The 72,089-nt window shown below is 43.5% G+C and overlaps 1 protein-coding gene across 2 annotated transcripts; it reads left to right on the top strand.

Annotated features, from left to right (window-relative positions):
• The first annotated feature begins 22,800 nt into the window (after window positions 1-22,800).
• Window positions 22,801-65,868, top strand: LOC147449553 (P-loop containing nucleoside triphosphate hydrolases superfamily protein). 2 transcript variants are annotated; one of them, XM_086521977.1, is made up of 14 exons: window positions 22,801-23,353; window positions 23,566-23,664; window positions 23,766-23,951; window positions 44,140-44,325; window positions 45,072-45,155; window positions 45,424-45,465; window positions 45,555-45,626; window positions 45,711-45,809; window positions 45,895-46,095; window positions 46,178-46,216; window positions 61,251-61,355; window positions 61,441-61,509; window positions 61,628-61,753; window positions 65,142-65,868. In XM_086521977.1, exons 1-14 carry the CDS (start codon window positions 22,862-22,864, stop codon window positions 65,349-65,351), a joined length of 2,010 nt encoding a protein of 669 aa, XP_086378103.1. In that variant the 5' UTR covers window positions 22,801-22,861; the 3' UTR covers window positions 65,352-65,868. The 2 variants fall into 2 exon arrangements, with proteins under 2 accessions (XP_086378103.1, XP_086378102.1); XM_086521976.1 differs by having other exon boundaries at window positions 23,545-23,664.
• Window positions 65,869-72,089: the final 6,221 nt, after the last annotated feature.

The following is a 72,089-nucleotide window of genomic DNA, read 5'->3' as shown; positions in this document are numbered from 1 at the left end:
GAACACACATACCCTCACACAAGGCAAGCTTGGTCAAAAGAAGTAACTAGGACACTTGTCAAGTTCCTCTTCATGTTTCTCTCATGGTGTGACTAAAAGCTATTGGTTGGCCTCTCAAGGGGTCCAATGATAATTTAGCTAGTTTATTTAATTGATTATGCATTTATCAAGTCCTCTCTCTCAAAGGGGAAAGGGGGACACTTGTCCCAAGGCTAGCATGGTTGCTTGATATGCACCCTGCATGTGATTGGCTAGGCTTGTAGGGGTCCAATCATCTTCTAGCATAAGCTACAAGGGGGGTCGACCAAGGAAGCTAGGGGCTAGCTTGAGGAGTATACTCTCCCACACACACACACTCATTGTGTGAAGTGCAAAGTGCAAAGTGCAAGAGCTCCATCTCCTTCTCCAAGCTTATTGAGAAGTTGAGAGCCTGCACGAACACTCTTGCTTGTGGAATGCAAATCCAACCAAGAGCCATGCTTCAATGCTTAAGCTTGCCATCTTATTCATCTTCATTACTATGCTATTATGCTATGCTAAGCAAGAAGAGTGATGATAAGTGAGGAACTATTTCTTTCTCCTATGAGTGCTTCTTCTTCATCTTCACTACCTCTCTTTCCCCATTAGCTCTCTCCACCTTTGAAGGTGTTTGAGGCCTTGGGACTGAATCAAGGGATGGTTAATTCTTTTACAAATTTTATGTTATGCTTGTGATGCATGAACCTTTCCATCTTCATTGCATCACCTAGGTCACAAGGAACACAAAGCTTGTATTGTACCAAGTCTCTCTTGATGGGAGAATCTATAATACAAAAGCCTATGGGAGGGGGACCGGCTCCACATAAATCTGGTCCTCAACTGTTGTCATGTTATCATGTTCTCTAATTCTATCTCTTGCAAAAGTATTGTTCATGCCAAGTTAATTAAGTATAATGGTTATGTTGCTACCGCTAATTAAGTTTACCCCCTATGTTCTCAAATTAGTCTCATGAAAATGCTCACTCTAATTCTCTTAATTCCTATATTCTCAAAGTTCATAGGCCATTTCCATTACATTGGTATCAGAGCTATTGGTTTCTCCTTTCTTACTTAAGAAGGGAGGTCCTTAAGTTTTCCATGAAAGGTTGGAGTTGGACATGGTCATTGCAATACGGTAAGTGGGACATGGATCTATTATCTTGGTGTTAACCACCGGCATCCACTTCTAGTAGTCATGGGCCGTGCTTGTCGGTCCAATAGGAAAAGGGTAAGAGTGATCACCGATGAGAGGTGCACTCTAACTAGAACATTCAAGGGTTAGTTGGCTAAGCATGGGCATCCAAGTGTGAATGGGCAAGCTCATATAAAAGTCACATAAACCTAAAAATCACTCATTCTCTCATTTGTGTAATTGAAGAGTGCTCTTGCTCCATCTCCATCTTCTTCTTCATCTCCTTGTGTGTGTGTGTGTGTGTGTGTGTGTGTGTGAGAGAGAGAGAGAGAGAGAGAGTGTGTGTGTGTGTGTGTGTGTGAGTAAGCATTGCAACGGCCCGGCGACGGCGAGGCGGTTGAGCGCGGCACGACAGTAGCTCCCTCTTCTTCGTGGCGAGGAATCCTCCACGAAGGCGAGCGTAGGGCGGTGAGTGACACACCCTTGCTCTTTTGAGCTTGCTAGATTAATCTGGTTGTGTGCTTGCAGCCATTTGTGGCTCGCACACAGTGTACGACAAGTCCCTTGCTTTGACACGTGCGACAGATGCGCAATTTTTGGCGTCATTGCCAGGGAGATGCCCTGCACTAAGCTCGAATAGCACTCTATGTTGCTTTGTGGTGCAATGTGAGATGTAGAAAAGGTAAAGAAAGAAGGTGTGTGGCTGTTGAGAAGGATTTGTGAACTTTGTTTTTGTTACAGTGTATTGTTTTCTGTTAATAAGGTGTTAGATTTTTTTGCTGCAATGTATTGTTTTCTATTGATAAGGTGTTAGATTTAAGGTATTAGATCTATAATGTTAGATCTGTAAGGTGCAGTAAGTAGATCTGTTAGTTAATTAGTTACTATAGTACTGTGTTAAACAGTGTGTAATAGTAGCTCTGTTAGTTGCAAGTAGGTAGGTTAGGTGCGTGTGTGCGTGCACGCGCGGTACGACCGCAGCGACCTTATCCTCCAAAACATATTTATTTATTTATTTATTTATTTATTTATTTATTTATTTATTTATTTGTTTGTTTGTTTGTTTATTTAAAAGGAAGGACTAAGATCAGGAACATTCCCCAAGCCCAAGCCTTGGCTCAGGCCTCAGTCACCCTTTGGACTTACTTATTTTAGCCTCACGCCTAAGTAAAAATCGACCCTTTTGAGGACCATCGGAGCTTTCGGGTAACCGAACGCTGTGCTGAAAAGCACACCACAACCCCTTGAGTGATACGCTTGTTTTGAGCTATCACACGCTCTAATCCAAAAACTGCTCATAAAAAGACATTAAAAAATATCAAAAAATGAGTGAAGACGGGGTGTAAAACGCCTAAAAAATCAAGCGGTTAACCTTCGAGAGTATTTGCCAACGCTTATAGGGTGCCAAAGGCACATGCATCTGCGCTCTGGTTGTGTGCTAGAGACCGAGAAACTAGCGAGAGCACTTTTACTTACGCGGGTTCTCAATGCCCACCTACCTTAGGTTCCGGGCCCTTGCCGGGGACCCAAGGTAGTACAACCCAAGACCCAAACATAGCGGCGAGTGACTCTTCATCTGACTATGATATTATGGAAGGGCATCCTACACCAAACCCCGAGCAAGTAAACAAAAATGTACCTGTCTGGGTCCCATAGCGTGAATCTAGTGTGTTTAGTCTCTTTATAGAAACGTGTAGTAGAGCTACTCGCTCTGAACCTGCGAAGACTAGTGACGTCAACGAAGGTGAGGGAGAGGTAGATTCACCTTTGGTATCTCAGGGAGAGCCTATACTCCCCAAGAGTGTCCACATTGATATCCTGCTCCCTGCTTTCATGGAAGACCCTGCAAAGCAATCACCCCTCGAATTTCTACTACCCGATGGTAGGAGTCTTGTGGAGGTGCAAGAAGTTGAGCGCTATATGCAAGCGGCTATTGGAGAGGGAAATGGAGAGTTTCCTAGAACAACGCCGATCCATGAAGGCAAAGACCCTGGGACAACAGGCATAGCAATCGAGCAATCGAGTGCTCCTGAGGCAATGTGGGTCAAACTGTGGGGAAGAACAATGCTTCCACCTTAAGGGAAACCTCTAGTATGCCCGGCCTAGAAGGATTATTTCTCAACGAAAATTGGGAATATGACCTACAAACTAAAACCTTGACTGACCTGTACATGGGTTACACATACCATATAGGTTGGTTAGAAGTTGTACAATCTACTTCTAGCGCCACAAGTCTAGAGGAGTGGCAACAAATGGTCTGCAATGTCATCCATAGCATCATCCAATCAAAGAGGCAAAAACGAGAGATTAACATTCCTTCAACGGGCCTTATGAGATTCTTGGATACTGGCAAGGCCAGACAATCAACACTATCACAGATGAAAACTCCTTCAGTGAGTCCAATGGACCCTTCATATATTGTGTCACCTGGAGTTTCGGTACAGTCTGAACCCACAAGTAGTAGTTTTACTTTTCCAAATCTAGCTCATCTGTCTCTCGGAGACACTATGGCTACAATACCTACTCCAGTGATGAGTACAAAAAGTACATCTTGGACCTCGTTTGTTAGCACCGCACCGCACCGCTACCTAGTAGCACAATTCCCCCAACAATACCTTCAGGTGTGCATCAAGCCTATGTACCTGTCGCACCTCATGTCCACATAGCCCCCACACCCCCAATTATTCCAAGGACTTACACTCCACAATGGCATTATCCGAGCTCTTATTCACGTGGGTCCATACAATTTAACAATAACATGTCGTATCCGGCACCGGCTATGCCTAGGACCACACCTATGAACTTTGGACCACCATGTGGTACACCACCATACAAGCTATGGGACCCGAGGGCTGCGCGTATGCCAAGGCCAAGGCCAACCCCCATCCCACATGTAGTTCTAGGAGCACCTGCACCTACAGCCACTACACCTACTTATTTAGGAGATTTGGCAGTATTTGCTCAAACCATCGATCGATCTATTGCTGAGAATATGCGTAACACGCCTGATAGAGAGCCTAGAAGTAAGGTAGTACAAATAGCTCACACAAAAATTTAGTGGATACGGGGATGTGAAAAATCATATCGAAGTGTTTGAACAAATATGCGATTCTCAAGGAGAACACAATGACCTGCATAAGAGTAATGCTTTAAGCCTAACCTTAAGTGGGAAGGCTGGGGATTGGTATAGAACCCTAAGGGTGGAAGAAAAAACGATTTACCCTACTCTTAGGAGAATGTTCTTGAAAGAATACATAAGAGGGAGTGCTTTGGGGTGTAGCCTCTTAGCTCCCAAAAGCCCAACGAGAGGAAGGAGAGTCGGTGAGACTTTATTAGTCACTTGAAGCATTTGAATTCTCGTTGATCCAAATGAGCGCTTCAATAATAATCAATTTCTTGATACATTCATTAGAGGATTACGACATGAGGATATCTACAGTGGCCTAGTCATTAGAGGTATCATCACTTGGGAAGCAGTCACCACCAATGCGATCCAATTGGAGGATAATTTAATGATTCAAGGAGAAAGAGTGTCTGTTGAGCCTAAATCTACTAGCTCACAAGCATCGGGGCATAAGCCAATGACCCTAAATCCTATTGCTTAGGAGCCAAAGATATCTGAGATGACTTTAGCAGATGTCACCAAGACCATTCAAGAGAGTCTTAGAGACGATCGTGCTCCGCAAAACAATCATATGTATCCAAGAAGGGAGCAACAATTGTGCTCAGTATGCTATGGTCCGCATAGTACTAGTGAATGCCCTACTTTTAGAGTAAAATTAAATGGGAATTGCAATGCATGTGGGAGGTATGGTCATCAAGCTAAGGATTGCATAGTATTTAAGCACCCGATGGCCAATAGACCAACCTTAGCATGGACAGACACACCTCGAGTACTCGCATTCATGTCGGCCCCACCTCTTGAACAAACATCACAACACATGGTCCCTAGGGCCCAAAATGTTGTTCAAACAACACCCTTACCACCTCCAGTGCTAGGACCGCAACCACCACATCCCAGAATCACTTATGCTAATCAAGGGGGTTGTGAGTCATCTATTGCTTGTTTGGAAGGCTGTGAGGAAGATATAGACCCTAATATTGCATATGGGATTGATGCGCTTGAAGAAAGTCCACAATACAATATGGAGGACTATTGGGGACAAGTCAAACATGTCTATCAAGTAGCTGCTCTTGCTGCAAGAGGCCAAAATATCAATTACACTACCAAGAGACCACCTCTTCAATGCTATGAGTGTGAAGGTCCACACCGTGTGGCCGAGTGTCCTATTAGGCTACAAAAGAACTCCACACTAATGCAAACCAATCAAGAAATCACGTCTACAATGCCGATACTCATGTGTAATCGATGTGGCATAGATCGTTTGATTACCCAATGTTCGAATAATCCAAGTGCACCGAAGATCATGCCATTAAACTTGATTGAGGTTATGAGGAGCCATCACAAAGTACACATGGTACCAGTAAACGTACTCACACGATCGATGCTCCAAAAACAAAATTATATTGTTGAAAAAAGAGACACGACATCAATTGCCCAATCTCTGAAGAAGAAGAAAACATGAAGGAAGAGATCGCAAAAAGCAGCGAAGTCAGACCCCAGTTGAAAGACCAACAAAGGGACTGGTGACGATCCCATATATATGAACGATGATGAAGAGGATTATGATTCAGGTGAAACCATGGAGACCAAAACAACCACTAAGAAAGAAACCAACAAGGAAGATCGTCATGAGCCACAATAGCCAAGATCCAAGAAGAAGATAAAAACTTATCCAAACCCTACAGAGGAGATTGAGCGAGTCAAGCAATCAAGGAGTTTGGTAGAAGATACCCAAAGGGATGTAGAAGCAGCACCTAGGTAGATCCAGATTACAGACACATTGTTCCCTACACAACAACAACCTCACAAAGTCCATAAACCCCTAGCCATACCTAGTGTCATCCAAGAAGAAAGTGCCTTAAAGTGATGGGAAAGTGGGCGTACTCACTTCTTGTTGGAAAGAATATTTACAGAGGGACTACCTGACCCTATCAAAGAAATGGAGATCCTATCTTCCCCACGTCAAGTGACTGAAGCCCAAAAGGTGTCGTTAAATATTGCCAAATTGACGGATTTCATGGCTTCAAAAGTTAGAACCACCATCATGTCCAAACTATATGGAGACCCTGAGCTATTCTTAGCTCTTCGAGCTTTCCTCAATGGAGAACCGAAGGTCAGGCTACCACAAATTTCATAGATGGATGGAGCTAGGGAGATGCCAATAGAGGAGGAACACTTAGATCCACAACCCAACCTAGATGAGAACCCTGTTGTAGGAATACATGTTAACAAGTTGGGACAATACTTTGAGGGCGATGAATCCAATGCAACCATACCAATCACTACTAAGGGATTTACTGTGAAGGGAATCCTTGATGGTGGCGCTGGGGTTAGCATTGTGACTAAAAATTGTTGGGAAACTATGGGAAGTCCTCACCTTGGGACCACAACCATAGTAGTAAAGATGGCCAATGGGGATGTTAGAAGATCTCAAGATCAAGGTCTTTGGACATAAAATAAGAAATACCTTCATTGTTATGGACTTCTCCAAGCACACTATGGGATCTGAGATGATATTAGGATGTCCTTTCACGAGGGAAGCAAAACTGGTGCATTACTGGTCTAAAAACCATGTCTACTTGCAGTTCCAAGATTCTATCATTCGAATGGATCTTGTAACTAGTCGATCACATCCTCTAGAAAACATGTTTATAATTGATCATAGATCTAACACCACAATTCACTCGGCCCGATTGCAATATTGTTACACATGTAAAAGTGGACACTGATGTTAGGGAAGATTCTCCTTATATGGATGTACTATCTGGGATGACTGAGTCGGACAATGTGGATTGGGTCCACTTAGCAGCAACCATAGACACTTGGGGAAATAGGGGGACGACCTAGTTTGCACCTGAGGGGGATGAAATGCCACCACTCGTACCCGTAAATATGCTAAAAGCAATGCATATAGCTTCTGATGACCTACAAGATGAAGGTTTGACTGACATTGGAACCAGTAGTGTCTCACAAGACTATATTCCACACGATTTGGGGTCAGAATCATCAATTGAAATTGAATCTGAGGACAAAGAATCTGAGTTAAATCTTAGTGCAAATGTGGGGACAAACCATTCAGGGCCCAGTGGTACCTTAGATGACAATCTATCCAAGGGAGCAGAAGACACAAGTAGCGATTCATCTAGTGACTCTTCACTAGAGATCGGCCGTAATCAAAAATTAGACAAGAAGAGTAAGAGATATAAGAGGTGATGATATCGAGAAAATGTGCGTGCTAGAATAAATAAAAAGAACTCTACCACATAATGGCTTAATTATATAGGGGCATGTGATGCTCATCGGAAGTTGGTAGATAACTGGGGTGAATACCTTCAAAGAGTTATGTGGTGTAGTCCACAACCCATTGACATCGCACAACTAGAGGCTACAGAGAAGCCAAGAGTCGTATCGTAAAGAGACGACAAAATCGAGAGTTAGCTCAACAACAAAATGAATTGGAAGTGAAATCACAGTCCACAGAACAATGGGACCCACAGACTTACACCCTGCACTTGAACATTTCGAATCTTATACCACATCGAAACATAAGGTTGTGTATATAAAGGCTCAAAGAAAACCTATTGATGGAAGCAATGGAGTTTATGACGGTCAAGTTAAGGAAATAGAGTTAGCATACCCAAGAGAAGAGTCCAAATCTGTTTTCATTACCCAAGATCTGAGAGAGACTGAGGAGTGTGTACTTAAAGAACTTCTTAAGGAATTCGGGGATATATTTGCTTGGACATATCATTATATGAAAGGTGTTCCACCTTCCGTGATGCAACACAATCCCCATGAATAGCATGGCTAAACCAGTTCAACAACGACCCTACCCAATGAATCCTAAATATGCAAAGATGGTTCAAGAAGAGATTAAAAAGCTTGTGAAATGCGGATTCATATACCCTATTGAGCACTCAAAATGGGTTTCTTCGATAGTGATTGTGCCAAAAAAGAATGGGAAACTCAAAGTGTGCGTAGATCTCAAGAAGGTCAATGCCACCACTAGGAGGGACGATTACCCCTTGCCATATTCAGAACATGTGCTCGAAAGAGTTGCAGGAAAGGAAGCTTATAGCTTTTTAGATGGGTACTCTGGATGCAATCAAATCACAATTGCACTAGAGGACCAAGCTAAAACGGCTTTAATAACCGAATTTGGAGTGTTCGCATTTTGTGTTATGGCTTTTGGCTTAACCAATGCCGTTGCTACCTTTCAAAGATTAATAAACACTGCTTTTAGAGAATATTTGAGGGAGTTTTGCGAAGCTTTCTTAGATGACCTTTGTGTTTATTTCTCTTGGTAAGAACACCTATCAAAAGTTTTTGAGAAGTGCAGATTGTATCGCATCTCCTTAAAACCTTTCAAATGCCAATTTTGGGTTAAACATGGAGTCATTTTAGGGCATATAGTGTCCAAAAATGGGATTTTCACAGATGAGAGCAAAATTAAAGCCATTGCTGATTTGCCACCACCTACAAACTATAAAGGAGTTCAAAGGTTCATGGGCCATGCTGGTTATTATCGACGGTTTATTTTAAACTTTGCCGGGATAACTCGTCCTTTGTACAAGCTTCTTATTGAGTTCCATTGGACCGCGGAGTGTGACCATGCTTATGAGTCATTGAAAAAGACCTTGACAAGCACTCCCATTCTACGAGTGCCCGATTGGAATATAATTTTCCATGTGCATATTGATGCATCAAACTTTGCTATTGGGTGTGTTCTAGCTCAACCAGGAGAGTGGGAAGGTTTAACTATTATTTAAACAGTGAAGAAACTGCTACAAACGGGAGCGTGGCTGCCCTGCAAAATACTCAAAATAACACGCTGCAATCCATGAAAAAGCACAAATCGACATACCTGGCACAACCCATAGCGCGTGTGCAACGCCATACTCGAACAGAGAGAGACAGAGAGCGAGAGAGAGAAATAGGGCTTGTGCAAACGTACCTCCTAGAATGGAGTACTACGCCGTCACGACGAGAGAGAAGAGAGGAGAGGAGAGAGGAAGACACAAGCACTGGGTGCAATCCCCCCCCGTGCAAGAGTGACCATTTCCCTCTTGCGCGTATTTGTTTTATAGATTTCTTGAATGGTCAAATTGGTTACAAACTGGCCGGCCGGTCATAAATGGCCAAAGCTCATAAAAGAGCATTTGAATAATAAAATGTACAATGTATATATTTTCATTCGCATAGGTTTAGCTTGTTCCAGTCTTTTCCACCTGTCACACAGCTGCAATAAATAATAAAATATCAATTTCATAACATACCTCTCCGTTGGAAAGCAATTGTCCTCAGTTGCGAAGATAAAAATCCGTAAACAATACTTGTCAAAAACAATGATTAGAAATCTATATCAAATAGTAAAAGAAAAATCCATAAAATTAGAGAACATTGCTTATGCCTACCGTCATCCACATACTTCCTATTTTAGTGTCTCATACCACTAGAATAAGCAGTATATGTCATACCCTGAGGAATCAGGATATCATTGGTCACACTTATCATTATATAAATCAATTCTCATCAATCTCAAGTTCACTTCTATCGCGACAGAAAATCATCATATACCAATTCAAAATATCTTTCATTTTCTATACCCGAATAACAAAATCATACCAGTTACAGTGGTGGCCAGTCACACTGTAGCATGATTTTGTGATTTTTGGTGTTGCCTAAATCGGCGAATATACACCTATAAGACGTGCTACCTAGATCGGCGAATCTGCACTAATGCTGCCTATATTGGCGGATTTGCATTTACCATTGTGAATAGATTTGCAATTTGTCAGTGTGCTGCCTAAATCGACGGATCTGCATAGATAATTAGTGTTACCTAAATCGGTAAATCTACACCAAGATGAGCATTTACACACTACTACAAATGGGAGCGTGGCTGCCCTGCAAAATACTCAAAATAACACACTGCAATCTATGAAAAAGCACAAATCGACATACCTGGCACAACCCATAGCGCGTATGCAACGCGGTACTAGAACAGAGAGAGACAGAGAGCGAGAGAGAGCAATAGGGCTCATGCAGACTCACCTCCTAGAATGGAGTACTACGCCGGCACGGCGAGAGAGAAGAGAGGAGAGGAGAGAGGAAGACACAAGCACTGGGTGCAATCTCCCCCCGTGCAAGAGTGACCATTTCCCTCTTGCACGTATTTGTTTTATAGATTTCTTGAATGGTCAAATTGGTTACAAACTGGTCGGCCGGTCATAAATGGCCAAAGCTCATAAAAGAGCACTTGAATAATAAAATGTACAATGTATATATTTTCATTCGCATAGGCCTAACTCGGTCCAGTCCTTTCCACTTGTCATCACAGCTGCAATAAATAATAAAATATCAATTCCATAACAGAAACTTCGCTACTACCTTCTTGCCAACAAGTTTGTTTTCTATGTGGATCATCAAGCCTTGTTGTATCTAGTAAATAAACCTTGTTCCACAGGAAGAATTACACGATGGTTGTTAATTCTCCTTGAGTTTGATTTTACCATTTGTGGTGAGACCTGGTAAAAGACATGTCATGGTGGATCATTTGTCTCGCATACCCAATGGTGAAGCCCCATCTGGACTCGATGATGAATTGCCCGATACTTCCTTATTTCTAGTCGAGACCATGCCTGAATGGAGTGAGAAGATTCTGAACTTTCTAGTTAATGGTTTTCCACCCAAAGAGCTTCGTAAGGACATAGCTCGAAAACTGTTAAAAGAATGTGAACCTTATTCTCCCATTGCAGGAACTCTCTACAGGCTAGGGAAGGACGATATTCTTAGACTTTGTGTCCGTGAGGGATGTATTTATACATACTGCAAGAAGCCCACATGGGTATAGCCGGAGGACATCTCTCAGGGGAACTAACAGCTAGAAAGGTGTTGCAATCAGGCTATTAGTGGCCTACCTTATTCAACGATGCATCACTTTTTGCAAAGGGATGTGATGAATGCCAACGCTTTAAGAAGCCACAAAGGAAGGATAAGATGCCTCTACATCCCATCAAGGTATCCCAACCATTTGAAAAGCGGGGCTTAGACTTTGTAGGTCCGGTTAGTCCGACTGCGCGTAACACTCAGTTATAATATATCATTGTAGCTACCGACTATGTGACCAAAAGGGTTGAAGCAAAAGCAACACGAAAAGCTGATGCAAAGACAACAGCTAAGTTTCTCTTTGAGAACATTATCACACGTTTTGGATGCCCCTTTGAACTTGTGAGCGATAATGGAACCCATTTTATAAATAAAGTGATAAAAGAACTCACATCAAACTTCATGATATCCCACCACAAGTCTACACCTTACTATCCACAAGCAAATGGCCAAGTTGAGAGTACCAACAAAACTCTCATCTCCATTTTGACAAAGACACTTAAGGCTCATTATGCAAATTGGGATTTAAAGATTACATCAGCTCTATGGGCTTATCGTACTTCTTACAAAGTGGCTATTAATTGTACACCATTCAAAATGGTATATGGCCAACAAGCAGTTATGCCATGGGAGTTTGTAATTTCTAATCTGTGCGTAGCTTCACAAGAAGGTTGGGATGGTAACCCTTTAGTTGAGCACTTATACATCCTTGAGAGGTTAGATGAAGAAAGACAATTGGTTGTGCAAAATGCACTTGTGGAGAAAGATAGAAGGAAGAAATGGTTTAATCGTCATCTAAAGAACAAAGATATCAATGTTGGTGATAAATTCCTTATGTATGGAGTGTGTAATGAAAGAAAAAATTGAAATATGCGAGAAAAGGACCATATCAAGTGTGTGAAATTACTCCACAAGGTACCATTCATGTGGAGACTCTAGATGGAGTTGAAACCATTGGATTCCTCAATGGGAGTAAATTCAAAAGGTACTATGATCCTCTAAGCCAAGAAGAGTTACAAGCCATCCATCAAAAGAAAGTAGCCAAAGAACAGGCAGAGCTTAAAAAGATCCAACCAAGAGTTGAGGCTCGAGAAAGACAACAACATCTTAGACGCCAATGAGAGACTATCTGGGAATCACAAAAGCATTTTTTGAAGACACTGATGATGATCCATTCGAATATGAGCCACCTCTATGATATCCAATTGAACTAAATAGCCTCTATGGGAGAGTACTATATAACGCATTATTGGCTACAGGAGCTCAACATAATTTGTTCTCCTATGGAGTTTGGTGTCAGCTAGGAAAACCGCCCCTATCCACAAGCACCATCCAAGTCGAGGGTGTCAATAATAAGAAGAAGACCACTGTTTTTGAAATCCAACATACTCTTGTTATTTATGACAATGGAACCGTGGTTCAAAGATTTTTGATCATGCATGTTGGTACTATGGAGGGTAATATAAACTCGGGGTGTAAATGGATGTCTGCAGTCAAATGTAGTATCAATTGGGAGACCGAGAGTATCACGATGCAGAAACCAACTCATGGCCCTACGGTTCAAGGAATAATACATGAAATCTCACCTCTTCATAACACAAAAAACAACAAAATATTGCCAATCCAAAAAGTCACAACATCCTTGCCAGTAGCACAATCCTCTAAAGCTTCAACTTCCATGGCTACGACAAACAGTGCTACATCAAAGGCTCCACGCGGTCTAACCAAGGGTACATATCAATGGGTCCCCAAGGTATCGTTATCAGACCCCCCTATGGTTCAAGTTAATTCACAAAGGAAACCTCGAAGGAAGGCGTCCACTCAGGTTAAGAAGGTGAAAACCAAATCATGTTGGATTCCCAAACAACTATTAGAAGCCCAAGGCTACTATGATGGAAATGATCGAATTTGGGCACCTAAATGTAAATCGTGTCCTTCCCTATCCACTCCAAAACCATGTGAGTCAAACTTGTGATTCCAAAGCCAATGAAAGACCGTGGGAAGGGAAAGATCACAGAATGCTACACACCTATTCCAGAGCTAGTTTGGGTTCCAAGGCAAAACCAATCTATACTGCTTAGCTCAGGAAAGGGGGAGTTTCATGAAGCTTCTAGCTCCTCATGTAATGCATCCATAGAGGGAAAAGCTTCTACACAACCTCCACCTACCATAGGCAACCTCCATGAAGCTATAAAAGATTCAACACCTCCCATTGTTCAATTACTACCTGATGCACTACTTCAAGTTCGTTCATGGGAGAGTACCTTACCACCCTTGCAACTCGGTGAGGCACCCAAGGAAATAGAGAACTATTGGTTAAAATCCACCTATTACCAATTGGAATAACTGGTTCCAAAAGGTGACGACATCCTTTTAAAGTATGATCTACCCAAGGAAGGGGGGGGTCTTCATTCACGTCAACCTATTGAATTATTTCCCTCTTACCCTTCTTTCCCTAACCCTTGAGCTTTTCGATTTTAGGGATTGTATATATATAGATATATAGTAACTAACCACCCTAATTTAAAACAAAAACCAAAAAAAAAAAAGTAAAGAGCAAGAGCAATTAGCAAACGAGTGTGCACAATACTAGTCAAAATCATTGACCCAGACCTACACATTTCACATCATCAGGTACATTGAAACAGAAACCTATGTCATCGAACACCTAACCATCCTCTATTTGTGTTCACATAGATGGCTGATTCTTACGAATATTCTTTTTACATGTCCCGAGTAATGCATTTATGTTATCCTCATATTTCCTCTGAATGGGATTCGGTTAAAACACTCGCTTGTGAGAGAAATGTTGAGGAGTTAGAGTGGTTGGTCCACCTCTTGACTACGATGGATCCCTATTCTATTCAAGACGTTCGCCCAATTGTCCAAGTTTACCCTTTTGCCTAGGCTCAGTATGCACACCTCGTCACATTCCTAATACTATTCTACATGGAAGAGGACGAGGACAATAATGGTGATTGGACATACGAGACACACGGCCTTACCGAAGAGGATTACACCTACCTCGATGATGAGGATGGCAATTTACCTTAGAGCTACCGACCGAGCTCTCCAACCTCCACTTACTTTGATCCTCATCACTCGAGTGATGGAGGGTAGGTAGGATTAGTACAATAGGAGTGTTTCTGTTTTAGAGTTTAGTGATTAGCAAAGTTCTTTTTTCCCACTGATTTGCCTCTGGAAGGTGGATGTTTGGTGGTGACTATTGTGCAGTTTGTGACTACATAAAGATGCCTTTGAAGGACAACAACAATGTATGTTTACATGTTACAACGGATGTTCTCCATTATATCAGGTGTACTACTTCCTTTTATCTATGCTTTCCACGGTTACATGTTTGCATCTTGTCATGTGCTAACAATGCATAAAATTTATGAAGTTGTGACATTGCCAATTAGATGCCATAATTTTTTCAAACTTCTAGTACCTTGTTCTTCTCTTTGAGTTTGGTCTATTAGTTGGCTTTAGGTAGGTATCAGGACCTTAGGCTAAACGAGGCCACTTAATTGCTGACTTTAATTCCTAAATAGACTATTAATTGTAGTAACTTTAGTAATGCTTTAGGCTATGAGGATATAGTTCTCCCTAGCTTATTCTACCAAAGTGTGACTTGTGTTGTGTAAGACCATGTGTTAAGCTGGTATTTGAGACCTCGACTCTCCCAGCTCTACTGGTATTTGAGACCTCAAGTTCCCAAGCCACTTGTAGCAACTATGATAACAACAACAAAAAAAAAGAGAAAAGAGAAAGCAAATAGCACAAACTTTCTTGTATTTTATGTTGATCACACTTAAGTGGTATAAGTGACAAGATCACTAGTCTTTAGACCCCGATGAACATTCCTAGGGTTAATTACTCTTTAGTCGACATCTTTAATTAGCGTTGGTCAATCTAGTACCTACTTTAGCCCTAGCTCTTGTGTACTTCTCTTAGAGTCAACCTAATAGACCTTGACTCGATTGCATTTTATTCAGGTACTAGCTTGTTCTGATTGGCAATGTTACAATTCATTGTTTTTTCTTTTGCATTTCTTAGAATATCATGTATGCATCTCACTTATTGCACGCCTGCACATTCTACCTTTGAGCTTTCACAATGTTGTTTTTCTTCTGCTATCTACGGGTACTCCTACCATGGACCCCGATGCTGCACTGTTATATTCCCAGGGTGGAATCTACATCGGGAAGGGGGGCATGTTAACCACCGACATCCACTTCTAGTAGTCATGGGCCGTGCTTGTCGATCCAATAGGAAAGGGTTAGTTGGCTAAGCATGGGCGCCCAAGTGTGAATGGGCGAGCTCATATAAAAGTCACCTAAACCTAAAAATCACTCATTCTCTCCTTTGTGTAATTGAAGAGTGCTCTTGCTCCATCTCCATCTTCTTCTTCATCTCCTTTCGTGTGTGTGTGTGTGTATGAGAGAGAGAGAGAGAGAGAGAGAGAAAGAGAGAGAGAGAGCATTGTGACGGCACGACAAGGGTGAGGCGATTGAGCGTGGCACAGCGGTAGCTCCCTCTTCTTCGTGGTGAGGAATCCTCCATGAAGTCAAGCATAGGGCGGTCACACCTTTGCTCTCTTGAGCTCGCTAGATTAATCTGGTTGTGTGCTTGCAGCCATTTGTGGCTCACACACAGTGTACGGAAAGTCCCTTGCTTTGACACATGCAACAAATGCGCACACTTGGTTGAGAAGGACTTAGTTCCAGGTACATTGTTGGGAACTATAGTCTTGATAATGGAGTCTCTCGGGGCTTGCCTTTGGCTTAACCATTATTGAGCTATGAGAAAGCTCAACAGGAACCATAATCAACCGAGCAATGTTAGACTCTCTCCACTAGTCTTTACAATCAACAATGTCTAAACCATGGGTGTGGCTGCTTGAGGACTAATTTTCAAAGGTAAAGAAGAGTAGCAACTAGGGTTTTTGAGGGTACCAAAGCACAAAGTAATTCTATACATAAGTTTAATTAGCATGGCTGACAATAACCAAGAGAGTAGAATGAACATTGATAACTTTGATTTTGCACATGAAGGTGCTAACAATAATTCCCTTATGTTTGTTAATTATCTTTTTACTAGGTTGCATCAAGCTATGGGAAACACTGCTTTGCAAGCCAAAGTTACCCAACAACTTCGTGCTTATGGGATTTCCCTTCCTCTCCAAGAGGAGAGAGAGCTTAGGAGGTCTCTTGATGAGACTCCCAAAAGAAGATTCTCTCCCATAAGAGAGAAGGAATCCAAAGAACAAGAAAGAAGCAAATCCCTAAGTTCCTCTAAAGATGTGGCTCCATGAAGACGCAGTCTAGATGGTCGCCAACTCCTCCCAAGAGGAAACAGTCAACCCATAGTCCTTCTCCTCGTCACTCCAAAAGGGAAGAGAGGAAAAAAAGGAAGAAAAAGGCAAGAAAGAGGTCACCCTCTTCTCCTTCTTCTTCACCTTCCTCCTCTTCCGACGAAAGCAATACCTATTCTCCTAGAGAATACAAGAGAAGAGGACATTGCAAATCTTACCATGCATGGTGAAGGTCCCAAAAGCTCAAGAAGTTCAAAGATGGAGGAAAGATTATTCCTTTTCTCACCTATGATGGCACCTTTGGTGCTACCGACAAAGTATTGGCCTTCATCCAGCAATTTGATGCGGCCTTTGGAAACAAGGGCTTTATGGAGTCCTCCAAGCTATGCCATGTAGTTATGCACTTCTAGAAATATACTCGCCAATGGTGGGCGAGCCTTTGTGGCAACGACGAAGCCCCAAAGACATGGAAAACTCTATAATTTTCCATCATGAAGCAATTCCTTGCGAGCGATACAAAGGACAAAGTGCTTGTAAGGACCACAAATGTTTTAAGTGTGGGGAGCAAGGACATGGCTATCGTTCTTGCCCCAAGAGAAATGCCTGCAATGAGACTCCTAGAGGTTCCGCGATCGAAGCTCCAAAAGAGGATGCTCATTGCAAAGGATCACCTCTCTCCTATGCTTGGGAAAAGGTAAGGGAGCACGATGCCTTCATCTTTTTTAACCTTGGCTCTACTCACAACCTCATAACAACGGAGTTGGCCACTAAGTTGGGCATGCAGGCTTTTGAGATGGGAGATAATGTAACTATCGATGGAGCTTTCAAGGGACATCACGCCTCCGTTACTCCCTTGATTGGGAAGTTGAGGCTTCATGTCCAAAGGTACGTCGACAAAGAAGACTTTTTCATCTCTCCTCTCCAACATGAGGATGTTATCCTAGGGGCACCATGGTTTAACCGCATGGCTGCCAACATGAAGTTCCTTAAAAGGAGAATCTACTTCACCTACAAGGAAAAGAGCATGTATATAGATGCTAGTGAGTCTGGTCGTACTATACCACTTGTAGATTCACCTGCTTTTGATAAGTCAATGAAAAGCTTTGTTTTTGCTTACATCATTTTTGTCAAAGAGTCTTTAAATGATGCTAATGTTTTAACAAAGCAAAATGTTAGGAATCAAGAAGAATTAGACTTGTCTAATTTTCTAAATGGATTCCAAGATGTGTTTATTGAGGATATCCCTATGGACTTACCTCCAAAACGAGGGGATTGAGCTCCTACCAGGAAGCTCACCACCTAACAAGCCTCCTTATCGATTTTCCCAAGCTCAACAAGAGGAGATCATGAGGTAAGTTCAAGAATTGGTAGTCAAAGGGATGGTGAGGCCTTGATCCTCTCCCTTTTGTTCTCCATAAGAATTAGACTTGTCTAATTTTCTAAATGGATTCCAAGATGTGTTTATTGATGATATCCTTATGGACTTACCTCCAAAACGAGGAGATTGAGCTCCTACCAGGAAGCTCACCACCTAACAAGTCTCCTTATCGATTTTCCCAAGCTCAACAAGAGGAGATAATGAGGCAAGTACAAGAATAAGTAGACAAAGGGATGGTAAGGCCTTGAACCTCTCCCTTTTGTTCTCCAGTCCTTTTAGTGCAAAAGAAAGATGGTACATACCGTATGTGTGTGGACTATCGAGTGCTAAACCATATCACTTCAAAAACAAATTTACCGTACCGCGGGTAGAAATTCTGTTTGATAAGCTACAAGGTTTGACCTACTTCAGTAGGATTGACCTTAAAAGCGGCTATCATCAAATAAGGATAGTGAACGAAGATATTGTAAAGACCGCGTTTCGTACAATGTTTGGTCTTTATGAATATCTAGTCATGCCTTTTTGCTTGACTAATGCATCGCCCACATTCAATCGTTTAATGGAGAATTTCTTTACACCCTACCGCAAATTCACTGGAGTGTTCTTTGATGATATCATCATCTACTCCAAGTCCTTGGAGGAGCACAAGCAACATCTCCATGTACTTTTTCAAGCTTTGGGGGAGAACAAGCTTTTTATCAATCAAAAGAAGAGTGAATTTATCCTTCAAGAGATTCAATACTTAGGTCACATTATCTCTCAAGATGGTATCTGTATAAATCCATCAAAGTTGGAGGTAATAAAATCATGGCCTAATCCAAGGAATCTACATGAGCTAAGAAGCTTTATTGGTATGTGTGCATACTATAGATGCTTCATAGCCAAATCTTCTCAAATAGCAGGACCATTGCATGACTTAACAACGAAGAACATTAAGTACTCATGGACTGTTAAAGAGTAAAATGCTTTTGACAAGCTCAAAGAGAAGCTTACCTCCCAACCATTCCTGATGCTTTCGGATCTGTCAAAGCCATTTGAGGTCCAATGTGATGTTGCTTGTGGTGATTGACTTGGAGCAGTTTTGCTTCAAGAAGGGCATGCCATAGCATATGAGAGTCGAAGGTTCAATGCCGATGAACGAGTCTTGGGCATATATGAAAAAGAGCTTTTCGTTGTTCTGTATGTCCTAGACACATGGAAGCACTATCTATTGGGGACTCCATTGATTTTGCGAATAGACCACCAAAGTCTCAAGTACTTCATGATGCAATCCAAGATTTTCGACAAACAAATGAGGTGGGAAAATTTTCTTTGGCAATTTTATTTCATATTGCTCACATTGCTGGTAAGCACAATCAAGTGGCCGATGCACTTTCAGGACGACCAAGAGTCAATGAGGTGTCTATGGCAACTCACGATGATCTATCTTCTATGATAGATGAGTATGCTATTGACCCTGACTTTAAAGACATAATGTGAGCCCTTGCATTGGGGAAGAAGGAAGAACCATTCACCTTGCAGGATGGTTATCTTCTCCATGGAAATAGGCTATGTGTTACCCATTCCCTTTGTGAGAAAGTTATGTATGAATCCCATGATCCTCCCTATGCGGGGCATAGAGGCATTTAACCTACTCTTCGAGGAGTAGAGACACACTTCTATTGGCCTACCATGAAAGTAGACATACAAGAGTATGTTTCAAAATGTGTTGTATGCCAAAAGACCAAGTATGATAGAGGGAAGCAACCTGGATTACTCCAGCCATTGCCAATCCCTAATTCACCATGGGAGAGTATATCCATGGATTTTATCTTTCAATTACCTAAGTCTATCCATGGAAATCCGGGAATATGGACAATAGTCAACAGGTTTAGCAAGCAAGCACACTTTATTTCTGTCAAAAAGACTATTAAGGCACACCAAATGGCTACCCTCTTCATATCTTAGATTTTCAAACACCATGGATTGCCAACATCCATTGTGTCAGATAGAGATCCTAGAATGACCGATAATTTTTGGGTTGGGAAGGTCTATTTGAAAATCTAGGTATAAGATTGAATTTCTCTTCGGCCTATCAACCACAAAGGAATGGCCAAAGTGAGATAGCCAATCTTACGATTCTCGATCTACTTTCTCGATCTACTAAAGACTTATGTAACTGAAGTAGATCAATGCTCACAATGGGAAAAGTACTTACCCCTTGTAGAGTATGCCTACAATAATATTGTCCATACTACAACAGGAAAGGCACCTTTTGAGATCATAGAGGGAAGACCTAAAAGTCCCTTACCACTTAAAGTACGTGGGAAGATCTTGGCTACCGTTGAGTATAGCCGTGACTTGCAAGAATCTAAAGGATTAAGGAGACTATATCCATCTCTCAACAAAGGCAAAAAGCTGTTGCTGACAAGCACAGAAGGCCCTTGACGTTCAAAGAAAATAATTGGGTTTTACTTAAGTTTCCCAAGGCTGGATTGAAGCAAACGACGGACAAAAATCCTACGGGCCATCAAAAGTATTATGCTAAAGTAGCAAAAAGATACCATGGTCCTTTTCAAATCTTGAATCCAATCAATGAGATGGCTTATCAATTCAAGTTGCCCAACCATTGGCTCATACACAATGCTTTTCATGTGAGCTTACTTAAGCCCTACAAAAGAGAGCCATAAAGTGAACCAATTATTGAAGACCCTTTAAAAATCGAAGACCAAGAAGAGGTGCTACAACCCAAAGCTATCCTTCGGCATGAAGACAAGGTAGTACAACATGGTAAGATTATCCAACGATATCTTATTAAGTTCAAAAATTATCCTTTTGAAGATGCTAGATGGATGCAATGAATACAACTTAAGGATAGTATGAACCTTGTCAATGCTTGCAATGCTATATTAAAGTAAGCAAATGTACATGTTTCTTTCAATGACCAATGTTTTTGTCTTATAAGACTAATTCTGTTTTTATTGTGCACAAATTGCATGCTTAGAATCATGTTTGTGATGACGACGTCTCTCAAACACCAAGTAGAATTTGCCACTGTACTTTGGGAGAATGAAATGGACTAAAGAGCAGACATCCTTGCGATAGGTACATCTCCCAAGCACCAAATGGATTAGTCATCCATCTCAAAATGATGTCGTAGGGTAAAAAGGGATCCTCTACCCGCTAAGAAACATAGGCTAATGACTAAGACTTTATGTCTTCTACCTCATAGTCGAGGACAACTATGATTTCACGAGAGAGTTAATGTCATAAAATCTAATATCTAACCAACCCAAATGGTTTTCTCATATTAAACTGATCATTTGATGTGGGAGAATAAACCGGAAAAAGAGTTAGAATATAGACATGTACTTATGGATCTATCTCAACACGGGGCCAAGGTTAAGGGGGTCCAAATGAGAGAGGGTCTGTCAAAGAGAAAGAAAACTTAATGGAGCTTAAAGACCTTAGGGTTAGCTTCGTTAAAGACCTTCAAAGGTTAGTGTTTAAAGTCCTTTGACCTTAGGCAAGCAGAGCTGTGCTTGAGGTGGGAACCCGGCACAAGCTTGAGGTGCTTGTCGTGCTTGCTGACTAAGGTGCTTGAGGTGCTTAATAATTAAGGTGCTAAGGTTCTCCATGACTAAGGTTCTCAAGGGGTTCAAGGTGTTCCCAAAAGTCAACACGATCCCTACTCAAGGGGGGGCGAGCCCTCATTGTAGGAGCATGAGAGAGAACACACATACCCTCACACAAGGCAAGCTTAGTGTAAAGAAGTAACTAGGACACTTGTCAAGTTCCTCTTCATGTTGCCCTTATGGTGTGCCTAAAGCCTATTGGTTGGCCTCTCAAGGGGTTCAATGATAATTTAGCTACTTTATTTAATTGATTATGAATCAAGTCCTCTCTCTCAAAGGGGAAAGGGGGACACTTGTCCCAAGGCTAGCATGGTTGCTTGATATGCACCCTACATGTGATTGGCTAGGCTTGTAGGGGTCTAATTATCTTCTAACATAAGCTACAAGGGGGGGAGGGGTCGACCAAGGAAGCTAGGGGCTAGCTTGAGGAGTATACTTTCCCCCCCTCCCCCCCCCAACACACACACACACACATACACACACACACACACACACACACACACACTCATTGTGTGAAGTGCAAAGTGCAAGAGCTCCATCTTCTTCTCCAAGCTTGTTCAGAAGTTGAGAGCCTACACCAACCCTCTTGGCTATGGAATGCAAATCCAACCAAGAGCCATGCTTCAATGCTTAAGCTTGCCATTTTATTCATCTTCATTACTATGCTATCAGCTATGCTAAGCAAGAAGAGTGATGATAAATGAGGAACTATTTTTTTCTCCAATGAATGCTTCTTTTTTCTCTTCCCTACTTTCATTCCCCGCTAGCTCTCTCCACCTTTGAAGGTGTTTGAGGCCTTGGGATTGAGGCTGGGGATGCTTAATGCTTTTACAAAGATTATGTTATGTTCGTGATGCATGAAGCTTTCCATCTTCATTGCATCACCTAGGTCACAAGGAACACAAAAATTGTATTGTACCAAGTCTTCTTGATGGGAGAATCTATAATACAAAAGCCTATCGGAGGGAGGAACCGGGTCCACATAAATCCGGTCCTCAACTGTTGTCAAGTTCTCTAGCTCTCTCTCTTGCAATCATATTGTTCATGTCAAGTTAATTAAATATTATGGTTATGTTGCTACCGCTAATTAAGTTCACCCTTTATGTTCTCAAAGTAATCTCATGAAATTGCTCACTCTAATTCTCTTAATTCCGCTATCCTCAAAGTTCATAGGCCATTTCCATTACATCCGTTGTACAGGGATTGAAACTCCTTGAGCATTTACCCTCCCTTTCTACCGGAAAACACTGCCAAAAAAGAAAACCATATAGGTCGGAAAATACATTAAGATTTCGATTTCAGATGTAGGCTCATTTTACAACGTGGGTTTTAGGTCTCCCTCTTTCCCCCCCTCTCTCTCTCTCTCTCTCTCTCTCTCTGCGCTTTGCGGAGTATGAAGAACGACCCATCATCTTCGAAGAAAATCAAGCGCAAAAAGAAATGGTGCAGCGAGACAGCAGCTGAACTCTTGCACAGCAGAGATGATTATGCGATTGACCATTGTGACGCAGACGAAGACGTGGGTCCAAACCAGCTTCAACATAGCAATGAAGACGAAGACGCGGGTCTGAATCAGCTGCAGCCTAGCGATGAAGAGGAGGATGTACGTTCTGGTGGAGCTACAGCGGAAGCTTCTGATGATGGACAGAGTGCCCGGAAAGTTAAGCAAAAGGGAAAGAAAAGGAAAAGCCTGGAGGGCGACTCAGGCACTAGGTCGAAGAAGAAGAAAAAGCTCAGGGATGAGCAGTTAGGAGTTCTGGACTCAGAAGCATCACAGGATCCTCAGAGCACGCTTGAGAATGCGCAATCTGCAGTTGTTGAGCAAAATGGTGACATTGCTGCGCCTAATTCTTCCAGCTCTCTGGTGAAAAGGCATACTGCTCAGGTAGAGAGGCAGAATTTTTGTGGAAATTCTCTGTATGTATAGTCCAGAAGTGATTACCCAACTGGAACCCACTAGGCATTGTCTATGGGGTATTCTTACCTAAAATCAAATTGATTGGGCAAATGAAGATTGTGGAATTTGTTTATGCAATTGTTTCTGTTTTCAAATTTTACTTAAGTTTTCATGTGTAGTGGTATGTGCATGTTACTCAGGTGTTAGGAATCATGAGTAACACTGCATTTGAGACACTGCCCATCTCAGAGCCTACACAGAATGCGATCAAAGAGACTGGGTTTACTCATATGACAGAGGTAAGTCAAGTGCAAGAGAATTAAGAATGCATGAGACAAAAACTTTATACTTTCAGACTCTTTTAGTCATTTGTAAATCTAAGCAACTAAGCGTTTAACAGATCCAGGCCAGGTCAATCCCTCCTCTTCTTACTGGAAAAGATGTACTTGGAGCTGCCAGAACTGGTTCTGGGAAAACTCTTGCATTCTTGATACCTTCAGTGGAGCTTCTATACCAGGCTCATTTTATACCACGGAATGGCACAGGTGTTGTCATCATTTCTCCAACTAGAGAGCTGGCTATGCAGGTATCCTTTCTAGCTCATTCAACTTCAACCTATGCGTGGTGGTACGGAAAGATTACATATTGTTTTCTAAATGCTTTATTGTGTATCAGTGATGTAAGAAGTCTAACATAGTATAAAAATTTGACTTTTAATATTTAACTTTCTCAAAATTAGACCCACCCGTTTATGCAAATATGGCTTTAGCTTTTAATCTTATACTAAGTCACACGTAGGCATGGCCTGCAACAGTTGTTATGAACACTCTCTTTCACATAGATGAGATGACAGTTTGTGATTTAGTGTACCTCCAACTGCAATTCAGATACAGCAGGCATTAGAGGTTCAGATAGCAAAAGATGGGTTTGTGCCTCATAATGGAGGCAAGAAGAGAGTGATTTCCACTAAACAAGCCTTCCTATAGGGCCTAGGCTGTAGAAGAGAATACGATTAGCATATCATTTTTGTCTATGATGAGGCTGGCTACATATTTGCTGGGAGCCACTTGACTGCATGGTAGGGAACTGGCAGTCGGAGAGATTATGCACGTCTTTGCGTTTGATGGAGGCTTTTGTGTGTCGGAAGGGGAATAGTAGCTGCCTGCTGATTATAGATTAGTAAAAACAATAAAATCACGAGGCCTGCCTTGATCAATGACACCTTTTTGGCATACATCCTCAACACCATCAGTATTTTCTATATTACCATCAGATTTGACTACATTTTGCTAAAAGCTAAACAACCAACCATTACTGTCAACACCATCAGTATTTTCTATATTACCATCAGATTTGACTACATTTTGCTAAAAGCTAAACAACCAACCATTACTGCACCATAACTAGAAAGGATGGCTCTACTTCGTGTCCATTAAGCGGAATTTTTAAGATTCTTGTAGATTGCTCCCTTTCCTCTTCAACGAGGAGTAAAAGTGATTCCACATCTCCAGGAGTTGAGCTGGCAATGTCATATTGAAGGTCTTGAGTCTTTAATGCTAATGAAGCCGCTTAGTAGGCCTCAATGCTTGGAGAGCGCATCTTCTGCAAAAAAAAGAAGGGTTTCCGTCCAGGTGCCCTAGTTCGCGCCCACCCACTGGCCACGTGCGCCCCACACTCATCTTGCAATCCACTCCTTGCACGCATGCTTTTTCTATTGCTTCCTTCTCTCTTTTCTTGTCTTTTTGCCTCCGGTAGGGCATCTCATGGGATTCCCTCTAATCAACACAAACCCAAGATTGTACCAACATACTGGCTCAATGCTCGGGAGTCAGCATGTAGCCGTTGTAATTAAGAAGCTGTAACGGGACTGGGCCACGTGTCAACGGAAAAGAACAAATTGAACAACTTTAAGCACTTCAAATAACAATTGAACTAAAAGAGATACATGACACACGAGACACGGAGTGGCGGAGTTCCACCCCAAGAGATCACTGGCCCCAAACCCTGGTGCCTTTTTCGGTATTTCTTTATATTGCATCAACAAGGTACAAGTTCCATGGCTGTGCTTTGCATCTTCGGCGGGCAGTTTGCCAGAGTGAGAGCCCATGTGTCATATTTAAAGGCTCTTGGCCTCTGAAAGCAGTTTACATGAAAAGCTTCACGTTCTAAACGCATTTGGGTTCCCAATAAGCATCAACGCAAATTGAGGGGAATTTCGTACAGGCTACCATGTTGCTAGTCACCAGCGTGAAACGTGGAATTCTGTAGGGGTTGCCACGTGGCACTGTCAGAGCAATTCGTGGGCGTTCGTACAATTGCCACGTCATCCGGTTTTGCGCAAGAGATTTGTGTGTGATTGCATTGGTCCTACTTTATTTTAATATCTTTAGGTCCCTTGGGTCCCATAAGTTGATGGGAACTCTTCTTTAAAAATAGGCCACTCGGCAAGGCTTTGCAAGTTGGTAAAACTTCTTCTGTTGCTGCTTCTAGGGTTTAGTCCCCTCGGCCGAGATTTGTAGGTTGACTCCGTTCTTCAATGGGTTGACACGTTAGCAATTTGTGACAGAAGCACTATTTTGTAAAGGAGGACAGTGGAGTCCTTGATCACTTACATCATATAGCTGGCTCCTTGCGATACTTTGAGGCTTATATTTCACTAAGACTTAAATGTACAAGATTGTACTTATATGATCCTACAGATTGTCACAAGGCGGGCACCTCGTGCCAATAGAAAAGAACAGATTGAACAACTTTAAGCACTTCAAATAACAACTGAACTGAAATAGAGAGAGACGACACGAGACACGGAGTGGCGGAATTTTACCCCAAAGAGTATTGGCCCTAAACCTTGGCGTCCCTTTCGGTATTTCTTTATATTACTGCTGATTCGCAAAGTACAACAGCCCGGGAGCACCTCCTCTGCAATCTGCGCGCTAAAGAGTGCCAGAGAGGGCCCCCAAGGCTCATATTTAAAGGCTCAAAGCCTAAAAGCATCAAATATGAAAAGCTGACCCCAAAAAGTCACTTTCCTAAAATTTCGAGATTTCCCTAAAAATCCGTCGCGAACTCTGGAACGTCCGTACAGGTGCCACGTCATCATATTTTGATGTGCAAAGTCCTTTGAGTGTATTTTGCTTTATTTTTAATGCCTTTATGTCACTTGGGTCCCATCGGACAGGGTCCCGTAAGTTGGTGGGAACTCTTCTTTAAAAATAGGCCACTCGTCAAGGCTTTGTAAGTCTGTAAAACTTCTTCTTCTTCTTCTGTTGCTTCTTCTTAGGGTTTGGGTTAGGGTTTCTGCAGTTTTAGGGTTAGGGTTTTCAGAATTAGGGTTTGCAGGTTTTAGGGTTAGGGTTTTCAAAATTAGGGTTTTTAGTAGTTAGGGTTTCTGGCAGAAATTAGGGTTAGGGTTTTTGCTCTCGGGCAGCCACGTCATCACTTTGTGACAGTTTAGGCACCTCGGCCATATCTGAAAGTTGGCTCCATTCTTTAGGCTTTGACACGTCAACAATTTGTTACAGAGTCCGTGGTGCCTGTGCTCGGGCTGGGAAATGACAAGGATTTTGGTTAGATATCGGCTGCAAGTAGCCCAAGGCGCCAAGCTAGTTCTTGTGTTGTCCATTATTACTGCCTGTAGCGGTCGCTCTTCACCACCTTCCCTAGCCACCACGTCACTTGACTACCGCTCAACCTGTTGCCTTCTTAAATCTCTTTCTTTCTCCCTCCTCTCGTCCAAGTTCTAGTGCGTGTGCTTCTTTGCATCGGCTTCCTCCATTGCATGCATCAGCTTCTCCTTCCCAATATATTGCTCGTTGTCTTACTTCTTGTCACCTATCCGTGGAACCCAGAATTCAGCTTGGCCAGAGATCTGGTGCAGGTAGTGGGAAGCACAAGAGGGAAGTTACTCCGCTCCTTTCTCAACAGATGCCTCGATTTTGATGCTAGAGTCATTGATGTTGATAGCCATTTTTCGGCTTTCCATAATTGCCATACTAAGTTACTCTACCCTACCAAATTCACCCAAACGCTATGGCTATCCCTACCATTTCACTGTACATAGGCGTGTGTGAGTTAGGGGGCTTTTCCGATATCTTCTTAAAATCTCTCAGCTAGCTAGTCACTGGGCTAGGTGAGCCAAAAAATAAAAATAAAAAAATAAAAGTATATTATGGCCTCTTTGTGTGTAAATATTTCATTGTATATATGGCCTAAATATAGGGATTTTTTATAATTATTTTGGTATTTTATTTAAATATTTCTACTTAAGTGTGCGTTTTATTAAACCTATGTACACCTTCTTTCATCCTCTTACACCATAATTATATTTTTTGTCAATATGTACATACTCTAACCTCATATTTTTCCTTTATACAAATCACTCCCACATTTTCACCCTCACCCTCGTGAAAACAAAAAATTGATTTCTACTCATTGGTTACTTTTATTATATTATTTACTTGCATACCTTTTTCTCTTTCACCCAAAATAATTCAAGGAGGGACCATATCATATGATTCCAATATCTTTCCATATCCATAACTCCTCCATATTTTTATTATTATTTTTACTCATTATTTTAACACCATGTGCTCATTGAGCTAAAGTCCATGAATAGTCCATACACTAGTCCCACCATGTATATATTTCTTATTTCACCAATAATCCTCCTTCATGCATGGGTCAAGGGCAACTTGAATGCTTTGTATTATAATATGACAAAGGAGGGGCTCACTCTTGGATGCATTGTACAAATTCAACAAAGGAGGGGGCCACTAAAAGACTTTTGCAGGCATAAAAAACAGGCTTTTTGGTGAGAATTTTGGCACCTATCTCCACTCCGAATTTGGAGCGGTGGTCAAAAGAGAAAATGTAGCCAACGCTCTGAATAATCACCTTAAATTTTTTCATGATTTTTGGAGCTACCAGTGGTGAGCTATGATTTTTTGAGTGGACCTCAGTCTGCCCACTTTTCTCACAAGTAGCCCTTAGTCTTCTCTCACGCTTCCACACACCTACTCACTCTTACACATCCCTCCCTCTCCTTCCCTCACTCAAACCTGCAATTTCCATGGCTTCTCCCACCCTCTTCACCATTACCCTTCTCTCTCATCCCTATAGTTCTTTTATGAACCTCTACATACATATACCCTCTCCATGTCTCTCTCTATTGCTTCTATGTTACAATTTCGTTTACCTCTCCTAAAAATATCTAAAATTCAGCATCTTAACCATGATAACTTTTGCAAATTGAGGATTTTTCATCAACAAATCCTCTTTTCATCCTGGTGATCAACCGTGGCGGCGGCGTAAAGAAGCGAAGAAGAAGAAGAAGACCAGCGGTCATTTTTTCCACAATCTACACAAGGGTGCGTTTAAGCTTCTTCAAAGCTTCACCATCTCAATGATTCTCTTTTAATTCACCCCTCTTCCTTCATCAAATCAACTCACTCTACCCATTGTAAATGTAACATTAACTTTCTAGTGATTACTAACGACTAACATACTAACACAAAATAGCATTGACTTAACCATAAATGACACCTCACCTCAAGACATGTACAAAGTAACTCTCTCTCTCTCTCTCTCTCTCTCTCTCTCTCTGCTTACTTACTTTCACCTTATCTACCATCAATAATGCTCTGTTTTGAGCCCACACCCATGACTCAAGCAGACAAAGAAAGCCCGCAATGTTTTGATATTCAAAAAAATCATAATCCTGATTTGTTAGCTTGTAAATTAGGATTTCCAATAATCTTTATGAGGGGTCTCCAACCTATAAATAGACCCCTCTCCTTCTTGTAAAACAACCTCCAGCATCTCACATAGCACCCCAACACTCTATGCGTGAGGAGAGACTTAGGTGTAGCAACCACTTGTGAGCTTCACTCTTGGTGTGAGAGAAGCTTTCAAGCTACACATTGTAAGTGAGAGAGCGTGAGTTCCACAAATCTCAAAACCACTATTGTATATTTTTCTTCATCATCAATAAATTGAGGTGTGGTGCATCAAAGGCGTGATTCAACGTTCAAATCTTCGTCCTCCCATTTGTGCAATACGGTTTGGTGAATTCAAGGTGACTTGTGTATTTTGAGTTTCTATCGGTTGATCTTGATTTTCGAAAGTGTTTTAGTGTGTTTTTCATTGCCAATTTTGTGTCCATTGTAAGAGGGTATTGTGGTGAGAGGTCTCCCACACCCTAAGACAGTGTGTGTGTGTTTTGGCAATGATTAGCAATCACTAAGCATTGAGTGAGTTTTTGTACAAGCTCTACGATAGCATCATAACGAACCATCTCCATTTGCAAGTCACAAATAAGGTATTACGCAAGATCCTTTTCTCTCTCTCTCTTCCCTTTGCTCTAGCTCTCTCTGGTCCATTTTGTGTGTGTTTTGGTGTGAGGTTGCTTGTGTGTGTTGTATGGTGCATCTTCTTGGTTGTGCCAAAATCTCTCTTGCGTCCTAGTTCGCATACCATAACTAGGTGGTGCCCCTATCTTGTTTGGGTTTGGCTGTGGGTTTGTTGTTGTGTTGTGCTTGTGGTTGCCCCATCGCCAATTGAGCAGCACGGGAGCCTTGAGGGGTGTTTAGAGGTCGCCTCTCTTGTTGCCCGCCCCGGACCGCCTCAATGTCTCTTTGAGCTTCAGGGATACTGAGAGCTGACAGTATTCTGCCGTATGACTTTATGAAATGGAATTCCTGAATATGATACTGATTTGTTTTTGACTTCTTTTTAAGTGTAGGAACTGATAGACGAAATGACTGTAGCATTCTGGTCTACTTGATCTCGAATAGACATGGTTGCAATAGGGGTTAGTCAATCGGACATTGATGAGGTCCCGACTGGATCTAGATGCGATTGCTAGCTACATTGCCGATAAATCATGATCTAAGATCCGAATGAATGTTGAATGTCCTGTGATGTCGTGTGATGTGACTGTCGATTGGTACATGTGCTAGATGTGTGTTCCTAGTGCGTAGGTACTAACAATCAGTGTCTGCTAAGACGGTTTACGGGCTTTGTCTGTTTTGTAGGCGTAATCGAGGGCGATTACAATGCTTTCAAGTGGGGGGTATGTCACAAAGTGATGACGTGGTTGCCCGATTATTAGGCTTTTGATGACATGGTTGTACTGTTGAAACCCTAACCCTAATGGCTAGAAACCCTAAATGCTGCAAAAAACCCTAACCCTAAATGCTGCCAGAAAACCCTAATCCTAATCTGGGCGCATGACACGTGGCAGCAGTACGGACGTCCGCAGATTGCGGCGGGAATTGCGGAGGCTAAAAGCTTGCGGCAGATTTGCTTTTCTTGACAGTTTTTGGACGTTGCTTTTATTTGCTACGCAATTTCAAATAGAGAGAGAGAGCTCCTTTTTGGAAGCTCAAGAGAGCTTGTGAGAGAATGTTCTCTTCTTTATTTTTGACAAGCTTTTAAGCTTTTGGGGCTTTGCTTTTGGCATTCCTTGTAAACAAATAAATAAGTGGTTTGGGCTCCCACTCTAGAGAGCATCTGGACGCAGAGTCTGAGAGTGAGACTCAACCACTCTTGTACTTTGAACTCAGATTAATACAAAAAGAAATACCGAAAGGGGCGCCAGTCTTTGGGGCCAATATCTCTAGGCACGGAACTCCGTCAGGCAAGTGTAAATCTCTTGTGAACTGTGAACTGTTTTGAAGTGGTTATTTGGTGTTGTCGTGGTCGATTGACTTGGAGTGTCCAAGTCTGTTACATAGACGAGTGCAGAAAAGCAGAACCTGTACTCACAGAAAGACATGGACAAGCGAAGCACAAAGCAAAGCTTCGGAAAGGGCAAGATAAAGGCAAAGAAGCCTAGATTTTGCCCAGTTTTTGACAGTTCTATCGAGGACTCATCCTCAAATACTTTGGACTCCTACGATTGCATGTTTTATGCAAAGAAGAAACATTTTTTTAAAAGCAAACCAATATGACTTCCTCGAAGATAAAGCAAGAAGGCCAAAGAATTTAAAGAAGGTGGACAATCGATTTGAATCCTTTTCTGGGTTCCGTGATGCTCGAACATGGCGGTTCACTCTTCTGCAGAGAAAGGAAGCTCCGGTTTAATGGTTGAAAGGCTTTTTATTTCTTCTTGGCTGACTCGGGAGTCCGAACGAGATATACGAACTGCTTGGAATCATCTTCGGATGACCAAGGGAGATTCTTTGGACGCTTATTGCGAGAGAGTTTGGAACTCTTGTCTACCAGCCTCTTCATTTATGAAGGTCTTGTTTAAGGAACAGATTGAGCGGTTTTGCTGTGGACTTCCTACAGACTCCAGAGATCCGAGACTACTGCTTGGAACAGAAGTTGAATTCTTTTGAAGAATTGATGGGTCATATGAAACGGGGTTTTTGCGATACATTCGGGAAATCTGACTTACCCCACTAATGAGATCTTGACTTAGAGAACCCAACAGACCTCTCACAATGAAAGTAGAAAGAGAGAGTTCCTAGAACAACGAAAAGAATGATACACGTCCCCGACACTCTTAGAGAAAGGGTTATCTATTTCAAAGAGGGGAAGTGTTTTGGATGCGGGTAACATGGGCACATCTTTGCAAAGTGCCCCAAAAAGGCACATCAAGAACAAACTGCAGACAAATCAGAGAGTTCTAGAGCAACAGAGGAATGTGGCAGAAAAGGCAGATGAAAACAGAACTGGTACCACATTGCGTGGGGCCCTAACCGAATTAGATGAACAAAAGTACAAACTTTGCCGCACCTAGGGCAAAGTGAAAGAATAGGAAGCCCCTTCTTTGATGGAGGAGTCAAGGCAAACTTCTTTTCACTTGAATTGGTGGCTTGATTAGGGATTACGCTTGACATACTGAGGCCATAGGCGGAGGTAGTTCTAGCGGCACCCGGTTGGGATGATGCCATTACACCGATCATTGGCAAACTTCGTTTGCAATGTCAGGGGTGTTTAGGGCACGAGGACTTCTACGTAATGCTCTTGGGAGGTTGTGACGTCCTTTTCGAAATCCCCTGGTACCATACGAACAATGCCGTGGTTGACTCTCGGGCTGAGAAAGTGACTTTGACAAATGAAGGGCACAGAGATTGTACTTGATGAAATTCAGCTTCTTTCCTTGATTTTCTGGAGAGAACTGAATGATGATTGAAGGTCGAATATGTTTTGACCTAGAAAAAGAACGCCAAGATTTTCTCCACACTCATGCCGATTGCTTTTCTGAGGGCCTGCTAGGCGAGTTACCACCCGCTCGTTTTGAGGATCATACCATTGATCTGATACCTGGAAGCACATCACTGAACCGGCCACCTCACCGTGTGAGCCGAGCCCAGAATGAAGAGATTATGAACCAAGTGAAAGACCTCTTGGAAAAGGGTCTTGTCCAGCCTACTACTTCACCGTACTGCTCTCCAGTATTGTTGGTTTTGGAGAAAGACGGATCTTGGAGAATGTGCATTGATTACAGAGCTCTCAACAAAATCACCATCAAGAACAGATTTCCGATTCCTAGGATTGATGATATTCTTGACCGACTACAAGGATCCTCGTGTTTTAGCAGGATCGATTTGAAGAGCGGATATCATCAGATCCGAATCGCGCGGGGAGATGTCTACAAGACAGCTTTTCGGATGACTTTTGGGTTATTTGAGTTTTTGGTGATGCCTTTTGGCCTAACCAATGCTCCTGCGACATTTATCCGGATGATGAACATAATTTTTTGAGAGTACATACTATTTGTTGACACTTTCTTTGATGACATCATTGTTTTCTCCAAGGATGAGACAGAACATAAAGAACATCTACTATAGGTCTTTCAGGCATTATGAGATCACAAGTTGGTGATTAATGCGAAGAAAAGTGAATTTTTCCTACCCGAGATACATTTTTTGGGATACATTGTCTCAGCAGCAAGAGTGCAGATGGACCCGGCCAAGATAGAGACTATCCGTGATTGGCCTGATTTGAAGAATGTCCATGAAGTTAGGAGCTTCTTGGGGTTGTGTTTGTACTACTGGCGGTTCATTAGAAAGCTTGCAGAGGTTGCTTACCCCTTTGCATTTGTTGACATAGAAAGGAGTCCTTTTCTTGTGGGGACCCACAGAGGTGACCGCCTTTCAGAAAAGGAGAGCAGTAGGGTGAAGCACTTGGTCGTACTAACCCTTTCTCTAGAAGCTCTTTGACTTGCTTCAAAATTTCCTCTTGTTGAGCAAGACTCACCCGATAAGGGGGTTGATTTGGAGGCGAGCTACCCGGTATGAGATCTATGCGGTGATCTTCCGGGCGTACCAGAGGTAGTTCATCAGGGAGTGTTTCTGTGAAACAATCTTTGTATTTTGCCTGTGGCTGGTGGCCGGAGGGTGGCTCTGCCTGTGTGCTCTGTGTCTCTGCCTGTGGTGGCTGCTGGCCGGCCCTTGCAGGCTGGGCCTGAGTCTATGGTGTAGGTCGAGGTCTCCTCCGTGGACAGGCCTTCGCAAGATGGCCCATCTATCGACAAATGAAGCATTGGTTCGGGAGGCTCGAATACTTCACGCTCTTTCTAAAGCAACCCCCACTCACTCGAGGAAGGAGGATGACCTTCAGGAGAGTGTGAGTATCCCTAACTAGAACGCGAACTGAGGGAATGCCGGCCGCCTTGGCAGCTATTGAGGCTGCCGTGCGAGGTGTCTTCAGGACAGTCCCAATCGCTGAGCCCATCCTGGATAAAAGTGGTAGGTACTCCCTCCTCAAACCAGGAAAGCAGACGGAGATGGGAATGTTTGCCTCCTCTACCAACACATCTGAAGCAGGGTCAAAACCATGTCTCCATTGTCGAAAGTGGGCTCGAACTGCTCGGATGGTCAAGGGACTCATGGCGATGATCTTGGACGCCATCTCGAAGGTCTCAAACTCGATTTGATAGTAGCCTTGTCCGAGGATTTGGACATCCAAGATCTTGCCCACCTCTGTAAGAAGGCGGGCCTGGAGAAGGTCACGCAGCTCTCCTCTGCTAGGTCTGGTGGCGAGAATCTTGGAGATGACAGAAGTCGCTTGCAAGCGCTCTACCTCTGCGGTTAGGCTCGCTTGCTCTGTCGGTGAGAGAGCAAGTCGAATGGTGGGCTCAGCGGGGTCGGGCGAGGGGGCTTCATTGGAGTCCCTCTGCGGTGGAGCATGAGCCGCCATCTGTCTGCTGCTGTAAAGAAGAAGCGGAGGATCGTCGACGAAAGGGGGGAGACCTGCTGGACTGAGCACGTCGATGGTGCCGGCGACGCCCGTCAAGCAAGAAGGGAGAGGGAGAGGGCTAACGGTAAAAACCAGGCGAGAGGCGGACAACGGGAGGGGACGAAGAGGGCTGAATTGGGCAGCGGGCAGCTGCGAGCTGTCTGGGCAACGGGCATCACCAGGGGCAGCGCGAGGTGGATAGGGAGGGAGAGCAGCACGAGGGCGTGGGGGAGGGCGATGGCGAAGGGCGGGAGAGGGGGCGGGTGCGAGTAGCAGCAGCGAGCATCACTTTGGTTTTAATACTGGCTTCAATGATTGGTGATTTTACTCCCGGGTGGAGTAGTGAGAAATGATGTTTGAGAATGCTTGTTCATACTCATGGCCCTGACCCTTGTGGTTATTTGCGGGGGGAGTATTGAATGATTGAAAAGTGTTGTTTTTACTCATGGCTCGGACCCTTGTGGTTATTTACGGGGGGAGTATTGTTGTTGTTACTCATGGCCCGGACCTTGATGGTTATGCGGGAGGAGTATTAAAAAGTCCGAGCAGTGGTTACTATGAGCACCTCCAAACGACGCAGGCTGTGGTGTGGGGGGCGTTTGGTTGTAAAAAGCCTCTATATCTCATGGCTCGGACCTTTTTAGGTTATTTGCGGGAGGAGTGATGAGGGAGTCGTTGAACAGCTCATGGCCGGGACTTGGATGGTTATTTGCGGGGGGAGTGTTCATCGACGACTTTATGTTTCTATGTCTTGTAACATGCATATGTGAGCATTTGTGTTGCATTGTGATGTGCCAACTACTGAATATTCCTAATTGGATGAGATTGCTTGGGTATGTAATTTTAGTGCATCAAGAGACCCGTGGAAGATCAGTACGGTTTGGGTGTGATGGCTAATATTACTACGTCGGAATAATAAGAGTTCCGATCTGGACGAAAGGAGAAGCTAACTCCTTGATCAAAAGAGTAGAAAGGAGAAGCTAACTCCTTGATCAAAAGAGCCAAAAGGAGAAGCTAACTCCTTGATCAAAAGAGCAAAAAGGAGAAGCTAACTCCTTAATAAAAAGAGCAAACTGATTGTCCCTCGGAAATTTTTGATCTAACTTGCCCACACACACGCAAAAACTGATGATGTGGCAGATTTTCAAAAATTACGCTGGCATGATGACATGGTAGGTTGTACGGATTTCCGTGTTTTGCGCTGGCTAATGACGTGGCAGTTGTGCGGATTTTCGTGATTTACGCTGATAGCTTTGTGGCTTTGCTTTTGGACCAGATGCTTTTGAGTTTGAAGGCTTTTTACTTTAATCTGCTTTTGGGGCCTAGGGCCTTTAAATATGAGGTTAGGGCTCATTCTCTGGCATGCTTCTTGGAGAAGGTGCAGAGTCTGGAGTACCGACTTGTACTGTGTTGATGCAATATAAAGAAATACCGAAAGGGGCGCCAAGGTTTGTGGCCAATGCTCTCTGGGGTGGAATTCCGCCACTCCGTGTCGCGTGCCATCTCTCTCTTTCAGTTCAGTTGTTATTGAAGTGTTAAAAGTCTGTTCTTTTCTATTGGCACGTGGTGCCCGTCTTGTGACATCATGCCTATAAAAAGGGATCACATAAAGACGGTGACTAAAATACAGGAAAGCATCAAGAATGACACACTCGAACAATGGGTTCTGACTAATTATTCGAACACATAATACTTCATTTGGGGGTTCTTTGGACCTGACTCGAGAGCCAAGATCGGTTTGTCGTGATTGATCGAATCTTCTTGTGGGGGTTCTTTGGACCTCGACTCAAGAGCCAAGATCGATTCTTCGTGATTGATCAAATCTGCAATGAGGTTAGCTTCACTAAACAAAATATCAACTAAACCATCATCCTTGTAAACAGTCACGGTTTCTTCTTGCAAATCATCATGCTCGTGAATAAGCACATCTTGATCATGCAAATCATCATGCTTATCATTATCATGCAAATCATGTGTGTCATGCTTTGGAAAAGAAGAGACTGAGAGAGTCTCCTTTTCCGGATTCTTTGCAATCTTCGCCTGCACATTAGAAATGAGAGATGAAGAATGAACAACTTGCTCTCCACGAATGATAAGGGGAGAGTCACTTTTGGCATTGAAAGTGAACGTATTTCCTGCCCAATCAATGAGAGGGTTATGCTCACGAAACCATTGAATGCCCAAAAGCATATCATATCCTGAAAGAGGAGGGACTACAAATTTTCTACGGAAGGACACTTGTTGAACAGTGAACAAAACATCAAGGCACTCTTGCGTGATGAGAGAGTTCATACCGGGAGAGAAGCCTGACACCTCGAAAAGAGATGTCTTGCGAACCCCCAAGCGGACTCTTTCGACAAGAGAGTCACTAAATCAAATCATGCATACTGCCTGGGTCAAACAATATGACAAAACGTTGACCCTTCACATGACCATAACACTTAATGAGAGACTCATCAATGGGAGGATCATGAGAGACTTGGATCACACTCGTGTTCTCATTTATTGCATTGACAAAGGAAGTGGGTTCTGTGGGTTTTTTAGAGTCATTAGATTCAAGCTTAGGACATGTTCTTTTTATGTGACCCTTGATGTGACAATGAAAACAACGACCTTCCTTGGAATAAATGCTTTGTTCTTGCGACGTGATGTATCCTCCTAAAATTTTTTGTTCTGCTTTTCATTTGGAGTGAGAGTTACCGTTCTTACCATTCTTACCGTTCTTACTGTTCTGAGGGTTTTGAGAGATACTTGTGGAAGTCTTGTTTTCCTTAGGCTTTCCCTTGCTGTGCTTCATCTCTTGTGCGAGAGCAATCGCTACTGCGTTGTTGAGATCGATTGGGTCGAGGACTTCGACATCAAACCTGATGTAGTTGTCCAACCCGAAAATGAAAGTCTCCTTGCGCTCATCATCCGATTTGCGTAATTGGGTGCCGAGCTGGAAAACACGATTAGAGAAAAACATAACTGGCATACCATTTTGCTTGAGACTGCGCCAATCGTGTTTCAACCGTGCTAGGTACTGTGGTGGCATAAACCGCGCCTTGAGCTTGTCTTGGAAGTTGGCCCAATTGAAGGAAAGGGACGCGCCATCCTCGGCTTCCTCTAGGTGCGCGGGCAACTGCGCTTCTTGCCATGCGTGGTACCAATTAATGGCATCACCGGCAAGGTATATAGCTGTCGTCAAAACCTTGCTATTTCCTGTCTTCTTAGTTGTCGCAAAATAAGCATTAAATTGATGCAACCAAGAATGAATAATCGTAGCATCCATCTTACCATCATACTTACTAAACACGATCTTCTCTGTGACGGGGTTGTTGGAGTCCGAATCTCGGTGTGCGCCACTTGATGAACCACCAACATCTTTGTCCGGCTCGGGTTTTGAGGTGAGAGCCTGTCGGACCAACTCTTGCATGCGTAGGTCTCTCTGTACCTCACGCTTTGCCTCCAAGGCCGCTCGTCTGTCTTCGGCCGCCTAGCTCGCTTGCTCACGCTCACGCTCAATAGCTGCCTTTCTTATCGCTTTTCTTTCTTTTCATTCATCGTGCTCGCGTTCCAAGGTAACACGAGTCGCTTCTTGTCGTGCCATCATGTCCATCATCGTCTTGACCAAAGCCTCCATAGGATTTGGTGCAAACCGTGGCATAGATGGAGAAGGGGGAGGGTCAGAAAAACCTCATTCTTCACCTTCTTCATGCTCATCACCTTCATGCGAAGTATCCATTCCGCTTCGGGTGATGACCATACACTGAAGTCGTGGGTTCTTAAGTTCACAAGGAACTTGGGTTCTTGTGGGTCTTGGTTCTTGAGTTCTTGAGGTTCTTGAGGGTCTTGAGGTTCTTGAGGTTCTTCTTTAGTTTGCAATCTGTGTTAGAGAAGGATCTTCTCTTCATCCGAGTTCTTCTCTTTTCCGCGGGCGCACCCACACCAAGGTTGCTTTTTCCCACCTCACGTCGATTGGCCGACCGATAAGTGCACGGTCCGCTCTTAATGAGTGAAAAGAGGCACAAGGGGAGTCTGGACAAGCCCTTCTTTCTTGGGTTTCTTGTCACTCTTCAAAAACATGATTAGGAATTGATACGCCCAAGAGAACTTGGGTTGCGGTCACGTGCGACCGCAACAAGCAAAAAAAAATCTTATGGTTCTTTCCTTGAGTGATACAGAACACTGCCAGAGCTCTGATACCAATGTAAGGTGCAGCGGAAGTGAATGTTGAACTTTGCTCAAGATGCGTGCTCCGAACTGTGCTCAAGGGTTCCTTTTACTTACGGAAGGGAGAGCCTTCGGTTCCTTTAGTGAGAGAGTGCAATGGACACAAACAAAGTGGATAAACATTGTGAATGAAGGTACTGAGACTGAGAGATAGAGAGAGAAGAACACGACACCAGAATGTTGTTAAAATCCTCCTCCGAAGGCCCCACTCTCTATTGTGAGAGCGGTTTACTATTGATTGCGCAATCTCTACAATGCTTTGGACTTGCTGACGATGTCGACGACGATGAGGACGACGACGAGACGGGCTGAAATCTAAAAATGCTAAGGGCTGAAATCTGCAAATCTTTATCTGCTGAATTCTGACTCCATGTTGGTGATGACGCGCTGAAAACGAGATGCTGAAATCTGCGTTTTCCGGGCTGAATCTGCAAATTACGCTGGATCTGACCGTGCGGCGAGGATCTGCTGTGGGAAGCTGAGATCTGTGAGGTTCAGGGGTTCTACTGCGGAGTCTTGATGCTGAAAACTGAAAACGCTGGTGCTTGTGGTGGTTCCGTCGCGGTGGATCTGCTAAACGTTGAGATGCCAGGTTGATGCAAAAACGCTAGGGCTGATTTTGGTTTTGATGCAAAAACGCTATGGATCTTGCTTCTGCTAATGTCGGGGCTGATCTGCAATGCAAAACGCTAGGGCTGGTTCTGCCATGCAAAAACGCTAGGCTTGGTTCTGCTGTTCTGCCTACTGCCGGGCTGATCTGCTGTGCAAAAACGCCAGGGTGAGTCGATGTAAAAACGCTAGGCTTACAGATGGCTGAAAACGTTAGGGTTGTTGTGGGGAGGGAGTCTTGCTAAGAAGGTGCCTGTTGAACGCTGTGTTCTTGTTGCCTCTTCTGCCAGAAAGTGCTAGCGCTAGGTTTCTTATGTAGTTGCTTATCAAAATTGCACTACCTAGTTCCCAACAAAAATCACTTAAAAATATTAAGTGAAAATTGGTTACAATAGGGAAAATAGGTCTATGCACTGTAAAAATGCTCCTGATGGGTTATGAAGGTAATTTGATGATCATGCTGTGTGTAACTAGAGGATATGCATCTACTCTAAGTGTCTGGACATACACGGTCTGCAAACAGACTCACAAAAGTGCCAGATCACTTCCTAAGCAAGGCTAACTGAATTGCACTTAACCCATGTCATGAAGTAGCTTGTCCATGTACACATAGGGTTAGATGTGCACGTGACAATCTATTTGTATATAGATGCATTACAGGTCAAGCGCAGAACAGGGGGCGCTCGATTTATGCTGGGGGGATGCTTCATTGAGAACCTGTCACACAAGTTAAGAGCTATGGAGTGCTTTCTTCCCACTCTATGTACAGTGTGGTGCTAGGAGTGATGCCCTGCACAGTACACACTGCTCTCTCTCCCCTACCTGCAGTTATGTGATGCCCCACAAGAGGGCTCTTCATTTGACTGATGTACATCTGTGTGGTTTCATGCTTTTGTTCCGAGACAAGAGCCTCCTTGAGCAGGAACAGGGGTAGTTAATTGCTACTCCAAAGCAGGCACCGGTGAGGGTCATAACCTCACCGTACAGGTGCGTTTTCAGCGCTGTGTATACGCTGTAAATTGACTGTTTTTCAGCCATATGGACGCCAGAACCATTGGGGACAGTGCCTGACTGGTAGAGGATAGTTAGGGGACTGTTTAGGGCTGAAAACAGGGCAAAAACCAGTAAATACAGCGTGCTGAATTTACTGTTTTTGGGCAGGAATTAGAGGGTTTATGCCAGTGGAAGTTAGTTCCAGCAGGGGAATTGGTTTCTCACAAGTTTTGGGGTTGTTATGTTGCCGAAATTTGGCCAAAACAGGTGGTATCTAGCTGGATACAGGTAAAGGATTTCCAGGACTTTACTTTGTAATTTATCCTCTCAAAGTATAAAGAAATACCGAAAGGGGCGCCAATTTTGGAGCCTACTGGTTGTCGGCGTCTGCTCGGGACATTCTAGCTTTTGAGCCGTGTGTGTCCTTAAGTGTTAATTGCCATTGCAGGTTCCCTTTGCAAAGTGCTCTGTGTGTGTCTAAAGTAAAGAATTTCGAGTGAAAGCCAAAGCCTACCGCCCCATGGGCCGGTTTCATCGAGCCCTGCATTTATAAAGCAGTTTGACATCGCTTTCTCGGGAGATCGTTTTTTGGAAGCCTCCAAGGTATAAAAAGGGGGCGTCTTTTCTGAAAGGTAATGCACAAACATGGTGGTCCACCTTACTTTTGCACAGAGGACTTAAAAAGTGGATTAAATTCAAGAGAATCTTCACTTCACCATCGCTTACGGAAGAGTATGAAGAAGATATCATCAAGCGCCGGTTGCTTTTGGGTCAGATGTTTTTGAGTATAAAGCCTGTCATGTAACTGCTTTTCATGGGCCAATGGCCTTCAAATTTGTGCCATGGGCTCATTCTCTGGCACGCTCCCGCGCGGAGGTGCAGAGGATGGAGGATCGGCGTTGTACTTTGTTTAAGCAATGTAAAGAATTATTGAAAGGGGTGCCAAGGTTTGGGGCAAGTGCTCTCTCGGGGTGGAACTCTGCCACTCTCCGTTTCGTGTGTCGTGCATCTCTTTCAGTTCACTTGTTATTTGAAGTTAAAGTTGTTCAATCTGTTCTTTTCTGTTGGCACTTGGTGCCCGTCCTCGTGACACTTTTCTGGCTCTCGATGCAAAGTGGATGGGGGAGGAGAATTTCACAGATTCTCTTCAATTTTGAGCTGTACCTTTAGGCTTTTGGATTTTTAGGAGTGTCTATTCCTTAAGTGCATGTCGAATTAGCGGGTTGAATGTGGTGCGGTACATGCTGCTCAAGGGGGGAGCCACTCCACTCCCTTGTCATAGATTGCCTAGATTGAATAAAGTCAATAATTTTTCATGGAGATTTTAGGGATACTGATGGTTTGACAGTTTTTACCGGAATGACTTTATGAAGATATGTACATTGAATCTGAAATTGCCTAGATTCAACTCGATTACATGTGCTCTTTAATGTGTGTGTTGTTAGAGTATATGTTGGAAAGATGAAATGTTTGCAGCATTTTGTGTGATGATTGATCTGATGACTTTAGTGCATCTAGACATCTGTTAGAGATTGACGAGATTTGGATGTGATGGCGAAGTGAATGTGATTCTAGTGCTTCGAGATTTATATCTAGATGAGATAATTGGATACTGTTGTTAGTGCATCAAGGGTTTGTTGTTAGTGCATCAAGAGTTCCGGAAGGATGAGATGGTTACATAGAGATCTAGGTGCATCAAGAACGGCGTATTGAGCGTGACACACTCAAATTTTTTAACCGTTGAACTCGAGTTCGAGTAAGAAACCTAGGAGGGGCGTAATCGAGGGCTATTAGAATTCTTTCAAGACGTAAGGTATGTCACAAATTAGTGATGTGGCATGAAGATAACAAACTTCAAAGGGTTAGGGTGTTTCATTAAAAACCTAAGCCCTGACCAACGTATGAAGTATGACCGAGGAGCCTAAACCCTAGCGTTGGCTAGGTGATGACATGGCAATATTGTACGGATGGCAGATTTACGCCAATCTTTAGAGAGTAGAGCTTTTGGGGATGTGAAGCTTTTAGACCCTCTGCTTTTGGGCATCCTTTGTACTGTTTGTAAGGACCCTTGGGGCCACTCTCTTGGGCATTTGACTCTCTTGGGGCATCTGGACGCAGAGTCTTGGAGAGTTGGACCTCGGGAGTTGTACCTTTGATAGGCAATTAATAAAGAAATAACGGAAGGGGCGCGAGTCTTTGGGGCTAGTGCATCTGGGAACGGAACTCTGTCGTTCTCTCTCTCTCTCTCTCTCTCTCTCTCTCTCTCTCTCTCTCTCTTCAAGTTCAATTCAGTTGCTTGCAGTTTTGTCACGTGTGTTGTTGTAGATCTCTCGCTTTGAGTGTCTAAGCCTATGACATGCCCAATCTTTCCTAGCTCTCATGGCCATCAACCATGGTTGACCTAAAATTATAGGTTAGCCTTCCCCCTTGGTTGGCATCACATACACATCTACCAACCTTCACTTCACACACTCAACTTTCACGGCATTCACCACTCCTAGGCACCATTATTGGCCATCTTTGCTTTGTAAGGTGCTGATCCACTAACTTTATTATCGATGCATTACTTGCTTACTCATTACAGATATCTATGCTCCATCGTCAATGTAGACATTAGAGGCGTCTTGGCCCTTTATGTCCGCATTTCCACCACTAAAAAGATATTCCTCAGGGTTCTCCTGGACTCAAGGCTTATAGCCTTTGTCTTCATCCGCTTTGAACTTATCATCTTGACCATTGTCTATGCACCTTATGTGTCATATGAAGCAATTGGGGAAAGTGATCTTAGGGCTTTGCAAAGGCACATCATCAATAAAGTCGTAAGGTTGAGAGGACTCACCCAAGGCAAAAGCCTTGATGCCAATTTTACGTTTGGCTTAACCTTCCTTTTGCTTCTCTCACCAATCTCTTTGGTTTACATCATTGTCTGTAGTCTCCTCTTGCCTTGTGTGTTTAATGGGCATAGCTCTACTCTTGTCTGACTTGGCCTTACCCTTGTCTTTGAGAAATCACATACCTTCTTCTTCAACCTTTTCTTTGTCCTTAACTTCCAAGCTGAGCACATTAACAACTTTATTGTTAAGCCTGTTGGCAAAGGAGGAATAGATACAAGTGGAGGTGGTGGCGATGACTGCTGCAGCGGCCGCAGAGGTCGCCTCAAGATTTTCACAGGTGGTGCTTGCTGCCCAGGCAAAGGTGACTTGCTGCTTTGCTCTCAGTGGTGATGCTTGCTGTCTGGGAAGCATTCCTTCTAGGATAGCGACAATACTTCATATCATGACCCTTCTCACCAACGTCGTAGCCATGTTATTCTTGATTTTGTCTCCTCTAGCTTGCCAATCCTGCAACAGCCATACAAATTGGTAGCATGCACTCACATGAGATGAAATAGGACGAGGAGATCTAACCATTCGAGGCTTCAGCGTATGGATGTTTATGAAAAGTTTATTGTGAGTGGTTAGAGAAGGGCAGAAACATAACTTACAGTATAAGCCTACCAAGGAATTGTGGTGCAAAAATTTGTTATTGACCAACCAGATCAAGCCTTCTAGCATTTTCACATCCACAGACACCTGCAGAGTCTGCAAGATTGCCTGTCTGTTGTTAGCATCATTTCATGCACATGTACTTCTATATGTCTATTTACTTTGCTGCCACCTTCAGACATTAGTAGCTTGGAAAATGTTTGCTATTTCTTCTAAATTGCGAAATGTTCAACATGGTTATTTGGCAATTAAATGACTTTGATGTTTTCCTTATGTTTACAATTTCAGATTTATGGAGTTGCTCGCGATCTCATGAAGCACCACAAGCAAACTCATGGAATTGTTATGGGAGGAGCTAACCGACGCACTGAAGCAGAACGCCTTGTAAAAGGTGTGAACCTTCTTGTTGCCACTCCTGGGAGGCTCTTGGATCACCTTCAAAACACCAAAGGTTTTCTGTTTAAAAACTTGCAGGTGAGCCAAAGCTTTGGAAGATTTTGCTATACTATTTAATGAGGTTTATTCTGAATTAATTTTTTCTTATAAGAGCTGTCACATGTTATTTTAATATTTTTAGGGAAAATTACCAAAATACCCCTCTAATTTGTGGAATTTCCCAAAATACCCCCAATATTTTGTCATAAATTCCCAAAACGCCCTTCAAATTCTCCAAAATTCCCAAAATACCCCTGGTCGTGAGATTAAATTTCTCTAAAGATAAAAAAATTTGTAGCTTTTCATAAGAAGACTAGTTGGCTATCAATACAAGATGCTAAAACTAGAACTTGAGTTGGTTATGTAGGCTTTGGAGATGATTTGCTTCATTATTTTTGACATAATTGCCCTTTTTTGCGAGGTAATTTGTGACAAATTATATTCTAAGCACTCAAAAACAGATCTCAATTGTCAGAAAGGGATAAAGACTAGAAAATCTTGAACAATCCAACCAAAATAGATACAAATGCATTTTGGGAATTTTTGAATTTAAGGGGTGTTTTGGGAATTTCCACAATTAAGAGGGGTGTTTTGGTAATTTTCCCTATTTTTTACTTGTGTGCTTGTTGCATTTGAGGGTGAAAATCCACTTGTTCTTCAAGGTGCAGTTGGGCTTTTAGTTGTTGTGGGTTTCTTTTCTTGAACTTTGTAGATTCTTGTAGGAGTGTGAAGTGTGAGTTGGGCTGTTGGCAGTTAGTTCATTTGTTTGTTGAATCGGGTGGCAGTGCTTGGTGATTGATGAGGCGGATCGTATTTTGGAGATAGGGTTTGAGGAAGAAATGAAACAGATTATCAAGCTTCTGCCTAAGGTATTTTTTATCTTGCATGGAGGATTACATCTTACTATAAAAACTCCTCTTCCAAGCGGTTCTTCATCTCTTTGCAACTCCATTAATTTTTTGAATTAAGGCAACCATGAGAGCCTTTGCAGTGTTTAAATCATTGTTAAGGTCACCTTACTCTTCTCGTTTGCCAGAGTTCATGGTAACTGTTCTGCAAAGTGTTTTGTAGCAGCACTTCAGTTATGTTCATGTTTTTGTTTTTAATGCTGGCTCATAGAGAAAGTCTGTTTTGTAGGAGCGTCAAACAGTACTTTTCTCAGCCACTCAAACGACCAAGGTAAGCCATTTTACTGGCTTTACGGATTATGTGAAGTTGCAAGCAATAGGTCATTTCTTGATTAGTACAGTTGGGTACTGTGGATTTAGGTGGAGGATTTGGCTCGAGTTTCTTTTAAGAAAGCCCCTCTGTACATTGGTGTGGATGATGGAAGGGCCAAGGTCTGTATTGAAGGGTGTCACTATCTGTTTTCTCCTACAGGCCAACTTGATCAAACGTGACGGCTTGTCTTGTGTTTGATCCAGGCAACTGTAGAAGGGTTGGAGCAGGGATATTGTGTAGTTCCCAGTGCAAAGCGATTTCTTCTTCTTTTCACTTTTCTCAAGAAAAATATGAAGAAAAAAGTACACTTTTATTGGAGGTTTTGGTTTAGTTATATCTTGCAGATTTTGAAGGCTTCGCAATTTCTCACTGTTCCGTTATTTTCAGATCATGGTCTTCTTCTCATCTTGCAACGCTGTCAAGTTCCACGGCGAGCTTCTCAATTACATAGACATTCCATGCATGGATATACATGGAAAACAGAAGCAACAGAAACGTTCTACTACATACTTTGAGTTTTGTAATGCAGAAAAAGGTATTCTTTTGTGCACAGACGTTGCTGCAAGAGGACTTGATATACCGGCAGTGGTATGTAGTATAATCTTTCTTTTTGTGTGTTCATGTTATGCTACATAATAAACCCTGCTGTAAAACTGTTGTGTTTTTGCAGGATTGGATTATTCAATATGATCCTCCAGATGATCCAAAGGTAAGGCATCATATTTGTGTACTCTTGTCCTTCTGATTAGATGGGCAGTGGATGAATGATGCATTAGATGCTTTGATTACAGTTAGACATGATACACCCTCCATTGTCCAGTAAGGTGTAGGAAATAGTGCAATATGGGTGGAGGATATTGTGGTTCCGCTTCATCACTCAAGTCTTTTGCTGAACTTTCCCACTTTAAAATTGGTAGTCATGGTTAGTGCGTGTACAATTTCGAGTGAGAGACTTTTGAGAAAAGGAGCCCACATTAGTCTCTCACAACATTTATGGCTAATGGCACAAAGTTCAAAAATAGGGTTTGTGGTTTAGGAGAGAATGGGTTCAAACATGATATAGAAAGCATTGGAGTTCAAACCAATATGGTGGTCTCTCTCGAGGCTTTCCTACAATGACAATGTATCAGGGCATGGGAAAACCCAGAGGCTCGCGCTTTATGTATTACACCACACACGTTGCCCCTAACCGCAAAAACATGCTTTTTTCTTAGAGAGCCTTACACACCTAGACATGCTTGAGCCTATTGTCTTATCCGCAATTCGCACCATAGCAGCGATCTGGCTTAGCTCCCACTCTTTGATGTGAGACGGGGTGCTGGGATAGTGGGGAAGAGTCCCCTTGTGTATGCACACTATGCCCCTTGCAAGTTCGAGAGTCTGAGCATCATACCCGGATTTGCTAAGGCTAGCCTCTCCCCTGCAGCCCGGTAATTCGGCATTTCATTGAGCCTCTTCTCGGCCATTCCCTTGCCGCATCGAGTGCTCCTATTACTGTCCATCATCGACATCACCATCATCTGCGTTTTCAGCCCTGCTTTCAACAACGGATCGGCTATGTTTTTGCAGCCAGCTTTCAGCCCTTGATTCCTCTCACATCAGGAGCGCAAATCAGCCCCAGATCTACCCCTTGGTGGTCATCAACAACCCCTCATCCAGATGGATCCAAAGGTGCATCAAATCAGCCCAGAGGTGCTTCATTTTGAAGAGTTATCATGGCGACATTCCCCGTTTGAGTCAATAGAGTCTGCATTGAGCTATTGCATGTGTGTACATTCTATTTACGCAATCAAAAGCAAATACCACATTGACAACAGTGTGGGGGGCCCTTGAGAGGGTTGGTTGGGACCCCATCCTTGTCTCAACTTTCATTGAGTGTTGATCCCTGTAGTAGATGGCCACGAAAAAAATGCGATTTTTCTCTCTCCCTCTTTCCCTTGAGTCCAAATTGGTGTCACAAACTTATGATGTGGCATGCTATAAGTTGTTTCAACTTATGGGCACCTGTCTCGATAGGGCCTTGGGGACAACTAGGGAAACTAAAAGAAAGCGAAAGGGTTGGTTGTACGGAATTTCTGCAAATCACGTTGGGTGCTGACGTGGCTGGCTGTACGAATCCCCACAAAACGTGTTGACTGCGATGATTTTTAAGGCCGTACAGAATTCCGCATTATGCGTTAGCTACTTTTGGGGCACAAGTGCTTTTGAGTTTGAAGGCTTTTTATGTACAGCTTTTCCCTAGGCCAAAGGCCTTCAAATAAGTACCCTGGGCTTTGTCTGACACACGAGCTGACGAGCCGGTGAGCAGAGGAGACCCAAGGGCAATTGTACTATGCTCAACATTAATGCAAAAAGAAATACCGAAAGGGGTGCCATTCTTTGGAGCCAATCTCTCTAGGCATGGAACTATGCCGGGCCGTGTCGACTCGGTTAAATTGTGAATTAAGTGTGAAGTATTTTAAAGCGGTTCTCTCTCTCGTGTGTCGCACCACATTCTCTACTTGGGGTGTCCAAGTCTGCTACATTTGAATTCTGATAGTTGCATTGTACTTAGTAGTCTCAAACAACGTTATTCACCTACTTTTGGTCAACTGGGGGGTCACTATGTATAAATTGTGTATATCACGTGCATTCAAGGACTATTTATAAAACAACTTTGTGTGAACTTTTGATAAAATGAAGTACATCCTTTTCCTATTCAATCTGTAATTTTTTTTCCCAATCTCATCGGTGACTACCACGGGTCTATACCTTGCACTTTCCTTCAAAGGTGAATCTGGGCTTATCTTGAATTCCTCCAAGTATATTTTTTAGTCGTATAGCGGATATGCAGACTTCACACCGTGAAGTTTTCGTCTGAGTTATGACCAGTTGATATTGTGGTAATTCTTTCTATCTTTTGTGGTGCGTATGCCCTATCAACTGCCTCATGTATGTGCTAATTTTTCCGATTTAATGCTTCTTTTAGTGCTAAGCTTCATTATGGTTGAGTCTGCCCTTGATCCTCGAAATCTTGACAGAAATTAGTATGCTGGATTTTGTGTTGATGTATGCTCTTGTGTGTGTGTGCATGTGTTGTGTGTTGAGTTTGAGAGCATATGTTAGTAGCTAGTTCTACACCCACTATTGGGCACTGACGACGTTAGTGGGGATGTCGTGGTATTTTGTGAATACTATGCATGATGGAGCTGATGGTTATATTGTCTTGTGGGTGACTACCACGGGTCTATACCTAGCACTTTCCTTCAAAGGTGAATATGGGCCATAGTTACACGAAACTGGAATGGCGATGGGCCTCCCTGCGGAATGGAAACGGGTCCGGAACGGGAATGGCACGGAATGGGAGGCTTAAAAACACCAAAATAATGCAATTTTTAGCGTTACGTGTTTGAATACAAGTAGACTAGAGTCCTTTGACTCTAATACCCACAAAAAACATGATTTGAAGACCATTCAATCTTATTATGACTTGATTGTGATGTGGGGGGCTAGGGTGTTCACAAGACGGGCACCACGTGCCAATAAAAAAGAACAGACTGAACAGACTTTTAACACTTCAATAACAACTGAACTGAAAGAGAGACGACACGCGACATGGAGTGGCGGAATTCCACCGTAGAGAGTATTGGATCCAAACCTTGGCGTCCCTTTCTGTATTTCTTTATATTGCATCAACATAGTACAAGCCGGTACTCTAGACTCTGCACCTTCTCCAGGAAGCATGCCAGAGAATGAACCCTAACCTCATATTTAAAGGCTCTTGGCTTGAAAAGCAGTTTACATGAAAAGCCTTCAAACTCAAAAGCTTTTGGTCCAAAAAGCAATGCCAAAAGCTGCCAGCGTAATTTACGAAAATCCGTACAACTGCCACGTCATCAGCCAGCGCAAAACGTGGAAATCCGTATAGCTTGCCAAGTCATCATGTCAACGCAATTTTTGGAAACTGCCACGTCATCAGTTGCGGGGCCTGCTTTATTTTAATCTTTGTCACTTTGGGGCCCATTGGACGGGGTCTCCATAAGTTGGTAGGACTTCTTCTGTTACTCACTCTTCTTAGGGTTTAGGCCCCTTGGCTAGCATCTGTAAGTTGACTCCATTCTTTAGACTTTGACACGTCAGCAGTTTGTGACACATCCCCTTCTTGAAAGAGAGTAATCGTCTCCGATTACAACATATCTTCAAAACAACTCAAGTTAGCTTAAAAATTTCCGAGGGTCATTCCGAGGGACAACCAGTTTGCTCTTTTTGTTAAGGAGTTAGCTTCTCCTTTTGGGTCTTTTGATGAAGAGTTAGCTTCTCCTTTCAGCTCTTTTGATCAAGGTGTTAGCTTCTCCTTTCGTCCAGATCGGAACTCTTGATATTCCGGCGTAGTAAAATTAACCATCACACCCAAACTGTACTGATCTTCCACGGGTGTCTTGATGCACTAAAATTACATACCTAGGCAATCTCATCCAATTAGGAATATTCAATAATTGACACATCACAATGCAACACAAATGCTTACATATGCATGTTACAAGACATAGAAGCATAAAGCCGCCGATGAACACTCTTCTCGCATAACCTAACAAGGTTCAGGCCGGGAGATATTCAAGACTCCCTCATCACTCCTCCCGCATAACTTAAAAAGGTCTGGGCCGGGAGTTATAGAGGCCTTTTACAACCAAACGCCCCACAGACCGCAACCTACGTCGTTTGGAGGTGCTGAGAGTAACCACTGCTCAGACTTCTTAATACTCCTCCCGTATAACCATCCAGGTTCGGGCCGAGAGTCACAACAACAATTATTTTACAAGCACATAACCAAGACATTCCATTTGCGTCGTTCGGAGGTTCAAACAACAACAAAACAACATTTCTCACTACTCCACCCGGGAGTAAAATCACCAATCATTCAAACGAGTATTAAACCCAAAGTCAAACATTTCAAATCGGCACCAAGACAAGTTCAAAACAGATACCATCCATTTCAAACAAATTTTCAAACAATACTTCTAGCTATAAAGGAAAAAAAACAAGTAGATAGTTCATTCGAGGTTTTGTTCGGACAATCGAACTTTGAGGACGACTTGCTTGTCCTTCTGTATCACGGTGATGGTTCAGTTCCGAACTTGGAGAGTCGCATCATTCTTGTCGTGCCAAGGCATGCCCAAGAGAACGTCGCAATTGCCCAACTTCATGATGTGGAAATCAGCTTTTCCATGATAATTTTGAATAGTCACTGGAAGAGCACCAATGAGTGGTACCACTTTCTGAGTTTGTCCTGTGGCTAGCTCAGCTTCAATTTCTCCACCCTCTGCATCATAATCAAAGTGCATCTGCTCTAAATTTTTTTGGCTAAATGAAGTTCTCTGTAGCTCCGAGATCCAAGAAAATAAGGGCTTTGAAGCCATTGACTTTGCCATATGCTCGACACAATTCATTTGTATTTTTCAAGACGTATGCCATAAATATCAGGAACTAGTCCAATAGCGGGTCTAGCTCTCTTAGCAGGAGATGGCGTTGGGGTTCTGTCGACCGTTGGTGCGGGCGTCGGCTCCTGTGGTCTATCAGTGCGTTTGGGACAATTAGAATGATTATGCCCTGTTTGAAAGCATCCAAAGCATTGTAGTAAGGTGTCTCGTTGTTGAGGCGTCAAATGAGGCCTTTGTGGTTGACTTTCACGACTCTCGAGAATTTGTTCTTTGTTGGTGAGAGTCGTGGTTCGTGGCCGGAGATTCTTCTGTGGTGAACTCTAGCTTTCCCTTCATCAGTTTGTAGCCGACCGCGGCATGGTCCATAAGTTCTTACATGGTAGAGACTTGCTTGGATAGACAATATTCCTGCAATGGTGATGGTAGTCCAATGGTGTATCGCTTGCATTGGGCCTCTAAGGGAACAGATCTAAAGAAGGACACCGGAAGGTACACGTCGAGAAACCTTTGGTTATATTCGTCCATGGTTTCGGTGGCAAGCATTTTCAAGTTGCCCACTCTGTCAAAATCCGGACTTCAAACATAGAAGTCATGTAACTATGTGCAAAAATTGTCTTGAAAGCTTGCTAGGTCCTTGGAGCATGAGGTTGTGTCGCGATTGAACTCCACCATTGCATAGCATTATCTTTAAGAAACCCCGCTGCTCGAGAAATCTTGGATTCTTCTGTGTAGTTCCCCAAAACATAGATGTTGTCGAATTGCTGTAAGAATTGCAATGCTTTCTTGCGATCTTTCACCCCGGAAAAAGTGAAAAATTTGATTGTCATGCCGCCATCTTTGAAATCTTTGGGTTGGTTAGGTGCATATCTCGGGTATGGATAATAAGGTATTCATATGGGCTCCAACCATTGTAGCTTGGTGGTAGTGGTGGTGGAGGTGGGGGCAATGGCGGTGGCAAAGGCGGTTGCACTGGATCAGGGTCAGATAGCTGCACCATATTTCTAAAGACTCCCCCGATCGGAACAGATGGTTGGGAAGGTTGCCGGTTGGAAGCTCTCGTACTTTCTGGTGCCGGAGGAAGAGGTACCACCTCGGGCATCAGAGGGGGTAACATGTAGTTCAAAAATTGTTGAAAACTTTGCAGCATCGGAAGATTCTGCTGAGGATGCTGCGAAAGAATGTCGTGAAGCTCGTTGAGTAGAAACTGCAAATATTTTACTGAATCCATGAATTCCAAGTCTTTGGTTCTTTATGGCTTATGCCTTGTAAGACACAGCGATGAAGATGGGAGCGCGCCCGATGCGCGATGAAGTAAGGGTGGGTGTGGCTAGTAAGTCTGGTCTGCTCTTTTGTGGGACCGGTATGCTTTCAGAAAAGCACACGTTTGATGCTCTGATACCACTGTCACAAGACGGGCACCACGTGCCAATAGAAAAGTACAGACTGAACAGACTTTTAACACGCGACACGGAGTGGCGGAATTCCACTCCAGAGAGTATTGGCCCAAAAACTTGGCGCCCCTTTCGGTGTTTCTTTATAGTGCATCAACACAGTACAAGCCGGTACTCCAGACTCTGCACCTTCTCCAGGAAGCATGCCAGAGAATGAGCCCTAACCTCATAATTAAAGGCCCTTGGCGTGAAAAGCAGTTTACATGAAAAGCTTGCAAACTCAAAAGCTTCTGGTCCAAAAAGCAATGCCAAAAGCTGCCAACATAATTTACGAAAATCCGTACAGCTGCCACGTCATTAGCTAGCGCAAAACGCGGAAATCTGTACAGCTTGCCACGTCATCATGTCAGCGCAAATTTCGGAAACTGCCACGTCATCAGCTGCGGGTCGTGCTTTATTTTAATCTTTATGTCACTTGTGGCCCCATCGGACGGGGTCCCCATAAGTTGGTAGGACTTCTTCTGTTACTTGCTCTTCTTAGGGTTTAGGCCCCTCGGCCGGCATGTGTAAGTTGACTCCATTCTTTAGGCTTTGACACGTCAACAGTTTGTGACATCGGTCATAGTACATATGCAACAGACACAATGCCCATACACAATAACACATGCAATTACAGATTAGAGCTCTCAAATAATTGCAAGAGTAGAAGTTAAGAGATAAGACTTGAAAGTTGAGCCATAACATTGAGCAAAATATACTTTTCGCTTAATTTTGGCTAACAAGGCCCACCAAGGCACTACAAAAAAACCAAAGGTGACATATACCATAATGAGACTATCCGGGGGGGAAATCACAATACCAAAAGACCAAAGGTGACAAATACCATAAAGATGCTACAAAGAGGGCAAGCCGTAATACAAAAAGAGATGGATAATGGAAGTCCTAAAGTCTCAACTCTCGAGTCTCAAGACTCAAGACTCAAGACTCAAGAGCCAAAACCAATAAATACAGCGTGCTGATTTTACTGTTTTTGGGCAAGAATCAGAGGGTTTATGCCAATGGAAGTGAGTTCCAACAGGGGAGTTGGTTTTGCGCAAGTTTTGGGGTTGTTATGTTGCCAAAATTTGGCCAAAACAGGTGGAATCTAGCTAGATATAGGTAAAGGATTCCCAGGACTCTACTTTGTAATTTACCCTCTTCAAGTATAAAGAAATACCGAAAGGGGCGCCAATTTTGGGGCGTACAAGTTGTCGGCGTTTGCTCGGAGCATTCTAGCTTCCGAGCCGTGTGTGTACTTGAGTGTTAATTCTTGTCGCAGCTTCCCTTTGCAAAGTGCTCTGTGTGTGTGACTAAAGTAAAGTAAAGAATTTCGGGTGAAAGCCAAAGTCTACCGCCCTATGGGCCGGTTTCACTGGCCCAAACTCTTTTGTCCCTTTGGGTATTTTTGTCACAACTCGGTGACGCGGCTGCCCAATACACACACACACACACACACACACACCCTCTCTTGGCATGGGACAGTCCCTGGCGGGCAGAAAAGCTGACGTGGCAGGCAGCGTACGGATTCCGGATTTTGCGGCACAGGGTACGGATATGCTGACATTGTAGCTTGCGTACGGAGAAAAGCAATGTATGACATATTTTGGCTGCTTTATTTCTCTACGCAAATCAGGTTGCTTTAAGCTACGCAAGGAGAAAGAGAGAAAATTTTTAAGTTGCTTTATGCATCCCTTGTAAACCTTTATAAGAGTTGTTGGGCTCTCACTTCTCAGAGCATTTGGACGCAGAGTCTGAGAGTGAGTCCCGACTACAGATACCGAAGGGGGCGCCAGTCTTTGGGGCCAATATTTCTAGGCACGGAACTACGTCGGGCCAGTGTTGAATCTATTGTGAACTGTGAATTGTTTTGAAGTGAATCTTGTCTTGTCGCAGTAGAATCTCGACTTGGAGTGTCCAAGTCTGTTACAATTTCAATACAACTCCTATGGCTCTGCCCTGCATCTCCGCTCGGCAGAACGCCAAAATGCCCACAATTCATATTTAAAGCCCTTAGCCTACTAAAAGTAGTTTACATGAAAAGCTTGAAGTCCCAAAAGCATCTGGTCCAAAAGCTAGCGCTAAACAAGCTGCCAGTGCAAAATACAAAAATGTGAACAATTGCCACATTAGCAGCGTAAAATCAAGGCATCTGTAAAGTCTGCCACGTCAGCATGTCAACGCGTTTTGCAGATGGTCTGTACAGCAGCCACGTCATCACCAGTTACGCAATTTATGATGTGTGTGTGAACTTTACTCTAGGCCTCGTCGGATGGGGTTCTGAAAGTTGGAGGGTTAGGATTTTACTTGGGCACTCAACGAGGTTCTGTAAGCTGGTGAAGACATTCTCTTCTTTAGCTTCTGTTAGGGTTTAGGCTTCTCAGCCAGGATCTATAGGTTGGTTAGGCTTCTCCGCCAGGATCTGTAGGTTGGTTAGGCTCGAGGAGCCCTAACCCAATCGATCATCAATGACATTGACACGTCGGCAATTTGTGACAGCTAAAGAACCTTGCATAGCATTGTCTTTAAAAAAGCAATTGCCAGACAAATTTCGGATTCTTCTGTGTAGTTCTCGAGTGAATAGTTATTGTCGAACTGTTGAAGAAACTGCAATGCTTTCTTGCCATCTTTTTTTTTCTAAGAAAAAGATCATTCTATTAGTTAATAAAACTGCCCTTTGGGCTACAAACTACCCTAACAAGAGGGGGGGGGCTACATCAGCATGAGGGGAGACTCTCCCAATGAAAAATGAGATAGATACGATGGCTAAATCAAGATATGGGAAGAGGAAACAACCACACAGGTGGCATGCAATATGCCATCTAGGAGCCCCATGGACCATGGTGTAGAAAGGCCCTGGTCGTGAAAGTCGTAGAAATGCCTCACTACGCTCCCGCATACGGTAGGAGCTGCCTTGCAGCCTCTCGAATTGAACTCGATGTGTGGATCAGCTCGAGCCATTAATCTCGTATAGTCTCCACTGGTGGGATGGGGCAAGCCTCAAAGATGCGGAAGCATTGGGCTCTCCATATGAACCAGAGAGTTAGGCTGGAGATAAGATCCCAACAAAGCTCTCTAACACTGCTTCACTCCTCAGGCGTAAGCTCTATGACAGGCTAGAGTGTAGGCCAACCCTCTTGTATCACAATCATCTTGCTAGCTGAGGACAACTCAAACGAAGTGCTTGGTCTGTGAGGGTGGACCAAGCAGCAACACCCCAACTGTACTGACTAGCTAACGTTAGGGCTGGCATCAACCGTAGAATCAGAAGCCAAACCTGATGTGCCATGGGGCAGTCACATATACAATGCCTTTGTGACTCAAGTGGGTGGTCACACGCGGCACAGCCCGCTGGATGGCCACTGTAGACCAACCAACTCCCCACTGCGGTAGCTCGATGGGCGACAAAGCCACTGGAACATGGTGACTCTCCTTGGTTGTCTGCTGTCCCACAAGCTCCCAAAAATCTGTTAGGAACTCAGTTGTGAGGCCCTCCTCGTGCGAGTGACTTGCTGCAGCAAGACATGCCTCTCTCCGAGCAGCCAGTATGTGGTACGCTAATCTAGCTGTGTACTGGAAAAAAAGGGATCCCTAGGTGATGATCTGAAGCAAAAGGTCCCGCCAAAACCACTCCCGAGGGTCCCACTGTACTTGCGATAGAGGGGGACTCTCCCAAGCCCAGAGCCTCCAATGTCCAGTCTCAAGATCTATCAAATCGGGATCAAGGACACAAATCCTCCCTCTGATGCCCACAACTCGAATCTGCTCAAAGCAACACTCTGCTATCGTTGGTGCCTCAGTAGCAACTCTATGGAGGTGACCCTCTCACTGAACCCATGCAAAGGCCCGAGTCGAAGCAGGCCGGAACTGCGATGAGGACTGAGGTAGATCAAACCCTCGCTCATGCTATCACGTATCTCCCGAGTGTGCAAAATGTGCTTGTATGTACTACATAGGTCCTATCCAAGCACCTCCTAGTACTCTGAGACAGCTGAGAGTCAAACCATCCTCTCGTGGGCAATTACCACGAGGGAGTGCTCTGAGAGCCTCCTGAAGCTCCTCTGAAAGTAGAGGGCTCTCAAGCATCTGTCGCATCTCCTCAGTGACGAGGCAAGGCATTTGTGCACACACTTGCTCTCTGCACGCATCCCTGCGCTTTGACTGTGGCTCTGCTGAGAGCAGCTCTTAGTAAAAATCAGTAGTAGCTATTGCCCGCATGTCCTCGGGCTCTGTGGCAACCGTCCCATCCTGTCTCCTCAATTGGCGAACATTGGTATGCGCATGGCGGGGACACACCATCTCAAAAAACTCTCCAGTAACTTTGTGGCCCGCCTAGGTCCATCGAGATGCCTGTCTGTCAGGGCGCCGCTCCTCAATGGTGATCAGCTCCTGTCGAGCGTGCTACATGAGGTCCTCCATCTAGAAACTACTTGGGTGTTCCTAAGTAAGGAGGCCATAGTTACCCGGAACGGAAAATCGAAATGGGGAACAGGGAACAATGACCTGTCACAAGACGGGCACCACGTGCTAGCAAAAAAGAATAGACTGAACAACTTTAAGCACTCCAAATAACAACTGAACTGAAAGAGATGCATGGCACGAAATGGGGAGTGGTGATGTTCCACCCCAAGAGAGCATTGGCCCCAAACACTGGCGCCCCTTTCGGTATATCTTTATTATTACCGATTCGCAAAGTACAACAACCAGGGAGCACCTGCTATGCAATCTGTGTGCTGAAGAGTGCCAGAGAGGGCCCCAAGGTTCATATTAAAAGGCCCAAAGCGCAAAAGCATCAATTATGAAAAGCTGACCCCAAAAAAACACTTTCCTAAAATTCTGAGATTTTCCTAAAAATCCGCCGCGAATTCCGTACAAGTGCCACGTCATCATATTTTGCTGTGCAAAGTCTTTTGAGTGTGTTCTGCTTTATTTTAATGCCTTTATGTCACTTGGGCCCCATTGGACGGGATCCCGTAAGTTGGTGGGGAACTCTTCTTTAAAAATAGGCCACTCGTCAAGACTTTGTAAGTCCGTAGAACGTCTTCTTCTTCTTCTGTTGTGTCTTCTTAGGGTTTTGGCCCCTTGGCCGGGATCTGAAGGCTTGCTCCGTTCTTCAGTGGCTTGACACATCAGCAGTTTGTGACACGACCGGTAGGAACTGCCATTCCCTGTTTTGAACACTCTCGTTTGAAACACGGAACGGGGATTCGAAACGGGAAGCTAGTTGCTAGATTGGGAACGGGGAACGGCGACCTGAAAAAGGCCATTCCCAGTAACTATGAAAGAGGCAATGTCTCGATGTAGCCGCTCCTCCTCCTCTCGCGCCGCAGCCAGTCGTGCTGTGGACTCCTGGAGAAAGAAGCGACTAAGCCCCCTGAGGTGATTGGCCACTCTAGCAGCAGCGTCCCCTTGTGCTTGCAAACTCTCGATCCACAACGCAACAATCTGCTCTCTGAGCTCTGTATCTGGCAAAATCCTCTTAGGGATGCGTAACATAAGAGTGCCACTCTTTTGCTTGTTGGCCAAAGTAAGGATCGCTGGCGGGTGATCAAAGAAAGTAGTTTCTGCCAAAATGCTTGTTGAACCACCCAAGTCACATAAGTGATCACTAGCATAGAAGCGATCTATCGTGGGTAGATCACTCCGCCTACTTTGTGGTCAGATCGAGAAAAAGACAGGCTGTCGAGGGTCATGCAAGGCCATCATGTTGCCATACATTGAGACATCCTCAAGGTCATACATAGCCGTTCCCAAGGAGCCAACTCAGCCCCATGTACAGTAGCATGACTGTCCTGAATCCTGTATGAGGGGTCCTCAATCATGTTGAAATCCCCCCCAATGCACCACTGCTTTGCATGAGGTAGGGACTCCACCAAATGCCACCAAAACTCAGCCCGTGCACTCGGCCGGGATCTGAAGGTTGGCTCCGTTCTTCAGTGGCTTGACACGTCAGCAGTTTGTGACATGACCTGTAGGAACTGCCATTCTCTGTTTCTAACACTCTCGTTTGAAACACGGAACGGGGATTCGAAACGGGAAGCTAGTTGCTAGATTGGGAACGGGGAACGGCGACCTGAAAAAGGCCATTCCCAGTAACTATGAAAGAGGCAATGTCCCTATGTAGCCGCTCCTCCTCCTCTCGCGCCACAGCCAGTCGTGCTGTGGACTCCTGGAGAAAGAAGCGACTAAGCCCCCTGAGGTCATTGGTCACTCTAGCAGCAACGTCCCCTTGTGCTTGCAAACTCTCGATCCACAACGCAACAATCTGCTCTCTGAGCTCTGTATCTGGCAAAATCCTCTTAGGGATGCGGAACATAACAGTGCCACTCTTTTGCTTGTTGGCCAAAGTAAGGATCGCTGGCGGGTGATCAAAGAAAGTAGTTCCTGCCCAAAATGCTTGTTGAACCACCCAAGTCACATAAAGTGATCTCTAGCATAGAAGCGATCTATCGTGGGTAGATCACTCCGCCTACTTTGTGGTCAGATCGAGAAAAAGACAGGCTGTCGAGGGTCATGCAAGGTCATCATGTTGCCATACATCGAGACATCCTCAAGGTCATACATAGCCGTTCCCAAGGAGCCAACTCAGCCCCATGTACAGTAGCATGACTGTCCTGAATCCTGTCTGAGGGGTCCTCAAGCATGTTGAAATACCCCCCAATGCACCACTGCTTTGCATGAGGTAGGGACTCCACCAAATGCGACCAAAACTCAGCCCGTGCACTCGGCCGGGATCTGAAGGTTGGCTCCGTTCTTGAGTGGCTTGACACGTCAGCAGTTTGTGACATGACCTGTAGGAACTGCCATTCTCTGTTTCGAACACTCTCGTTTGAAACACGGAACGGGGATTCGAAACGGGAAGCTAGTTGCTAGATTGGGAACGGGGAACGGCGACCTGAAAAAGGCCATTCCCAGTAACTATGAAAGAGGCAATGTCCCTATGTAGCCGCTCCTCCTCCTCTCGCGCCACAGCCAGTCGTGCTGTGGACTCCTGGAGAAAGAAGCGACTAAGCCCCCTGAGGTCATTGGTCACTCTAGCAGCAACGTCCCCTTGTGCTTGCAAACTCTCGATCCACAACGCAACAATCTGCTCTCTGAGCTCTGTATCTGGCAAAATCCTCTTAGGGATGCGTAACATAACAGTGCCACTCTTTTGCTTGTTGGCCAAAGTAAGGATCGCTGGCGGGTGATCAAAGAAAGTAGTTCCTGCCAAAATGCTTGTTGAACCACCCAAGTCACATAAAGTGATCACTAGCATAGAAGCGATCTATCGTGGGTAGATCACTCCGCCTACTTTGTGGTCAGATCGAGAAAAAGACAGGCTGTCGAGGGTCATGCAAGGTCATCATGTTGCCATACATCGAGACATCCTCAAGGTCATACATAGCCGTTCCCAAGGAGCCAACTCAGCCCCATGTACAGTAGCATGACTGTCCTGAATCCTGTCTGAGGGGTCCTCAAGCATGTTGAAATACCCCCCAATGCACCACTGCTTTGCATGAGGTAGGGACTCCACCAAATGCGACCAAAACTCAGCCCTTGCACTCGCATGGTTTGGTGCATTGGCCCCTTGGCAGGGATCTGAAGGTTGGCTCCGTTCTTCAGTGGCTTGACACAGCAGCAGTTTGTGACACGACCGGTAGGAACTGCCATTCCCTGTTTCGAACACTCTCGTTTGAAACACGGAACGGGGATTCGAAACGGGAAGCTAGTTGCTAGATTGGGAACGGGGAACGGCGACCTGAAAAAGGCCATTCCTAGTAACTATGAAAGAGGCAATGTCCCGATGCAGCCGCTCCTCCTCCCGCGCCGCAGCCAGTCGTGCTGTGGACTCCTGGAGAAAGAAGCGACTAAGCCCCCTGAGGTCATTGGTCACTCTAGCAGCAACGTCCCCTTGTGCTTGCAAACTCTCGATCCACAACGCAACAATCTGCTCTCTGAGCTCTGTGTTTGGCAAAATCCTCTTAAGGATGCGTAACATAAGAGTGCCACTCTTTTGCTTGTTGGCCAAAGTAAGGATCGCTGGCGGGTGATCAAAGGAAGCAGTTCCTACCAAAATGCCTGTTGAACCACCCAAGTCACATAAGTGATCACTAGCATAGAAGCGATCTATCGTGGGTAGATTCACTCTGCCTACTCTGCGGTCAGATCGAGAAAAAAAACAGGCTGTTGAGGGTCATGCAAGGCCATCATGTTGCCATGCATCGAGAGATCCTCAAGGTCATACATAGCCGTTCCCAAGGAGCCAACTCAGCCCCATGTACAGTAGTATGACTGTCCCGAATCCTGTCTGAGGGGTCCTGACTCCTCAAGCATGTTGAAATCCCCTCCAATGCACCACTGCTTTGCATGAGGTAGGGACTCCACCAAATGCGACCAAAACTCAGCCTGTGCACTCGCATGGTTTGGTGCATAAATGTTAAAAAGACCCACAAGGTAGGCATGCATCTGTGTAGTGACCCATTGGGCCTTGCATGGCACACTGATGCCTCTGCCCACAATGGCCTGCTGCCATGAGTCCGCAATAGTCATACATACACCTCCTTGAATTCCACCAGGCCCCTCCTGCCCTAATAGAGCCCCCCCCCCCCGCGTGGCCGCCCTGTACACCATCCAAGCGATACCTTTTGTCCTCTGCAAGGATCAATCTATTCTTTTTGTGCAACTCCTTGCGAACCTCTCTGAGATCAAGCTTTTGTGCTGTGAGCTACGGCTACCCGTGCTGCCATATTAGACATTCCATTGTTATAGTCAATTTACTAAGTTTTCTGGTTCTTGTGGGTCTTGCCGCTTTGTAGTATGCAAACCAATTTTATCATTTGACAAAGCAAGACTAATGATTCTCTAGATTTCTTATGCATGAAAATCAAATTTTTTGATTTGAAATCTATTGCCACAGGAGTACATCCACCGAGTTGGTCGCACAGCCAGAGGAGAAGGTGCAAGAGGAAGTGCATTGCTGTTTCTTATTCCTGAAGAGCTGGGCTTTTTAGTGTACTTGAAGGCAATTTTTCTGAACCATTCACATTGGCCTTTCCATCACATTTTCCTTCAGTGAGGCAAACTAACTGCTAACTATGTACTTACAGAGTGCAAAGGTACCATTGAATGAGTACGAGTTTCCTGAAAACAAGATTGCAAACGTCCAGTCTCAACTGGTATGCACTGCTCGAAATTTTTTTTGTACACTGTTACCACCTAAATAAGCTACTTTTTCCGAGTTTTTAAACTTTCATTACAAGTGTTCATCGTGATTCTAAACAAGACGATTGACAGGAGAAATTGGTGGAGAAGAATTATTATCTGCACCAGTCTGCACGTGATGCCTACAGATCTTACATTTTGGCATACAACTCCCATGCCATGAAGGAGATTTTTAATGTCCATCGGCTTGATCTTCAGGTAAATGCTTGTATATTTAGGACCTGTGTATATGTTGGGATAATTATTGATTTGGTCTAGTCTTCTAAGATGTTTTGATCACTTGCGCTCACAAATCTCTTTTTGTTGTTGCGATACTTCCATCTGTACTATGGGAAGGAACCCCATGCATGTCCTAGGTCATTCAAGTGCCAAAGCTGCCTTGAATTAAAATTGTAGTACGATGCCCATGACTTTGGGTGCAATCAAAATTTTGTCACCTTAGTCATTTTGTCTGTGCCTTTTTCCAGCAGCCACTGCCACACATAATGGGAAGAGCTCAGGCATTTGCAGAGCATGTTAGATTTGCCATCATGGACAAGCTATTTACTGTGCAGCCCATTCGCCAGACTGCACTTATCTACACAGCAAAGGCTCGTTGCAGCTCCATTGTCTGTACAGCCCTTGCGCAACATTACGTGTTGCACCCACCCATCACTGCAGCATGGCTTTATGTTAGCTGGCTCTTGCCTTCTACATGAAGGAGCGTGAAATTCACGGTCTTTCGCAATGTTTCTTCTGTATGGGTGTGATCTTTGTGAGCTTGTGTGAGTGTGCTCTTCGCAAGAGAGGGCACACACAAGGCTCTACTTACCAATAGAGGGGGGGAGAATGAGAGAGAAGGTCTATGTGTGTTTTCTGGATTCTTGGCCCAAAACCCTCTTGCTGTTTTCTTCTTCCCCACTTCACAGCAGGCTACTGATTCATCAAACGAGGGCACTTCATCTAGGAATATTTTTTTGATCGTATAGCGGACACTATGAGAAAATTCATTAAACAGTCTGTATGGGGCATCTCCGAGCACTGATATAATTAAATAAAACTGACTGAATATTTAAGAAATACTTTATAATACCTTCATAGGTATTCAGCTTAGTCTATGTGCTTGTACTTGCGTTCTCTATTCTCCATGTGGCTACTTATCTTTCACTTTTTGTTAGCAATGTTTGAAAGACAGCTGCAGGGTTCCATGCGAAGATGGAGGAGAAGCTTGAGAGCACACAATACAAGTAGTATTACTGAGTGTGCCAATACAAAGGTAAGGCTGTGATGGGCGTATATACAAGCTGGGGGGGGAAAAACCTCCTAAAGAGGGGAAAAAGAGCCCCGGCGGTCCTAAGTGTGTTCACACACATCACTACCATACTATGGTAACAGATCTACCATTGGGAGTGATGTTGTAAACAAGAGCTGGCACTCATGTATAGGGAAGCACCAAACCCTATGTGATGAGTCCACGAAGGGGAGTAAGCTCAAAGCTTTGTTGAACTTCTCACGAGGCAAAGCCTTTGGGAAAAGATTAGCAAGGTTGACTTGTGTAGACACATAAGCTAGGCTGACCTCTCTTGCAGATTAGTCTCTCCTTAACATAATGGTGATGCACCTCTATGTGCTTTGTGTGAGCATGGAACACTAGGTTCCTCGCAATTGCCAAAGCACTCTGTTTGTCAATAATGATGTTGGCAATCAAAAGACATCTAAGACAAACACACTCAATAGTAGCTGTGACAGTTGCCCTGCACTCAGTCTCACAACTAGAAGTGGCCCTTGCAGTGTGCTTCTTACTTAACCAAGATATGCATGAGTTGTCGAGCATGAAACAAAACCACTAGTGGACACTCGTGCGTCATAGCAACCGACCTAGTCCGAGTTTGAAAAAGCATGAAAACAATCATCCTCCTTGGGATAAAACAACCAAGGATGTATAGTGCCACTCAAGCAACGAAAGATCGGCTTATAACTACCTTCCAATGCATAGACCCTGGGCTATGCATAGACCCTAGGCTATGCATAAATCCGCTTATGTGTGAAATTGCATATCGAACTACTGGGGTAATGCCTACATAAATGAGGCAACAAACATGCTGATAGAGTGTGACATCAAAGTAATCTTTAGCATCATGAAGACTAAGCTTAAACATGTCTCCATAGGAAAAGCAATAGGCTTGTAATCCTCAAGACTGAATCTACGCAACAATGTCGCAATATACTTTGTCTGGCACAAAACAATACCTCCATCAACTTGCTTAAAGTGTATGCCCGAATAATGACGCAAAAGACCCATATCAGACGTTTCAAGAGAGGCATTCAAATCAGCAATATGTCCCTCATTTGGTCCAGTGAGCAACATGTAATCCACATAGAACACAATGATCATAAATTCATCATCGACACGCTTGTCATACTAAGTGCTCTCAATTTGACTATTTTGAAAACCATGTGTAATTGAATAAGCATGAATCTTCTTATACCAAGTATGTAGAGCTTTCTTTAAAGCATATAATCCCTTCCCAAGCGTGGAAACCTCGTTTTCCTGCCTTTTTGAACAAAACCATGAGGGTGCGATGATGTGGTCGTGGAAGCTACTTGCGGAGATTGTCTTGCCACAATAGACGACCACGATGTACTCTGACAACAAAGTTGTATAGCCATTGCAAGGAACCCAATTTTTCATGCCCGGACCAAGCATTTAGAGATACAATACCATTATGTTTGTGAGAAGAGGAAGGATGGCTTTATTCGACTAGAGTATGTTTCGATGTCAGATAACCGTGTTGATGTCTTGACCAAACCTCTTCCACAGGCGACATTATCCTCTCGTGCCAGCTCCCTTGTACTTGTTTCCCGTCCAAGAGCTGAGAGAGGTGCTAGAGTTTCAGCGGTAGTGGCTCGAGTATCTCCGAGGAGCAGATTAGGGAGTGACAGTTGTTTTGTAGCTGCGCCTGGCTATACTTTATGTAGACGTACTTACTCGGCGGTGCGGTGTTGCCCACCCAGTAGGCTAGCATGAGGCGGGACCCCACTTCCTAGGGTTTCCTAGGGTCAAAATCTCTATGGTATGCATTTTTTCCTTGTTAAAAATGTGGGCATTGTGTACGTTTTGGATCATATCAGTGTAAGCAGAGCTTCCAATGTTTGGGCCATTCTCTCTCTCTAGCGTTTTCTCACTTCTCTCTCTAGTGTTTTCTACACCATCGTTGTCTCTCTCTTCCAATTTGCTAGTGATCTCCTTCCCTCTTCAAGCGCTTCCCTTCCCCACTGCTGTGACACCCTACACTGCAGGTTCTCTTGCAGATTGTGCACCCGTGCCCGTTCGTTGGGTGGTACGCAGTAGGAGGTCGATTCCGAGGAGATCTGTCCTGATAGATCCAAGGTCCATTGGTTATCCGTTCCTGAGGAGGTTTGCTCACGGTTGGAGATGAGATCTCCACCTGATTCACCCTTTTGTGCTTGTATCTTGTAATCTTGCGTTGATCGTGTTTGTAATCAGCATATGCCTTCCCATAGTACAAGCCCATCATTGATTTTGAGAGAGAGAGAGAGAGAGAGAGAGAGAGAGAGAGAGAGAGATCTTTGTGTTTGAATACAGGCTGTGGCTCTTTCATTTGGATTTAACTGTCCTCCGAAGGTCAACCTGCAGATTGATAGCAATGCTGCCAAGTTTCGGAAAAAGGGACCCAAGGGAACAATGGGAGGCAAGGGCCGTTTGGAGGGTAAAGGAAGCGGCCATGGTTTCAGCTCCAGTAATCCCTATGGAAAACGACAGGAAGGAGATAGAAGACAGCTTGTGCACATCTAGAGACAGGTTCAAATAGGTGTGTGCCTTGTCGAGCACACACACTCCAATTTTGTGGAGAGTATACTTGCCTGTTGAAGGTGGTATAGCGTGATGGTGGCCGTTCAGCCCTATTCCCTCTTGTATCGAGATGGGTTGTGGATAATGAGGCCGTAGAGGAGATCCAGGATTCGTAGGGCAACGAAGATGATAATGATGTTACTGGGTTTTTTCTTTTTATGATTTGTTTCTTGAAGGCCTTTGTAATGATCCATGATTGAAGCCTGCAATTGGAGCGTCTGGAATGGCAAGAGTGGCTGCCGATTGCTCAAATTAGTAGTCTGGAATGGCAAGAGTTGACTGGGCTTCTTTTTTACAGTCATTCATAATATTCATCTTTTTGTGATCCTTTTTAGCGAGTCAGCGATGATATGAGCTTCACCTGTTCAGATGTACACTGTAATTGCTGAGCTTTAAGTCTTCTTATAGACAGACAATGGGCTACTTCTCATAAGCTTGCAAATTTCAGCTGTTGTCAAAAGTCATTCTCACTACGTGTTATTTATCCCATATTTTATTCAAATGATTGGGCCGTTGTGTGCTCAAAAAGGCGTGATAAGGAAAGTTGAACAGATGTGTTGAAACTCTCTCTCTCTCTCTCTCTCTCTCTCTGAATGCCTTATTCTCTCCAACTCGTCTATAGCTTTGGGGTCCTCTAGATCTGGAATTCTCTCACAAGCCTCCGTTTCCAAGTGTATTTTTCTCATGGCATCTTGTGCCTTTCTTGACTGAAAAGCATGCGACGAGAGTTACATATGACATGTTTAACGAGGTGAAGATACATTGCACATTGCTATGTACTATATAGCTCACATAATCACTTACTCTCTTGGGATAGCTTCCTACGACGTGAAATTCTCTCGTCTTCTTCTTCTCATGTATATGGGTATGATGCATGTCTATGCTACTATCATTGAACAGACTTGGGCTACCCTTGCGCTCGATGTGTTTTAAACTTCACGAGGATTTCATGTGCATATGCAATCGTGTTTGCATTATACAGATATAACCAATGTTTGATAGTCGAGCATTTCTTCGGAAATAGTAACTTGTGGGAATCATGTGAATTCAGACAGAACGTTTCATTATGACAGATACTTATGGGACATGAAGAAGCCTTACATCTACAAGAATAGGAAGAGATCACACAAATAATTCTGGTTCAAAGCAAGTATGGTCAAAGTTAAAGAAAAGGGTTTTGTTTAATTATTTGGGTATCATCGATTAACACAGCTGAGACGACAACGTACTATGCAACACAATCTCATTTTCAAGTGTGGCAGGAGAATGTAGAGGTGGTTCAAAGGTGTCCCTTTTGAACGCCATTGTATCAATATCATACGTTATTGAGAATTAGTCAATCCAAGAGCAAAATGCAATCAATATAGTGGCATGTAGATCAACCACAATGCTCATTCATCTCATGTATTATGAAACCATTGTGCTTTATCGAGCAACCATACGAACTAGTAGGTGTTTAGATGATCACACACGACCTATTTCCTACACCCCATGAGTTTATTTACAATTTCATGGCTCATGAGGAAACTCGATAACTATTGAACCCTTGTTTATATGTGGCTCCTTTTTACCCTTTCAAGAAGCCAAGAACTCTACTGTTGAACAATCTTTGTTTTCTCTTTTGACAACATTCTCATTGGCTTCAAGGTTGTAGTTTCTTCTTTTCATAACTAAACAAATATGTCTCCATGCTACTGGCCACAAATACAAAGTCTTGTAAATGTCAATCAACTCAATTCCTTATGTGATATATAGCACATCCTATGCGTTTTTTCTGACTCTATTGGTTTGTGTCATCCATGGTTTCGAGTGTCTTACATATCGAAGACGATTTGTATAAACCCCCCTCCATTGCACCAACCAAGGTAGAAAAATCAAACAAATATAATGGCGCTTGTTCGTTGTCGTTTGGCTCAAAGCATGCAGGGAAAATGCAAAATTTTCATCGGGTTCTCCCACATATCATGTGTCATTCACAAGAAGCATATTATCTTTATTGAAATCTGAGTTGTAACACCAGAAGTAAACCAACATTTTAATTTTTTTTTAACTTACTACGTCCCATATAGAAGGGATCTCAAGAGGTTTTCCTACACCATCCAGATGCAAAGCCATCAAATTTACTCTTCTATTCATAGTTAAGGGAAAAAACTTGTTATGGTATCTAGATTTTCTTGTGGTCAAATTATCGCATCCCTAGAGTGGACATTTGCCCACATGCTCAAGAAATGGAAGTCGTTCACCAGATCTTACAACATACTAAATATGTGCATGTCATTGAACTCTAGGGGTGTAATGACTATATTTTGATTGTAAATGTCATTGCTCACTTACTCCTTTCCCAATCCTTGTAGAACTATAGTTCTAATTATTTTAATCAGACAACTATTATGGTCACAAAATCAAATCCTTACTCGTTTTCCATTGAGATAACATAAAGCATAGGATTGGGCAAGTTGTATTTTGTCAAATTCTGACATACTACTTTTGTGTCCAACATATCATCTAGTAACATCCATGATACCACGATCATCAACATCCTTTGCATCCACCTCCTTTTCAGTAGCATCCTTAAATACACCATAAAAGAATCTTCCTTAGTTGCTCCAAACGAAGTGTCAAAATGGAATGGAGCATGCTCATCCATGGAAGCATTATCATCAATCATCTCCATAGCATTAAAAAATCAATGATCCTTGTCACCCACATAACCGTCCAAATTTGCATCCTCACCATTTAAAATAGCATACACATGACTTTCTTAGTGAAGTCCTCCATGACATCCATAGTGATAGTTCCATCTGTCTTTATGTCTTCATTGTGTCCACAAAAAAATATCATCCTTTTGCGTGACATTCATGTGAGAAATGTGCCATCATGTAATGGTTCATTGTCTCCATACCACCCACGTATGCACTAGCCCTATACACCAACAACCATCCACCATTGTATCTACACACCCATCCACATTGGCAACCATAATCCTCATGCCCGTCAATGATACCGATTAAAATGATAGTAGATACATAAAAAAGGTCTAAAAAGGAGTCATCAAATGCACCCACACCATCATCCATATAAGCAATATCGATTAAAATGTATAGCTCCCTAATGCATCAATTGCAATTTTCAAGTTAACACTTAGAATGCTCAGATTGCTTTACCAATTTAAGCTTATACCTTTTGAAAATAATCACTTATTGTAAAAACTCTCTCTTACACCCTAGTAATCAAGCTCTCTATTTGCATCAAGTTTTTTGTCTTTATTGATTTATACGAGAGTTAGCTAACATCAATGCCACTAACCTGTATCCTCCCTAACATGAGACTCTACACATGTGTTTGCTTAGTGAGATGGAACTCTTGGAAATGGTACAAAAGGTATTTAGAGTATTCCCATTTCTACCTATTTATGTGAAAGATTGATGTGGAATCAATAAGTATTGAGAATAAGCTCTGACTACTCCCTAATAAAGGATTTTTGACACCCATTTTCATTGAGAATCGGGTACTTATGGCTGATCTATCGGCTACAATTATAGAGGAACCACGGCTTAAAGTCCTTAAATAGGTGCAATGTTTGGACAAGGGTGAACGTATGTAGGCTGCATTCAATATGAGCTTCTTGTTGGGATGTGGGCTTTTGTTGCATCTATTGTGTGAACAACCTCTTCCACCTAAAAAAGTATGTGTCAATAACCCATGCGAAGAACCCCTTACAATCCATGTGTAAAGCATAGCCACTTGTGTTTGTGCATAAGAAGTCATATATATCCTTTATGTGTCAAAAAGGGGGCTTCTTTGTATATGCTTAGATAGAGGCACATTATGCTCAATAAAAATCAAGTCTATCATTTTGCAACTATACTCTATTGTGCCGTGTGCCCAATTTCAAGCCCTAAGCTAACTCTATTCTAATCATGCTTATGCCATGAATGTCACACTAACCTAGGCACGATGACTAACAAGTGGTATCAGAGCTTGCAATGTGATTAGTATCTCCTAATCACACTAACCAAGCGGCATCTATTAACCCTTTGTATTCTAGATCTTGTGAGTCCCCTCTTGATCATCACAGGATTGAATCAAATGCTTTGCATTTGCATTTAGATTAGTGTTAATCTACTTGCTAATTACACTAGTTTTTGGGCACGTTCTTGGTGTATGTCTCAAGCCATTACCCTTGCTAGAGTCATTGCAATGGATTATACGCTTAATTCCTAGTATAATCCCACTCCAAGCACTCATTAATTGGTGAGTTATGCCTCCATCAATTCGATTTTGGCTAATTTCTCAAGCATTTAGTGCTAATATGGCTCTATTTGCATCACTTTTTGTGTATTCCCCAATTGATTCAATTGAAAAACAAATTAGCCCCTTTTCTAATTACCTTTGGTTTCTCACATTGGATGCTCATCTTGGTCAATTAATGGTGTGTGTGAGAGAGAGGGAGAGAGAGTCCGTATGTTTGTGTGTCTTAAGTGTGGGAGCCACTCCTAATAAGAAAAAAGGAGTTTGTCAATATGAGCGTGGATTTGTCCAGCAAGAGAGAGGTCGCACGCATGCAATCCCTATCAGGCTACCCCACCTCCTAGGCTCTAGATCGGCAAGTCTGCACCATCACCCCGAGTCAGCTATAATCGACGTGCTAGCTATTACAGAGAAAACCATCTCCTTGCAGAGCGTCGGCAAAGGGCCATCCCAGCCGTGCATCAACAATTTTGTTTGCGCTCAGCCCCGCACTGCTCGACTTATATCTTATGTCCTCATCTGGTCGTCGGCTCCCTCAACGACTCCCAATAGCTACACCCCTATCCTGTGCTTTCCAATAGCGTCAAAGGTGTAGACCTTAAACCTATGCCCGTGAACGGCCCTGCTTGATCTACTGTCCTTGTCTGGGAAGCTGCCTCCACCAAGGGCATTTAGCCGCTTCCTCTTCACATGAGCATCATCGCACAACCTCGGCTACCCCAAGAGCACCTAATTTGTGCTGTTTTGCTACCACTTCAACACACCAAATAGCTTTGCTTGCTATCAGGCTGTAGACAACAACAATTACCCTGGTTCTCATGCACCAATTGCAATCTGCCCCTGCACTCCCATGCTTCCACCACCCGCTGGCCCTCGACATCACCTTGCTGCATCATCATATGCAGTCCTGTGGGCCCCCTCTGTATAACGCCTTAACATCATCACAAGAAGATAAGAAATTTTCTCATGTAGGAAAACAGAGTCTTTTTCAGTGTTTTTCATACAATGCATAACATCATGAGCTTCTGCTCGAGAGGCACCCCATACCTAGCTAGGTACGATCGGGGGCAGGGGACCACCGGACCCCCCACCGGGCTGGCGGTCCCCTGCCCCCAATCGTACCTAGCTAGGTATACGGTGCCTCCCTCACAGAAGCTCATGATGTTGAGGTAAGTCACAATGTGGGAATTATTGTGAGAATTTATCCAAAACTTCTTGTGCATCATCTGCACCTTGTCTGCATCCAAACCCATTGTCATCATTTGCATTTACCTTCTAAGAGCTCATTCCCATAGTGGATCTCCACGGCCCAGATTGCCTTTGAGGTCCAAAGCCTTGCCCAAGGGCCAACTCCCACAACATCCACCCAAGGTTAAAGCTATCTAAGACTCCTTGGCTTAGCAGAGATTCCCACGATCCTTGTCCTTTAAGTCTCACATTATCCTTTATGGTCGCCCTGCACAAAAGTCTTTAAATTTTGTAACCCCTATATCAACATCTCTTGAATCTTGAAGCATATTAAGTGTTTTGTGAAGAGGTGCTCCATGAAATTGGAGAGGAGTGACTTCACAAATAATTATTGGCACTTAAGGGTCAAGCATAGCATCATGCAATCACGATGAAAAATGCAAAAGTTAATTTTTCCTGGCAAGTACACCTTGCATGCTATTCGTGAGCACATGAAGTATCCACTCAATTTTGAGCCCAAAGAAGAAGTAGCAGAAAATGATCTTGCCAAAGCTTTGCTTGCATATGAGGTATCCGATATCAAATGGAGTCCTCTCAAGAGATGCTCAAAGGAAACTATAACGCAGGATAGCAGTTGGGGGACATTCTTCAACATATTCAAAATAACTTAAAAGTCTTTTTGCATAGACTAAATAATTTGAGGGTTTTTTTCCACGTGTTTTTCCCCTCCATTGTACATATGTGTGCATTGTGTCTTCCTTTGCATTTCCACATTCTGCATTGGATCAAAACATCAACAACAACAACCTCAAGATATGGAAAGGTCAACGATGAAAAATTATAACAAGTATTGCAGTACGTGCAGAAGAAAATCCTCCACCAACAAACAACAAAAAAAATGTGATGTGAGCATTATTTATTGTATACCTACCCTCTATGTGTGTAGGGGAGGATTGTGTGTGCCTCCACCTACTTTTGTTCAAGGGGAGGCTTGTGTTTTGTGTGCCTCATCCTAGTGTGTTTTGAGTGGAGGATAATCTCTGATAATCTTGTGTGAGTGATATGCAATGTGAGTGATATGCAACCAAAAACCACATAGGGGAGGTTGTTGGGATGCGGCTTTTGTTGCATCTCTTGTGTGGACAACCTCTTCCACCTAAAAAAGTGATGTGTCAATAACCCATGTGAAGAACCCATTACAATCTATGTGTAAGGCATAGAGAGTTGTGTTTGTGCATAAGT

The sequence above is a fragment of the Adiantum capillus-veneris genome, chromosome 10 (assembly GCF_014529385.1).
Source record: "Adiantum capillus-veneris isolate H3 chromosome 10, ASM1452938v2, whole genome shotgun sequence".
Classification (NCBI taxonomy): Eukaryota; Viridiplantae; Streptophyta; class Polypodiopsida; order Polypodiales; family Pteridaceae; genus Adiantum; species Adiantum capillus-veneris.
Note: the sequence above shows the minus strand (reverse complement) of the source record. Positions and strands in the feature narration are given on the sequence as shown.

What these genes read in the sequence shown, in the direction of transcription:
- LOC147449553 (XM_086521976.1), top strand. Translation starts at nt 22,862, where the DNA reads ATGAAGAACGACCCATCATCTTCGAAGAAAATCAAGCGCAAAAAGAAA. An exon ending in CTAGAGAGCTGGCTATGCAG is followed by an intron (nt 23,952 to 44,139) that starts GTATCCTTTCTA and finishes TTACAATTTCAG; the next exon opens with ATTTATGGAGTTGCTCGCGA. An exon ending in CAGCCACTCAAACGACCAAG is followed by an intron (nt 45,466 to 45,554) that starts GTAAGCCATTTT and finishes CTGTGGATTTAG; the next exon opens with GTGGAGGATTTGGCTCGAGT.